General features: G+C 50.7%; 3 long non-coding RNA genes across 9 annotated transcripts; 1 reads left to right on the forward strand and 2 right to left on the reverse strand.

Moving 5' to 3' along the window:
* Positions 1 to 19,552: 19,552 nt before the first annotated feature.
* LOC143441543 (uncharacterized) lies at positions 19,553 to 26,414 on the reverse strand. The gene is made up of 3 exons (XR_013109091.1): positions 26,302 to 26,414; positions 23,906 to 24,202; positions 19,553 to 23,802 (listed from the first exon to the last, which is right to left on the reverse strand). It is a non-coding gene; the product is annotated as an uncharacterized LOC143441543 (long non-coding RNA).
* Positions 26,415 to 29,714: 3,300 nt separating this feature from the next.
* Positions 29,715 to 38,712, reverse strand: LOC117704423 (uncharacterized). 6 transcript variants are annotated; one of them, XR_013109096.1, is made up of 8 exons: positions 38,572 to 38,712; positions 37,737 to 37,783; positions 37,250 to 37,349; positions 35,742 to 35,845; positions 35,120 to 35,507; positions 34,573 to 34,727; positions 33,139 to 33,185; positions 29,716 to 30,850 (listed from the first exon to the last, which is right to left on the reverse strand). It is a non-coding gene; the product is annotated as an uncharacterized LOC117704423 (long non-coding RNA). The 6 variants fall into 6 exon arrangements; XR_013109094.1 differs by having other exon boundaries at positions 38,525 to 38,712; XR_013109092.1 differs by having other exon boundaries at positions 29,720 to 30,352; positions 30,631 to 30,850; positions 37,737 to 38,712.
* A 34-nt stretch (positions 38,713 to 38,746) lies between these two features.
* LOC143441544 (uncharacterized) lies at positions 38,747 to 49,064 on the forward strand. Of its 2 annotated transcripts, none has more exons than XR_013109098.1 (4): positions 38,747 to 39,068; positions 40,832 to 40,926; positions 41,242 to 41,327; positions 43,380 to 49,064. It is a non-coding gene; the product is annotated as an uncharacterized LOC143441544 (long non-coding RNA). The 2 variants fall into 2 exon arrangements; XR_013109097.1 differs by having other exon boundaries at positions 46,634 to 49,064.
* Positions 49,065 to 70,787: the final 21,723 nt, after the last annotated feature.

Below are 70,787 nucleotides of genomic sequence, written 5' to 3' on the forward strand. Positions count from 1 at the left end.
GTCTGTCACTTGCTTGGTTAGAGTTACCCAATGATATTTTATATTATTTGTGGCTATCATGAAGGATCTTGTTTTTCTGATTCTTTCTTCAGCCCATTTGTCATTTGCGGGCTACTGATTTTTTTTTCTTTTGAGTTAGTCTCATATCCAGCCACTTTAGTAACGGTGTTTATCAGCTGTCGTAATTCCCTGGTAGAATTTTCTTTGGGTTGCTTATGTGTACTAATCATATATGTTAACTGAAATCCAAGCAACTGCAGCCAGAATGTGTAGATACAAATCTTCATTTTTTTTTTTTGTATGAATTGAGGAGGGAACTGCATAGCTGCAGTGATCTTGGTTGCTGCGTTTGGGTGGGGCAAGAAGGAAGGTGGGTGGGGAAAGAGTTCTGAGTTGTGCAAGGGGACTTGATCTTGCAGAGGGTCACACCCAGAGGGTATAGTGGGCAGTACCATACCACCCAACTGCCACATTTTGCTATCCAGAGGGGAGCAGAGGACTCTGTCCTGAATATGTTGATGTCTCTCTGCTTAGAGACCTGCCTTGGGCACCTTGGGGTTTATGGGAATTGGGAGGTCACCTCACTACCCTCCACCAAGGCTGGACTATTGACACTATCAAGATGGACCTGGAGTTAATCAGGGATGTTGCCTAATCTTTAAGCCCCTCAGGGGAGGGTTCAAGGTAAAAAATTCTGTGGTATTCAATACTTGAGTAAGCACTGGCCTTTCTGATGCCTCACAGAAGCCCTTTGGTTCAGAAGGACCATCAGGGGCCAGTAGAGTAAGACTGGAAACCCCGTGCCTATCACATGACTTTGGTCAGCATGGGAATCGGAAATGTCCAAGGAGATACAACACTGACTATGGTGACACTGTCCTGAAATGTAAGTTAGGAGATAGTACTGGGGTTCCTGGGGGATGTGAGCAGATGATCACCCATGCCTGTCATGTGGCAGCTATTTTAGCTCTTGCTAGGCTCTATGTGCTATGGGACCCTGGGGGATGCAGGACTCCCTTCTGGGCAGACAGCATAGGGGAGCTGAATCACAGTGGTTTGTGGTCCTCTTCCTCCAAGGCTGGCCGTGAAGGTTGACAGCCAGCCTGTCATGTACACATCATAGAAATTTCATGATCGTAGACATTTCATACATGAATGCCTACTTCAGCTTATAGCTTCAATGTCACTGTACATGAATTCTTGAGGCAGGAGAGAGGATCTCTGTGTTAAAGCAGGAGAGTTGAGAATTAGGAGGAACAGCCTTGAACAGAGAAGAACATATGTGGTGTTCAGTGTAGCCCACCCGGAGCTCTGCAGAGAAGAAAGGGTTTCTTGTCCCAGCATCCAGGGGAAAAGCCTGAACTTGGAGAAACTCAAGATCTTTCTTTCCATGTCTGGTGCTTGCAATTCTGAGTATTCTACTGTCCTTCTGGTGGTGTGGCTTGAGCTGCCTGCTTGCATTCAGCACAGACTTTTCTTTTGCTGCTATTCCTCCCAAGTGCATTCAGGGGAGGCTGAAGGAGGAGTCATTCTTTCTACAAAGTCAGCATGCTTTACAGTGAGAGTAAGAAGAAAAGGGGGTGCACATCTGCCTGCCCCAAGCCTGGTGCCAGTACAGTCACCAGGGCTGACTGAAAGTCGGAGCTCCACATAGAGGGAGCACCAGAGGGAGCACCAGGATCAGCAAATGACAGAGGGTTTTTTTTTTTTTTTTTTCCTGTCTGGAAATACAGACTATCCTTTTCTTTTCTTTAAACAAAATCTTAAAAAGATTTATTATTTTATGTATATAAAATTTTTGTCTGACTGTATGTACGTGCCTGCCTTACATGTTCATGTTCATGCTTTACAGGCGCCTGCAGAGATCAGAAGAAATCTGAGCTCCTGAGAATGAAATTAACAATGGCTGTGAACCACCATACGGTTGCTGGAAACTGAACCTGGGTCCTCTGCCAGAGCAACGAGTGTTCTTAAGTGCTGAACTATTTATTTACTCAGGGCCCAGGCATTTTTTCTTTTTTTTGAAGCTAGGTCTCACGTAGCCCAGACTGACCTTGAACGTCTGATCCTTCTGACCCTAATTCTCAAGTAGTGGGATTATTACAGGCATGTGTTAGCACACCTGGATTATTTAATGCGTGGGATGGTTTCATGCATGCTGGGCAAGCAATCTTCCACTAAGCTATATGCCCAGTTCCCCAAATCAGCATTGAGACACACTTCATCTCTGTCTACAGTGGTAGGAACCCAACCATGAATTATGAGTTAATGTCAGCTCAGGCAGGTTCTGGAACAAGGAGTCATCCAGAGTGTGACTGATGAGGATGGGGTGGGGTGACCTCATCCTCATGAGGTGGTAAGAGACCAAGGGTCTGGTTCACCTTTCTGGCTCTCCCTCCCTGGACAGCTGTTTGCCAGTGCCATGCCCCCTTTGTTGATCTTGTTTGCAGACTGTTCCAGGAGCTCCTTCAGTGACAGTTACAACCTCACAGAATTTCACTGCATGTCCTGTATGGTGCATTCTAGCCCTTGGGGACACTGTGTGGGACTGCCTAGGGATGCTGCTTCAACAGTGTGGCCCTGATGGCACATTCTGATGGTGTAGGTCCCCGGATGTGACTCAGACATGGTGGCCACAGGCAGAAACCTATATCTCTTTGATGTGTTTTGGATGCAGGGTCTCACTCTGTAGGCTTACCTGTCCTCAGACAAGCAGTTCTACCTCAGCCTCCACAGTGCTGGATTACAAATGTGAACCACCACACCTGGTGACAAGATCTCACTGGGTTGCCCAGGCTGGCCTTGCTCACCATCCTCCTGCCTCAGAGCCGTGTGTGATTACAGGCATGCTCCATCATGTTACCATGAAGACCACATTCTGAAGTACAGCCAGATAGCCCGACCCCTTTGGTGCCTACATTTGTAGAAAGGGTAATTTTAGGACGATCCATGGAAACACTTCTGCTTTTCATTTACTACGGAGCGTCGTGTGACAGAAACATTCTTAGCTATGTGAACATTCTTGGGGTGTAGTCTCAGGAGAGTCCCAGGCCCCTGAACCTGGACTGCAGTGATGTTTAGCACAAGCAAGCTTACAGCAGTGCCTCACAGTGTTAGCAAATTCAGAATGAAGGGTGTGGATCCTTACCAGGTTGCTCAAAGTCCTGGAAGGAGCTGGTAGCCGGAATGTTCCTGGTGTAAATGCGTCATTTTACCAACAGGGGGCAGCCTGGGGCATGCCACTGAAAGCATCAGTGCATTGAGTGTGTGACTACTGCCCTTCTGTGTGTGTGTGTGTGTGTCTAGGTTGGTATGTCTACTGCTGGTGGTGTGAGTAGGTGGGTGTCCCCTTATGATTGGAGCTGTCATTCAGAAGCCCCAGTCCTACTGAAAACTGTCCTGTGACGTGGCACTTAGGGCTTCTTGGCTGCATGATAAGGAGTCTTCACATAGCTCCAGGACCAGAATCTTCTCTTTGATTCTGGGCGTGTGCCTTGGCTCATGATGGCTACGACAGGAGTGGATCTAATTCACAAATGTGCCCTAGTGAGAGGCCCCAAAACGAGGCCAGGTACACAGGCAGCCCCAGAGCCTCTAAGTAAGGGTGGTACGCAGGGCCAATTTCCTTGAAGATCACCAGGCCTAGGTGGGGTCTTCAGTGTTTGAGACATGACTAGGGAAAGGTACAGAGTGCAGAGCTGTCCTGGGAGGCAGTGGTCTGGCGGGAGGCGCCCAGCAGGGTCAGCTCTCTTGAGTAGGGTCATGCTGCGTGAGCAGGAATGTTCTGCTGGTTCAGGGCCCCGGATCTTGCAAGGTGCAGAGGGCACAGGACGCTTAGTACAGTGCCCCTTAGCCCTTCCTTGGAGAAGATAGGTTAGTAGGTGGGAAGGGGCCCACAGGTCCCTCCTTCATTTCCCTGGGGACCCTTTGGCCACCCCTCTCTCTGGTGGCGGACTTTCTTCCACTCCTTGCTTAACCCTGCAAGGAGCCTTGGCTATGAGCTTCGTGTCCCGACTCCCGAACACAACCTCCAGGAACCAGTTGTCTGGTTACCTGTTGGCTCTGTGGTCACCTCCTGACTTCTGAGGAAATGCAAGAATACGTATGAACCAACAGCCTTGCTAACACACCCGCCTGAAAATACACTGAGGTATGCCCTGATCCAGGACAGACCCTGTAATGGGAGGGATGGACAATGACAGCTGTCATTGAGTCCCTGCCTCTTAGGCACTTTCCCATGGGAGCATCTTACAGTTAAATTAGAAACCACCAGGCCCTCTGGATGTGGAGAATCTGTCACATTTACCACCCGGAGTTGTCCGATGTCACAGGCTGCTTGTCTGTAGAGAGGATGGGAGCTTTCAGCTGACTTTCCCAGAGTCTTCAGTCTGGCCACCTCCTTGATCGGTGGCTCCTTGTTATCAGGAATGGCAGAGCTGAATCCCGGACACCACTGGGGAGATTTGTAGCTGGGGGTTGCGGGGGAGGCTAAGTGTGCTTCTGCCTCAGGTCTTTCCACATGTGGTTTCTTCTTTCTGGACTGCTCAAGCCCCAGGTGTCCTGGGTATTGCCACTTTATCCCTCTCGGCCTGTCACCGTATCAGAGACCTCTCAGGCTCTAGATGGAGGCTGTGATCTTATCAGCAGACCCTCTGGGTCCCCTGGATGCTGCCGTCCTGATACCAGAGGTGTGAGTTGTCAGGCCGAGGACACAGACAGCATGAGCCAGGATATAATGGGAATGGGGGCTTGGTGGGGACGGTGGGCTGTATCTTGTCTGCTGACTCCTGGACTGGGCTTTTCAGTGGGTGGTCTAACTGCGGGACAAGATAAGGGAGCTTGATGGGCCAAGCGTTCTCAGGGGTGGGAGCAGCCTCGTGGGAAGAGAGCATGAGTGTGAAGTGCCTGTTGCTTCCCCCTCGGGGAGGTCTGGAGGGCACTGGCCATGTGCACTTGAATAGGCTCCTTAGTCCTTGCTAGCATGGAGGGTTGTACCGTCATCTTACACTCAGGAGTGAGACTCTCCAGGTCACTCTGGAGGCACCAGGACTGAGAAGGCCCTTAAGGGATTTGGCACTGGCCCTCACTTAGCAGGCCAGAAACAGGACCCCCCCCTCCAAAAAAAGGAGGAGGTACTTATTCTCCTTGGGCTACTTTCCAACATTACGGCCCTGACCCCCATCATCATGTCCACCATCACCACTATCATCACCATCACCACCATCATCCCCACCCCCACCACCAACACCTTTGCCATAATCACCAATTCTACTATCCTTACCAGAACTGTTACCAGCATTGTGACTATTATCACCTCCATCACCGCCATCACTGCCATCTCTACAAACCCCTTCTCTAACATCACAAGGAATGAGCTGTGGCCTTTTCCTGTCCCCGTTGCCTGTGGCCTTTTGGTGTCTGAACAGCGAAAACCTTAGCCCAGGGTTGATTCTGGAAGGACTGTCTTGACTGTCTTACCCTTTAGTTCTTGGTTCTTGTTAAACGACCCCCCTCCTTATCATGTAACAAAGTCCAGCCCTCCACTTCTCTGAGTGTATTTTGACCATAGGAGATACCCTCGTGTATTTTCTAGTCAGAGCTGTCAGTGGTTCAAAGGCTTGGGCCGTGTCTCCCGCTGTTTCTTTTTCCTTGGCGACTGACTGTCAGGGCTCAAGTAATTTACTCTGTATCCCCAAGACTTTGTGGACCTGCTGGGCTCTCTGACCCTAGAGCTCTCTGGCAATAAGGACTGAGGAGACTGTTCCTTCCCTGATGGCCTCGTCCAGCAGGGTGTCACACTGATCCAATGGCCCCAGAGAGGGCAAAGTTGGGGAAAGCTGAGACCTTCCTTAGAACTAACAGTGACAGACATGGGTGATGTTGGTACCGGATGGTTTGGGAAGGACACTGAGGTCCAGGGGGCAGCTTGCTTGGTTGTGGACATCACAACCCTGCTCTGAGTGCCCACAGAGGGCTGGGGTGGGCATTATGAGGAAGGCCATTAGCCCCACCCTGGATCTTGGTAAGTACTGAAAGGCTTCTCTTCGGTAGGTAACCTGAGGCTCTCTGGCACACAGTGAGAGTTTGGCTTAAGCATCTCCATTCCGCTCTACGGGCTGCGCGAGGCCCAGTGCATCAGGCTCCCGTTCCATTCCTCACCCCAAGATGTTCACTATGTTGGCTGAGAGCTCCAACAGGCTTGAAGGTTGTAGGAGAACCTCCTGACGAAGCAATTCCCAGGCCAAGCCTAGCCGCGTCCTAGCCGGTGGCTCCATACAGACGGCTGTCGAGACTCCTGTCATCAGCAAATGCCACAGGATGAAGGAGCTGTGGGTGAGGGTCACCTCCACAGCAGGCTTCTCTTTCTGCTAGAGGAAGCTCTGCAGTGCAGGCTTCTGTAGGAGCTGCTCACTGGCTGGGTGTCCCCACGTGTCCCAGAGTGGTCAGAACTTCTCTTAGGACATACATGAGTCAGAGGGCCCAGCAGGTTCACCTGAGTAAGTAGGACAGTGATTTCTGCCCAGCCTTCAACCCTGGCCTAGTGGGGTCACTGGGCAGGAAGCCCCCACGCCCCTGCCTGCCGACTGACAGTCTTCTCCAGTGTGTCCCATTTTAGGCTGATTTGGTCCTAGGGCAGGTATTCTTTTTTCTTCAGAGAACACAGCCCAAATAAGTCACAATTCAAAGCAGTGGCCCACACACGACAAGAAAGGGGCCGGGTCCAGATGCTCAGGAATACCAAGGGTACTTGGGCAGGCTCAGAGGCTGCTGTTTATACTCATGGCTGGGTTGAGACCCAAGCTTCTGTTCAGATGCACGAAGCAGAGACGTGTGTTCACTGTCCTCAAAAGGAAGGGTGCCAGAGCTACTACTGTCAAAAGTCACCGTCAAAGTCTCCGAAAGCCCGGAGAAAAGAGCCTCTGTCATTTGTGCTCTAGACAGAAGGCAGAAAGAAACCACGTCCTCATCCTGAAAGAGGACCTGGCTGTCCTCCGGAACCCAGAGATACTCTCAGCAGAGAGCCAAAGGACCTCTTAAGCAATACCTACAACCTGACGCTCTAATGCCCTCCAGATACTGCTGATGTGTTTGGATCTTCACTGCCAAGCTCGGGGCCCTCTGGCCACAACTGCCTAAGGAACTACTGTGTGAGCCAGATACACCAGGCTTCTGTTAGAACATTTCTCCAAAGCAGGCCAGACTTGTGCCAAGGGGGAGAGCCCCAGTCTATGCATCTCCTTGTGGTCCTTTGTTCTCCCTCTCCTACCTGTGTGGCCTCCATCAAAGCTTCTGCACATGGGAAGGTCAGCTCCCTGAGTTTTTCTTAATTGGATACTTCCCTGTTCTTGGCTTGGAGGGAAAACTGGCTCAGGTCCTATCTATATGAATCTTCCAGCCTTGGGTTCCAACCCTGGTTCTTGGATGGTTTTGGCTGCTCCCTCAAGGTTATGCCTCAGTTTTTCTGTATTGGAGACTGGACAATGTTTTCTCAGAAAACAATGTCCATCTGTCCTCCTGGGTAGTCTATGGCCATTGGCCCAGTAGCAAGTTTCAGTGGGGTTGCAGCAACCAGGAAGGGGCAGACTGCATAGACATGTGCTTATGGGGGCAGGCTGCATAGACATGGACATGTGCTTCTGTGTAGCCCATGATGCTCTGGGTCACAGGTGTGCACTGCTGAATGTTTACCTGTGTTCCTGAGGGCCATGGCCATGAGGCCCACCTCTGGCAGTAAGCATGCTTAACTGTAATTCCTACCTGAGCTATGTAAGTCAGTGGCTGTCTTGGGCAGCCTTCAGGACACTGTCCTGGCCTGAGGTTCCAGTAGCTTCTGAGACGTAGAACCCCTGATGAGTACCTTCTCTGTTCACCGTGTGCCCGGTGACTGAACAGTGTACCCTCTCTTCTGGGCTACATTGTGTCTCATAAATTGCCGAGTCCTGTAGGCCCTGCTCGGTTCCACCCAACTCCAACATTCTGAGAATTCCTTGCTGCGCTGGCTGCAGAGCCAGGGCTGCAGGGATGGTGCAGTACCTGGAGGCTGGCCTAGCCTATCGGTCACCCTGGGCTCAGTTGGTGCTGAGATTGCAACTGTTGTGCTGCACTTAGTCTCCTCTGCCAGAGACTTCTCTGCCTAGGTGGGGGAGCTGTCCCCTGCAAGAGCCTCTCAGGACCAGCCCTTCCTGGTTTCCACTGGAACTCAGCCTCCACCTCAGCCTCCTTCCTCCACCCCTCTTACCTATGGCTCCATCTGCTCCCTCCCCTCTGTTCCTCTTTGCACTCCCTACTTTCTTTCAGCTGTCCCTGGCTTCCCTTTGGGTGGACCAAGGGCTGAGCCTTTGCTCTTGGGTAGTGAGCTACCACTCTCTGCTGGCTTGCCTCTAGGTGGCCTTTGCTTAGCAACAGTAGCCGGAAGGGAGGGATGGAGCATGGCCAGAGGTGAAAACCATGAGTGCACTAGGTTAACATCTTTGGGGGCATCTGTAGAAGGCTGTGACCACTCCTTATCCTGGGCCCAGCAGCTCCTGGCATTCTGGTGGTGCCACAAATGACCAGAGGATGGCAGTGAGTTAATAGCCGGTAGCTCCTGGGGATGGCTGGGAACACGTTTCAGCAGGGCCAGTCCTCAAGTGGTGGCTGCTGTCCATAAGTAATTGAGCTCCACTAGTGCCTGGGACACCCGTGTGGCCCAATGGCTTTTCATGCAAAAGGGAAAACCGGGTGATTCTCTGCCTCAGTGGAGGACCTGTCCCCTGCAAGAGCCTCTCAGGACCCCTCCTTCCTGGTCTTCTCTCAGATTCATGGCTCTACCTCCAGGACTTGGAGCCTCCTTTCTTTCTTGTTCCCCTGCTTGGGTCCTGTTTCCAGTGAAGCCTAGGAATGCTGGGTATAGTCAGTGCAAAACAGCTTCTGTCAGAGCATCCATCTTTTGGACATAGTTAACCTCCCTCCCTCCCTCCCTCCCTCCCTCCCTCCCTCCCTTCCTCCCTCTTTTTCCTCTCTTTCCCTGACCTCTGTTCCTCTTTCTCTCTTTTTCCCACACCTCTTCCTCTCTTTCCCCTTCTCTCTCTCCCTCTCCTCTTTCTCTCTCTCCCCCTCTTCTCTCTCCCTTTTTCTCTCCTCCTCTTTCTCTCTCCCTCTCTCTCTTCCTCTCTCTCTCATGCTCACATGTGCACATGCATGTGCATGTGTGTATGTGCACATGTGTGTATGGGCACACAGTAGACAGAGTGAGCCTTGGCCGTCATTCCTCAGGACAGCTGCCCATCTTGCCTTTTGAGACAAAGTTCATTGGGACCTGGGACCCAAGTTAGGTCAGCTGGCCAGGGAACTCTAGGTACCTGCCTGCCTCTACTGCCCTGCTGCTGAGATTACAGGGATGCACTGCCATGCTGAGCTTTTTACATGGGTTCTGGGGATCAAATGGAGGTCTTCGTGGCTGTGTTGCAAACATTCTACCAACTGAGACATCTCCTGCAAGACGGTTAATCTTTATCGCTAGGTTGATTGATTAGATTGAGAAATGCATAGGCAGTTAGTGGAGTACACTTCTGGGCATGTCTGTTTCCGGAGGGGCTGACTAAGTGGGTAACGTTTGCCATGAATGTGGGTGGCACCTTCTTACCAGCTGGGTGTCAAAATGGAACAAAGAGGGGGAAGGAAGAAGCCTACTGGGACAAGGATGCTTTCTCTGCTTCCTGGCGACTATGAGTGGGAGCCTTTCCACCCTCAAGCTCGTCTCACCTCAGGTGAAAGCAATGCTGAACATGGATTAAAACCTCTGAAACGGGCTGGGTGTGGTGACTCACGCCTTCGGTCCCAGGCCTCAGGATCAGAGACAGGCGGATCTCTGAGTTCAAGGCCACCCTGAACTACACAGAGAGTTCCAGGACAGCCAGGACTACATAGATACCCTGTTTCAACCAAACCAAACCAAACCAAACCAAACCAAACCAAACCAAACCAAACCAAACCAAACTGCAAACCCCACAAATCCAGAAAAGCAAAGCTCTCTGGAACCATGAGCTGAAACAAACTTATTCTCCTTTTAAATAATTTCTTTTGGGTATTTGTCACACACTAAAAATCTGATTAACCCACCTCACAAGGAATATGCTCCCATAACCTGAAGATACCAGAAGGGAAAGTGTGGCCCCAGGAGATGCGGTCAAAGAGCAGCTCCTGGGGGAGCCTGGCAAGGCAAGGGTACCCTGGCAACTTGTACCTGCTGCAGGATTTTATCACTGGCAGATATTAGTGGGCCCCTCTGTGTGTGACCACATTCCTGTGCAATACCGCTAGGCACTCAGTAGCTGACTATGAAGTCAGTTGTCCAAGGACCATGGAGCTGCCCAGTAGATACAGGTGAATGACCTAGTTGTCACATGGAGTCTTTCTGCCCAGTCCCATGTGACAAATCTGTATGGGGCTGAGAGCCAACATGCTTGGCAACTATGGGTGGGTCCCGGTCACAGATCCAGGTCCTATGGGGTGGAGAGGAGGTTGTCCCCCCTCCTCACACAGGAGAAAGCCTTGGGGTGGATTTCCTCTGGTACTACTGCCAAGAATCAGCCCAAGAGAAAGCCAGGCGGGGCACTTCCTACTGTGGGAGCTCACAGATGCCCTGGAGGCTTCCCCAGCCCTGAGGCTAAGGACCATTGCTTCCCCACCCCCTCCAAAACGCTGTGCTACTCCCCAGAGAAGCATCCTCAGGCACTTCGTTGAAAGACAGCCCTGTCTGTTTCTCTGCCCCCACAAGCTCTCAGGTCTTGGAGGAAGACGGTTATCTTTTGATTGCTGTGATAAAACACCATGACCAAAAACAACTCGAAGAATTTATTTCATTTAATAACTTGTGGTCCATCATCAGGGAAGTCAGGGCAGGAGCTTAGAATCAGGAAGCTGGAGGCAGGAGCTGATGCAGAAGCCATGGATGGGTACTGCTTGCTGGCTTGCTCTTTCTGGCTTGCTCAACCTGCTTTCTTATTGTACCCAGGACCATCATCCCAGGGGTGGCACGGCCTAAGGTGAGTTGGGTTCTCCCACATTAATTATCAGTCAAGAAAATACACCACAAGTTTGTCCACAGGCCAATCTAGTAGACGGTAGGAGCCTGGCCTCTTAATGGATGTTCCCTTTTCCAAAATGAATCTAGCTGTGTCAAGCTGACATAAAACTAGTTGACACACAGGGCTTCACTCTTTGTATTGTGAGAGGCTAGGCTTGGTCTTTGGCTGGCATTTTCAGGGAATCTCAAGGTATGTCTGTTTGATCTTCCAGAGAGCTAATGTCTTCCAGAACACACACATTCTTAGGGTCCTACAGGGGTGCACCAGAATGAGGGAGATCAGCCTGAGGGAGCTCAGTGGGAGGAGCCAGTAGCACACAGCTTCTCCTCAGTTTTTCAGGGGCTGGAAAGCATGGCGAAATCCAGGCTCAGGAAGACTGCAGTTCCTGAGAGAGAAGCCGTAGCTACATCTGTCTCCATAGGATGTCAGTCTTGCTGCTACTGTTTTAGGGGCCGCTGGGGTCACCGTCACCACCAGGACCCAGACAGGGAGGTGTACACACTACCTCCTTTACCTCAAAGAAGAGGAAGCAGGATTGAATAACTGGAGGAAGTGGTCCAGTCACATGTTGAGTGTGGTGGTGGCAAGACCCGACCCTAGGGGCCTGAGTCACCTCTGCGGCAACATGGTACTGAACAGGACTGTGTGAACTGGCTAGAACTGCTTTGGGCCATCAGGTGTAAGGGGTACTTCTAGGGAACACATGTATCTGGCCGTTTTGGGACCTCAAGGACAGCCTGGACCTGTGGACTTCAGACGCCTGGGCTCCTGTCGGGTCCTGACCCTGGGAGTCTTTTCCAACTGAGCGCTAAGGTTCTGTTTTTCTTGTGGTGTCTTGGTAAGGCCACCCTAAACTCCATGTTGGGTGTCTAGGAGCCTCTGGAGTGCTTTCTGTCCCAGGCTGGAAGTCCTCTGTGCTAGCCGCTCCCCTAACCCCAGCTCAGCTCCCCACCCCTGCCCAAGCCTTGCACCTGTCCTTTCCCCATCTTTAAATAGCTGTGATCAAACACACTGTCCCTCCCTCCTCTACCAAGGCCAATACAGACTTCCCAAAAAAGCCATTGCTTTCCTCTGCCCATGGGCAAGCCGATGAGCCCTGGACACAGCAGGAGAACAGCCAGAGGACATTTGTCATGACTGGACAACCGGATGCCTGGGTCCAGGCCACATTGGTCTTCTGCTTTCGGTGACCTTGAGAAGCACAAAGAGATTTGTCTTGGCATTGTGGTTTCTGCAGCGGTGGGGTGGTGGGCAGTAGCTCCCACCCACAGATCTCTTGAAGGCTGCACCTGTTTAAGCCCCACCCCGTACACAGTTGGTGATATGGCTGCTGTGCCCCATGTCACCCAACACCTGTTCCCAGCTCCTCCAGCTTGGGGCTGGGTGTGCCTATGCTGGGGTTATCTCGCCAGTCGGCTGAGGCCTGTCCCATGGAATTGCAGCATACAGAGATCTGTGCCTTGTGCTGTCTTCCCAGATCTCTGCCTGGCTATTTTTATCCTGGGGGTGGGAAATGCATTTCTCCAGGAAGCCCACCTCCTAATCAATCCTTGCAGCTGCATGGCCAGGCTTCTGGATGCTGCTGCCGCCGAGGACAGTAACTGAAACCCATCAGCTGACTGGACAGGATAAATCTGGGTTCTCAACAACTGCATTCTCGCTCATCTCTGGTTACAGGCCACCCTCCCACACCCCTTGCGGGTCCTAATAGAACTGTGAAATCACTCTGGTGCCTATTTGGGGGAATGGCTGCAGGAGATCTTGGACCTGGGCCCAGCAACTGGGGTCTGTATTACTGTGGCCAGAGGAGAACTAAGTCCCTGTAGTACTGTGGCCAGAGGAGAACTAAGTCCCTGTAGTACAGTGGCCAGAGGAGAACTAAGTCCCTGTAGTACTGTGGCCACAGGAAAACTAAGTCCCTGTAGTACTGTAGCCAGAGGAGAACTAAGTCCCTGTAGTACTGTGGCCAGAGGAGAACTAAGTCTCTGTAGTATAGTGGCCAGAGGAGAACTAAGTCCCTGTAGTACTGTGGCCAGAGGAGAACTAAGTCTCTGTAGTATAGTGGCCAGAGGAGAACTAAGTCCCTGTAGTACTGTAGCCAGAGGAGAACTAAGTCCCTGTAGTACAGTGGCCAGAGGAGTACTAAGTTCCTGGCTTTACTCCTGACAGGTGAGGGAGCTTCTTCCTGGTGGGGGTATCCTGGTGTATTCAGCTGGGGCTTCACCTGAAGCCATGGTCCTCTCTAATTGCCTGGAAAGTGCCCTGGGGTTTGAGCCCTGGTCAATTCCTGGGCATTAACAAGGGCAGCACAATGCAAAGCTTCATCTCCTACTACATAACTGAGTATATCCCATGCCCACTACAAGGAGTCTTCCATGGCCACTCACGCCCAGAATCCCACCCTCTTCTCTTCTGTCCTTGGTTGTCATTTGTCAACAGACTTTGAATTATGAGGCTTATCTGTCTATGGCTCACCTTCTCCTCGCACTGGGAGCCCTGGAGATAGAGACGCTGTCCTTGGCATATGGAAGTTTTCCTGGTGCAGGGAGAACTACCAAGAAGTAGATCTACAGATGATCAGGAACATTCCAGAAGGAGAAAAGTCTGGTATGTCAGTAACGACAGGTTGGGTTGTGCCCCAGAAGCAAACATACTTACGTCATGTCTGAGAGGCTTTAGACAACACAGGCCTAAGTTTTCTGCACTTGCGTCTGGAATCCTGGGGTGCGTTTTCATCTGCACACCTTAAGGGCTCTTACCATTTCCTTGGAGATTAGTTTCATGCCATGGCTGAAGAATATGGTTACTAGGGGAGGAAGGCATGCTGGGAATATCTGGAATGGTTCAGTGGGCCAAAAGGGCCTCAGTGAGCACCGAGTGTCGGAGGCACGTGGGCTGCTCTGCCTCATTTGGGTCGTTTGGTGATGTCTCTTTAGAGGCAGACAGGAAGAAGGACAGGCTTCAAGCTCTTTGGGACTTGACTCTGAGCTGGAAGCCACTGGGCCCAGGGAGCCCGGTTAGCCCTTAGTGGTACCCCAAGGCCTCGTGAACAGAGTGTCCAAAGCCATTTTCGGGTGACTCTTTGTGAGACAGTTTACTTTACCATCTAGTTAAGAGGAACTCAGAGTCTCAGCTTCACTGGGAAGACAAATTCTGATCTGCTGGCAAAGGTAGGTGCACACATTTTGTGGCATCACTCTCTCTGAGACAGGGTCTCCTGTACCCCTGACCAGCCTTGTACTTGTTCTATAGTAGGGGCATCCTTGAGCTCCTCCTCCTCATGCCTTTGCTCCCAAGGGTTGGGATAACAGGCATGCATTGCCATGCATGGTTCCACATCATTTAGTAAAGACACTCTGAGCCATCGAGCACTGGGGCGTCTTCATGCAGGAGTGACTGCACTCACGGAGAAGGGACAGAAGGAAGGATAGAATTTGCATGGAGCACTAGTTTGGGGACATCAGCTTTCCAGGTTCAGTGGTCCTTGGCCCGGCCGTCTTGGCTGTGTTCTAGTGCTGGAGCTGAGTACGGTGGTGGTCATTGTGTTTGGTCTTTGTTCTGAGGGTACAAAGTTATGTCCAGGGAAGAATGTTTGGGGTCAGCCTGAGAGAGGAGGCAGGCAGAGGCTGGCATCTGTTGGCCAGGCCTGCATCCCACCGTGTCCAGGAGTTCAGACAGGTCTCTGAGCCTTCCTTATTCCCCTGAGAGCAAGCTCTGAGTGCCTCTGCCTTCCCTGCCTTTGGGGAATTTGCGTGTAGGAGGAACTTGATTGATCAGTGGCGGTGTGTGAGATGTTGGTGACTTGACCACTGAGGAGGATGAGGGTCTCACTTCTGTACCCTCCAGTGCTGTTGGGCCATAAACCCTATTTGTATGTTGTAGTTGAAGACAATGACAGCTTACTAAGAGCAGTAACAACATTAGAGGTAATGGTGATAGCTCTGGGGACAGACAGTCCACTCTTGTCAGGGACCAATTCCTAAACAGGGTCTGAGTGTGAAGAGGTGTTTACCTCAGGTTTTCATGGGCTCATCTCTCCGACTGAACGAAGGACATGTAGGTGGGCCTGGGTTTGTCTCAAGTACGTCTGGACCTTAAAGCCTCAGAGTGTGTAGCTCTCTGTAGGAAAGCCCCTTTTCAGGTCGGAGTAGGGGTTTGATATTCCGTGGGCTGGGCAGTGACAGGTACATCTGGTGCTCAGTCTTACAGCAGTCCCCAGGAATCCAGCCCCTGGTCCCCAGTGATTCACGTGGCAGTGGCTATGGTACAGATGTCTGGTTCTTCACCCGTGTCACTAGCCGCTGTCTTGGGGCATATGTCGTTCAGAGGGGATCGCCTCGTGGCTGGCACAGTTCCCAGGATGCTAGTAAGGCTTGGTCTTCTAGAGGAAACAGGCCATGTGGCCAGAGGTGAGGTCAGGCTAGCTGTTCTGGTGATTTTCTGAAGCCATGCTGGGAAGGGATTATGTAGATAAGTCAAGTCAGCAGGCACCTAGACCCCCTACTTCCTACAGGTGCCCAGGACTGTGGGACAGCAGAACAGACTGGGACAGTGAGTGCAGGCTGCTAGCACTGAGCTTCATGCTGTGGTCCCACACAGGTCCCCGGGGTCCCCGAGATGGGGCACTTCTGAATGAAGGACCCAGTTATGGCTACTAGCCAGGCCTGCCCACCACAACTAAGCTTCTCAGGCTGCAGACCCAGCCACTGACTTGCAAGGTTCTGTTAATGCCACATGGGGCATAGTGTCTTAGTGGGTGCTGACTGAGCAGTGTGGTTCTGGTCGTGAACAGAATTTCTCTGGTTTCTAGGTTGAGAGAGTACAGCACGTTTGTCTGTTACAGACGAAAACATCTGAGCCATCCTGGCTTGAGGACCCTCTGAAGACTACTCAGGGAAGCTGGGGTGTGAGCTTCCTTCACGAGTTCATTTTCCCCAACACAAAGTCTAGGCCAGTTTGTCAGAGTCGGGATGGGCTCACAGCCTGCCTCACAGGGTGGCCAGGTTTAAACCAGGTACTCATGAGTCCCCATCATGCATCTTGTCTTGAATGGACCCTGCAGGGAATACAGTGGGTGTCAGGGCTGCAGAGGCCAGTAGTAAGTGAGCTTATAAAGGAGAAAGTCAGGGTTTAGGAAGGGCTGCCTGGGACCACAGCTCCAGCCTACCCTGGCCTCTCTTCTCTATGCTTCTACCCCAGCACCACAGTCCTTGGTTCTACGCAAAGGAGTGAGCTGTAATCCCAGAGGCTGTAACGTTGACCCTGTGGGTCAAGCAGATAGCATGGAGTAGAAGCTTCCCAAGGGAGGAGTTGCCTGCTCAGATCTGCTGTGGGTGGGGCTGTTCTACATTGGTGAGGCTGGTGTGCTATGAACAACTGTTGCATACAGGAATGTATAGGAAGGGCAGATGCAATTCTTGGCGATGTTGCGAGCCAGCCCCTGGCTTCCAGCCCCTGTACCACTTGAGTTCCATATTCTGATCTGCAAATGGAGCTGGTGACTGAGGAGGCTGGCTGAGGCCTGACAGCTGAGCAGTCAGTGGGGAGGGGGCACTGAGGTGGAGGAAGGGGTGGGAGACCGGCATGTCTGGGTGTGGAAAGACTGGGGGACCTAGATCCAGAAGAAGACTGACTTAGCAGCTATACTGGTTCTTCATGGTCCTGCCTCTGCTGAAGCCTTAGCTATTTCTGAGGAGATGTGTGTTCTCCAGGGAACCTTCACTCAGAACCACAGGTGTCTCCTGGACACTTGATTGGACTCCCAGGGGTCAGTGCTCAGGTCTATAATCCTGAACACAGTCCTCTTTCCTGTGTTTATATCATCAAGAGCCACAGGGGTCTGAAGCCAGCTGATGTCAAGCCTCGGCATCACATCTCCAATGTCTCTCTCCTCCTGCCCCAGTCCTTGTCCTGTTCTCTTATTCTGTCTTTCCTTCTGAAAACACCCAACACCTAGCTTGATCTTCATGCTCCTCATGTGTGGCCTTGCTTCCCCCTGGCACATGCCTCTAGTGAGGAGTGTAGGCACTCCCTTGGGATCTCTAGCCTGGAGCCCTGTTTGCCTTTTCCCCTAGGCTGTACCCTCGACCCTGAAGAACTCGGGCCACATGGGAAGCCACACATCTCCCGTTCCCACAGCATAGTCCACTCCGTGCTCCTTAGGTCACTAACCAATAAGGTCTTCTCAGAACTGCAAGACATGAGTATCTTGGGGGCTACCCTGAGGGGGGCATAGAAGCTTCCCAGGGCAGCTGTCCACTCAGCTGTCAAAGGAGAGAACATTGATATGGAAGGATCACTGGCCCTCAGCTGCCAATGCCTGCTCAGGGAAGAGATGCCCTTCCCAGCTCAGATCCCTGCAGCTGTGCCCAAGGGTCTACCATTCACAGACACCAGGGCAGATACCAGGCCACCCCACTATTTATTTCTTAACTCATAGGTCTCATTGTACTATACTCACTCCATTGCATGTGGATGAATCCCAGACATATTTCCATGCTGGGTTCCTGAAGACCATGTTCAAGTCTTGATTATATTGAAGATCCTGGGCTTTACCAGAAGGGACAGGGTAGTCTCATGCCTTTCAGGTGCCCAGAGCCAGGCCACAGTTGCTCTAAATGAGTTACCTTGGGGCATGCTTCTGCTGATATGAAGGGGTCAGGGCTGTTCTCAGAGATCCTAATAAAGACCAAGACCTCCCGAGATATTTGTACAATGGATGAAAGCATATGCCAGACATAAGAGGACCTCAGAGAAGGCATGGCTGGGCCATACAGTCCTTCAGTGGACTGCCTAGTTCTGTTTGAAGATTCTTGGTTCTCTACTAAGATTTGGATCACGAGCAGAGATTTTCCAGTCTTCCTGTCTGGCCCTGGGAATCAGGCAAGGAAGGCCTCCCTGTCTAGGCCTATGGTCTCTGTTGAGAGAGTGCCACTGGGACCTCGTGGGCTTGTCAAACGCTAGCTTTGGACCAGGTTTACCCAAAAATCCCAACAGTTTCTGCCTCTCAGGCAGGTCCCATTTTTGTCCTCATAGAAGGCTAAGCCTGGAGGGACCCAGTCTGAGTTTCAAGGAAGTAGGGGGTGGGGGTGGGAGGACCTGTGTCAGGGCTCCACCTGCTGCGTCTACTCAAATGCTTCTGGGATCAAGGGTCCTAAGATAGCTGTCCTGGCCCCATCCCCAGCAGGAATGTCCCTGGGGGAGCTGGCAGCTTTGACTAGGCCTCTCAATCCTGCCCTTGTGTGGGCAAGCCAGATTCAACAGCACTGTGGCTGAGTCACCCAGAAGGGGCTCAGCCACCTGCTCTCGAGGGCAGCCGCTTTGCCTTATAGGGCATATGCAAGGCCCAGCTCTTGTAATGCTTCTGGCCTGGGGTGACTTCCAGACTCAGGGTCTCTGGCATGGGACACCCTTCTATTCGCTCACCCACCGACCCACCCACCAAACATTGAGTGAGAACCTATGAGCAACGTGGATCTCCAGGACTCAATGAGTCTTTGGGAGCTGAGATGTGTGTGATTCAGTGATAGCTTGCTTAGCTTTCTCTGGGTCATTTCTTAAGTAACACAGACACACAGACACATGGACACACAGACTCACAGACAGACAGACAGACAGACAGACAGACAGACACACACACACACACACACACACACACACACACACACACACACGAAAGAAAAAAGAAGAGGGAAGAAAGGAAGGAGGAAAACCTGACCCTCGACCGTCCTCCTGAGCACATAGCCCCAGGAAGGAGGCAAATAGTAACACACTACTATCACATGTACCACAAGTTCCATGCAGCACGTCAGGGCAGAGCACCAAAGCTCCCCAGAGTCCCCATGAGAAAGCACCTGCATGTACACATGGAAGGCTTCCTTGAGGCAGAGTCAGATATATCAGGTTGGAAGGGGAGAAGGTCCATCTAACCTTTGTAACCCTGTACACTGGGGTTTATTTTGCTGGTCTTGGTAAACAGACCCCCAGCCTGTCTGAAGGCGGAGAGGGCTAAAGCCTACCCTCCCCACTCCCATACCATCCCCCACTCCACTCCCAGAGGCTAGAGCTCAACCACAAGCTTGTGTGGTGCCTAAGTCTCCTTTGGATACTGAACCCAGAGAAGCAAGGCCAGTTGGTGAATTACTCTTGGTGCTGGAGGGTGAGGAATTTTGACCCTAGGGTATTGCGGTAATAATTTAAAAGTGGCCGCTGGTCAAGCCAACTATCTAAGCTGTGGTGGCTCTGCCTAGCTCAGCCGCTATGTTCCGTGGCCAAAGGCCACACGTGTGCCACAGCTAGAAATGGCCAGCCAGAAATACCAGCCCTGCCACCCACGAGACGCCAGCATGGGAGATGGCTCGCTCTGTCAATCTTCCACGGTGTCTCCGCAAGGCTGGGCATTGCCCAGACCATCCCAACATCCACGTGGGCCCAGTAGGAAAATGAGACTCTAATGCTTAAACATTAATCAAAGGCTTTATATGTTTGGTAATGCTCAATAACAATATGCTCACACAATTAGAGGTGTAGCACAATACCCAACCTAGATATACCAACCACCTTTGACTGCTAGAGACACGTGCACATCTACTTCCATGTTACCCTCTCTCTGGTCTCTCTCCCCTAGCTCCTCCTCTTCCTCCCATTACTCCTCCTCTTCCTCTCCTTACTCCTCCCACCTTAGCTCCTTCTACACTAGGGGCTAAACCTTAACCATATCAATGGGAGTTTTGAATGGCCCCGTGTTTCCTGGTCAGGCCTCCAGTGCCTGATGATGCAGCAAGGTATTCCTGAAGGTCATCCCCCTGCGGCTGAGTGTTCACCATCTCTAAACAGTTTCCTATTCTCCCTGAACCTTGGGCTAAGGTCACAAGGGTCCTCAGCGCTACTTTACCAGGAGGTCCCAGAGGCTAGGGATTCACATCAAGGGTCTGTTGGGGCCAGGACCCTAAGCCCCAGGCTCTTCCCCTCACAGCATCACAGAGCCTCAAGGGTCTTCACAGTCCTGTTCCTGGTACAGAGTTAGCTTGGAGCAGAACCCCTCAGGACCCAGGGTTCTCAGCTCATAGACATACGGTAACATATTTGGGGGTCCACTCATGGAGTAGGGTCTTTGGAACCCAATGGAACCCTGTGAGGAATTTGCTGACTCTCCCATCATACTCTCTGGCCTATCACTGGACCAAGGGACCAGATGGCACTCTTAGGAATGACACTGAGAGATGACATGGTATGTGGCCCTTGGATATGGTTAAGTCCCTGTCCAGGTGTCCCTTCTGCCCTGGATTTTCTCTCAGGTCCCTCTCCTTGCCCTTCTGGGCTGAGGCAGGTGTCAGTTGCTAGTGGAGTAACAGTTCTCTTTTTCCCTAAAAAAAGTTCATGGAGGAAGCCCGTTGTGCTCTCTTAAGAAAGTCAGTCACTAAAGTTTATTTTTAACTACTGCAGAATTTCATTGATTTTTCTACAAGACCAAGATTCTGAATAAAAACGAGTTCAACACAGAGATGCTTCTCTTCCAGTATGTTCTTCCCATTCAGGTGGGGTGAGTTGTGAAAGACTGTCTTGGATACTTTCAGAGACTTTAAAAATATAAACATACCCAAATAATGGGAGGATACATGCCCCTGCAGCTCCCCCTACCCCAGAAGGTCCATACCTGTGCTCCGAGGACCGAGACCCATGCTTGATGCAGAGGAAGTCCATCCCAGAAGGTCCATACCTGTGCTCCGAGGACAGAGACCCATGCTTGATGCAGAGGAAGTCCATCCCAGAAGGTCCATACCTGTGCTCCGAGGACAGAGACCCATGCTTGATGCAGAGGAAGTCCATCCCAGAAGGTCCATACCTGTGCTCCGAGGACAGAGACCCATGCTTGATGCAGAGGAAGTCCATCCCACACGGCCCAATCTCTTGATTTGCATTCTTGTTTCTGGCCAATGCGCAAATTAAAGAGGAGTAAACCTTTCTCTTGTGTCCCGGGGAAGGTCGTGTCCAGGGCTGGTTGACCCTGCACACCCTGGGAGTGGTGAAGCACCAGACTTCTCAGGCTTCTGGCAAGAGGCTCCAGCTTCAGGTTTGTCCTCAGAGAGAAGTGCACTTTAAGAAGCAAGGAGGGTAAGGTGGCTCGTAGCCATTTTGCTCCCTGGGTTTTATTCAGATTTATTTTTTTGATAAGATGTGGCACTCCCTGCTAAACCAACGAGGGGAAAGCACAGGCCAATTACACACTGAACTGGGCAGGAAATGTAGGGTAAAAATGAAGTTTCCTCTGGTGACTCGCATCCTGAATTGTGCTGGGACATGAGAAGGAAACCTCTGTTAGCAAGAAGGTGCTGCTTGCTTCATGTCATCTTGATGGCTTTTCCTCAGATGTCAGCAGGAATATGAGGGAGGGCCAAACTGCCTGCTGCAAAGGCCAGTGTCACCAGGGCTGGGGATGGCTGTGGCCTTCTCGGTGGCTGTATTTGTGGAGAAGGGATGCCAAAGGCCAGGAGCCTGCTGAAAATCAGTCCACAAAAATAGAGAGCTTTTACCTAGAGCATGGACCCTGGGGTGACCAGCTCCCCCAGCTACTTTCCAAAGTCCTTGAATTTGGGTAATGGCTCAAAGCACCCTGGGAATGGTGTTCCTTTGGCATCACCTTCCTGGAAGGCCAACAGGATGTCTGGATTGTTTCAGGGAGATTGAGTGCCAGGTATTGTCACCTGGAGTCTGCACTCTCAGCCGCCCCTGCCCAGAATTCTATAGAAAAAGTTCTGATGAAATCGGTAGCTAAATGTTTGTGTCTTTAAATGTCTAGTTGAGTGGGTCATCTGGTCCTTGGCCCTCCTATCTCAACCTTTCCTGAGCTTGGGGAGGTGGGTGTGGTCTTGAGCTCCTCTCAGTGGAAGAACCCTTGTTAACACTGGTTCTGCTCCTAGGAAGGGGGGGGGAGGGGCTTTGAAGAGAAGTGGAAATCCTAACTTATTCAAACAGGGTCAACAGCGGCCAGCTGAGGAGCATCCAAGTGCACCAGCCAAGAGATCAGGGGTCCTCTGCTGCAAGGGGTACCCCAAAGTGACTCCTAGAATCCGTTTCCTGCAGTCTGATGATCAGAGAAGTGTTAGCAGGCACTGTTTGGTGGAGTAGGAAGGTGCCACAAAAAAAAGGGCTTTCTTCTGGATAATTTTAGATGTACCCTAAAGTTGCAATGACAACACAGAGAGCTCCTCACACCATTCCTGAACTCTGAAATGGATGATTTTTAAAGCACTCTTTTGGGTGGCGGGGGGTTGGTGTTTTGAGACAGGGTCTCTCCGTGTGTTCTTAGCTGTCTTGTAACTCGCTCTTCAGACCAGGCTGGCCTTGAACTCACAGAGATCTGCCTGCCTCTGCCTCTCGAGTGCTGGAATTAAAGGCATGTGCCACCACTGCCTGGCTTAGTTCTTTTGATTATAAACAAGAATTGTCCATAAAACATCAAGACTTTCTGTCAATCCTGCTCTTCCTCAGGCTCTGCTCACCCCCACCTCAGCTGAGTGGGGTCCATGAACTAAAACTCACCGTCTCAGCACTTGTCTCTATGGTGTATGTTGCTAGACTTGAACAAAGGTGTCCACCTGGAGCAACCTGTGGGTTGAGACCCCTTTGGGAGGGGGGTGGTCAAACAACCCTTTCACAAAGGTTGCCCAAGACCATAAATAAAAAAACCTCACAGATATTTATATTACAATTCAAAACAGTAGCAAAATTACTACTATGAAGTAGCAAGGAAAATAATTATGTGTTTTGGGGGTCACCACAACTGAGGAACTGAATTAAAAGGTCACAGCGTTAGGAAGATTGAGAAGCATTATCCTAGAGATCCTAGGGAGTATCCTCTGTACCCTTATCTGCTGATCCCTTTTCTGGTGACCACTGTTTGTCTTTTTATTGTTTTCTTTCCATTACTGGGAGTCATACTGAGGACTTTGCACATGTTAAGGCACTGAGCAACATCCTGGCCACCACTGGTCTTTATACAGTCCCAGAGCGCTCTCCTTCCCAGAGCTCAAATCATGCACCAGACAGCCGTTCAGCCCTAGGGATGTGCACTGAAGCCTCCTGGGTGTCTTCATGTCTTGGCCCTCTTTTCCTTTTATTGGTGGATGCTACTCATTTCCTTGATGAGCCACTCTTTGTTAGTCCCCTCACCTACTAAGGGACATCTTGGAGTTTTCCTGGGTCAGCAGCACTTGCTTGTCTTTCCCCGGGGGTGAACCTTCCTAAAGTCATTCACAGGTTAACATGTGGTACCCCAATCTGTATGTGAAAGTTCTAACTGCAAGACCTCAAGATGTGACTTTCTTTAGACACAGGTAGATGAAGATGCAGTTAATTATGATGAGGTCGTGATAGAGTCAGAACAGTCCTGGTCCAATAATGGCAGTCCTCACAAGAAAGGGAAGTTGGACACAGGCATTCTATGGGAGGGGCAGAGCTAGGAGTGACACTTCTACACCCCCAGGGTCCCAGAGTGGATGGAGACACCCCTGATGACTCCTGCTCTCAGCCATCAGGATTCAGGGCATGCAATGGTATCTTCTTGCTGTTTAAGGAATCCATGCTGGGGTCCTGCTGACTCCAGGACACTCACATATCTTCTGAGCATGCATCTCCAATCCCAGATGTCACTAGACAGTTCTTATAATGCCTTGGACTTGTGACATCAGTGTAACCTCTGGTTGACTGTTAGGTGGTCCTGAAGCCATCATCTCTGCAGCAAAAAAAAAAAAAATGGGCACGTGCAGCTCTCTAGGACCCTGTGGCTCATCTTCTTACTAATACTTATGTTGGGGGAACGGTAGGTTTATGCTTACAGAGGTTATGTGGAATCTCAGAGGAGACCTTGAGAGGCCCCACGCCTCTACTTTCTGAGGGCCTCTTTTGGGATTTGGAGCCAGGTGCCCGGCAAGCTTGTCCTCCAGCCTTGCAGCTGATGCAGCACCAGCCGGTATTTCTGCAAGAAAAGCAGCTTCCTCTCTTCTTCATTCTTTCAGTTACGCCGCCGCTGAGGCTCTTCCAGTCCCATTCGTCAAAGCGGTGGGCTGAGTAGAGACCGCTGACAGGAAGGCCACAGACAGCCCTCTGTGACCTTGGCCACAGGGAAATGTCTTCTGTGATATCAAAATTAATTATTTCGTGGAGAAATGTCAGCAGAGACCTAATGAGTCTCAGATGCATGGCTGGGGTTGCTCCCTGCATTCCTAGCACACTTGGTGGCTGGCACCTCGCTTTCTCTAAGTGCAGGGAGAAGGCTGCCTGTGTTCTCAGTCCCTGCCCTGGTGGGCTTATCTGAGGAGAAGACATCCTGCCCCAGGCCTAGGTGCCTTTGGTAAGTGGCAAGTGAGGATGTAGGTGGGAGAAAGGAAAGCATTGTTCCTTCACTGGGGATACAAAGGACTGCAGGCCCTGAGGACGGTGAGAGGTCCCAGACAGGGCAACCTCTTGGTCCAGCTCAGTTCTGCAGCCCTGTCCCAAGCACTGCCATCGCTCCCAACTTAGCCAAGGGAGACCCCACAGTTCTGTTCTTAAGTCTACCTTGGAGCTCTGAGGAGACCCTTCCTCACTGGAATAAATTCAAGGTTCTCATGGTGGCCTGTTCCGCTGCCAAGGAAGCTGTATACCATTTGTCATCAATACTTGGTTTTGCAGATGAGACCACCAAGCAACTTGTTCAAAGAGCCTTGTTGGGATGAATGGTTGGATGGCAAGCAATTGCTACAATCCTCAATGGCTACCATCTCTGGACACAACCCAGCTCAGGGCCAGCTATCCTGCCTAAGGTCCTGGACTTCCAAGAGGAGAGTTCCTGTAGTAACATCTATCCTCTGGCTGACTCACACATAGCCCTAGGGAGATGCCATCCTTCCTGGCCTTTCTCTCACTGTCCGTGAAGCCTTTCTCTGAACCTGCCTCGAGGCTGTCAATAGACCATAGGCCTTCTTCAGCTCCCAGAGAGGCAGGAGTACCAGAGATCAGCTGTCTATACAATTATAAACCGTATTTCCTGGCAAATGAGGCTGCTTCAGGTTTCATCTTTCAGCCAATCAATGTCTCAGGTCAATAGACTCTATGTCTGTCTTTCTCTGGAAGGTGGCCCCCAGGAACTGTCATCAGGATGTCTAGTGGGCATAGAGGGTGTGACCTGGGGGTGTAGCTCTGGGACCGTGCAGAAAACCCCTTCAGAGAAAATTCAGGCTGCTTGGTATTCTGTTTCCATTAAAGCCATTCAGTGGATCTGTGACCCTAAATCTTCATGTCACCCTTTTCGTATCTACTGAGCATAAAAAAAAAAAAAAAAAAAAAATTAGCTCATGCCTTCCTGAAGATGTTGTGTGGCACCTAGTATGAAGGGCTTGATTATTGATCACAGTAAGTGATCAATATATATAGCTATACTGATGGTGACAGCTGTCATTGTTTTCTGCAGAACTTTCCCCATGCATGTGGTCTTCAGACAGTGCTCAGAGGAGCTGGGGAAATCTGATCCCTTTAGAGGCTCTAGGAACCCTGGGTGGGACTTGAGAGATTATTCGCACATCAGGGGGAAGATGCAGTCCTTACCCAATAGCAGGTTCTGTTACCCCCACCTAAGGCAAGAACTCAACTAGGCAGTTGGGGTCTGGCTCTTACATAACTGTGCTGGGGGTCTCAATCCTATATTCCTACTGTGGTAGGTTGAATGAGAATGGCCTCCACAGGCCCACTGATGGCTGGACGCACATGCAAGTGGCAGGGGAGCCTCACCCTTATGCATCCGGACTGCAGTCGGCGACTGGTTCTAAGATGGCAGAACCCAAGGGTTACTCACTGTGACAGAAGACACCCCCTCTTCCCCCTGATAATCTCTAAAGAGATTGACCTTTGCCGGCTGGTTAGTGCCTGGCTAGAGGGAGTTTACTAATCTTTGCCTGTGTACTCTGTTCCCTTCTTAAGCAGGGGCTCAGTAGGTGGAGACATGGATGTTTTCAATCTGCTGCTCTACTTCCTGACTCTCCTGGCCAGTTCTCCATGGCCCTGATCAGTATCCTGTGTTGCAGAAAATTTTAATCCCAATTCAGGGTTTCTACCCCACCTTGAGGATTCAGTTTCTAGATTAAGGACACAGACAGACTTACATTTACAACAAGCCTTAAACAGTACAAGAGCTGGACAGATGTCTACTCTATGTTAAAATCTACTTTTCTATCAATAACCCCGAGTTATTACTTACTATGTTTCATCTGGGCTGCTCCTAACTTGAATTGGCCAGCCTTCAGGGCCACGTTTTCACGACTCACCTAACCCATGGCCACTTCTCCTCTACCCCCTCTTTACCTTCTTCCTCTCCTCATGGTTCTCCTCTGACCCCAAGCCCAGGAATTCTAACCCCTCCCCCCTCGCCTATGTCTCTTCTGCCCAGCTACTGGCTGTTAGCTTCTTTATTTACCAATTAAAAATAACTTGGGGACAAGGTCACATAGTGTCCCTTGGGTCTACGTGTGGACTCTCTCGTCTTGGGAGCCCACACTTAACATTACAATGCACAGTAAGACCAAACCTCAACAATCTTGGGTGGCCTCTTCCCTGCCAGGGCCACTGGTTCATGGGCGCATGCTTAGGACCAGGGACAGGAGAGCAACACTTCCTTTAAGTAACATCACAGGTGACCTGACTAACTTGCTACTGAAGTTGGGCATTCAGATTGGCCATCAGGGTGCAGGTGGGCTTCAGGGAAACATTTCTTTTTAGGAAAGCCTGACCAGATGTGGGCACTGGGGTTGAGGCACGCAACACTTATTCTTGGAGGGCCATGACATTGGTGGGAGAAAGGGAGCCACTTCATCCACTCAGGCCTACAAGGGGCAACAGGAAGCCCAGAGGGCTGAGAGAAGGGCCAGCCCAGGTTTGCAGCAGACAATACTGAAGAACAAGTGTTGGCTAGGGAGAGGTGGCCCTGGAAACAGAAAGAGGCACTTGAGGAGCCAGGAGAACCCCCTAGCTGTCCTTTCTCTTCTCTAGTCCAGAAGGAAAACCCCCAAGAGAGGCTTATGCAGTTGGGCCCAAGAGAAGGTGTCCAAGGTGTATATCGGAGCCCTGTCTAGGTCTCCTGCCATTCTCTTGGTACCCATAATATTAACCTTGACTATGCCAGAGTTGGTTCATCCTAGATGGGTCTCAGTCCCTGCCCTGAGCTGAGTTAACCTGGAGACAGGTATACCAGGAATGACTCTGAGGGCTGGGTGAGTCTGAGAGTTGTTGGGCTAGTGTAATTTTAAGTGAACAAGGACTTGGGGGGCGTAGGGTGAGTCCCCGAGACATGAATAATGTGCATCCAAAGGGTTAATCCTCTCCCCATTTGGACCTTTACAGTTGGCCGGAGAGTCCTCTCTTCCTCACAAGGACACAGAGGGTAGGTGAGAACCCTCCTTTCCTAGGCAGATAAATGGAGAACTAGACACAAATAGGTCCACTGTCAGGGCATTGGACACTCCTGTGTCTAAGAGATCAACTTCATCCGAGGATTGGGGATCACATGGCCCCCATTCCTCCTTGCCTCTGACAGACTGTTTGGCCCCCTGGAAAGGCTATTCTTGGGTCTGCCTAACAGGTGCCCAGTATGCAGCATGAGTCTGCACTGATGTCAACTTCCCAGTGTGTCCTGGCTGAGCACTAAGGCCATCTCCACCCCCACCGTAACCGAGGAGCCCAGGGATCCAGGCTGACAAGTGTCTTGGGATGCCAGTCTTGGACTAGCTTCACCGGAGAGCCTGAAATGACTGTGGGGGCCCTTCTACTCTTCCAACCTCAGCCCCAGGGAGCCTTGGTGCATCTCCAGATCTTATTAATCACAGAGGGCATGGGAGAGGCACCAGAAGAAAGCTGGCACGAAGGCAGAGGGGTCAGCAGCAGACGGAAGGAAATGCATACTTTTTGGCATCTAACTGCCTCTGCAATGACATAATCAGAAGGTTCTTACTGACTGGGCAATAAAACCACTCATAACCATGAATGCAGAATGCCTTAGCGCAGACAGCATCACAGCCTTGGTGAAGGTCACCCCAGGGCCTCAAAAGAGGACCTTGCAGGCAGCAGCCTTGCCAGGAGTGGGGCTGCAGAGAGTTGTGGATGACAAGTCGGATGTCCTGCCATAGAGACCCTGTACCCACTACTCACCGAAGTGCTGGGTCCCCAACCCCAGTGTTTCTGAGAATACCACACTATTGAAGCCATTGTCCAAGTGTGGTCGGTGTACCCTATGAAGAGTTTGGTGTAGTTAGATTAGTGAGTACTGGGTTGTCGTAATGGGGAGGAAGGTGTGAGGAGGAGGTCTGTGGGCCTGAGGGTTCTATGGCTCCAGAGAGGGGAATTTGGAGTCTGTGGGATTTCCTAGTGAGGCCAGGAGGAGGATGGGCCACAGAACAGAGCACAAAAGGTAGTCCAGGGCCATGACTCCCAGCTCTGCTGTCTCTGGACCCAGAACAGGTATGGTCTACTGCCCATAGCAAATGACAACTCTGAGTCTTAAGGAACTTGACTCCAAAGGACCTAGGGATCCGGTTCTTGGATCACTTCACAGTCTGCGTGGATGGAAGGCAGGCTGTGGCAAGGCCTCAGGTAGGGGCTGTCACCTCAAAATCAAGGTGATAACTAGGGCTGTCTCTCTAGGTCGGTCCTCTCCTGAGCTCATGGGTTGTCATGGAACTCAGCTTCTTGAAGCGTAGATAGCTGTTTCTGCAGCGATGGGCAAGGACTATGCTCCACACTCCTAAGGCTTCTGGGCAGAGTTCACAGCATGGCTGCCACCTCCATTCAGGCTCGATCCACCCCTCCTCACATCCCTTCTGATACTTGTACGTTAAAGGGTTGTGTGCGTGATTAACAGCGAGGACCTCAGAGAGTTTGGGGTTTTCAGAGGAAGCTGGGAAGTAGAGTCCCTCAGCTTTTGATGAGCTGGAGAGCAGGGCATCCTCAACATCCTGGGCTGAGGTGAATAAAGGTTCCAGAAAGCCATACCTGTGGGTTCTCCCCAGCCTTGCTGGCCCAGTTCTCTCTCAAGGCTGAGCCCCCGCTCTGATCTGTGGATCTGGCTTTCTCAGCCCAGGCTTCTGACACAAAGATTGAAGCTTGAAGGAGCCTCAAGCTGCAGTGAGAAAGTCTCCAGATGAAGGACACTCATCACTGCAAGCCTGCTTTCTCCACAAAAAGATACTCGAGGACTCCAATTCAATAATTTATAAGGGCTCATAATAAATTTGAGGAATACCTCCAAGGTTTTGGGAACCCAAATTTTACTTCCTCTGGAGCTATATGAGATGGCAGAGTCATCAGTCATGGCTTAACAGAACCTCATTTTTTTAAGTGGATAGCTCCTTCTCCAGCAGGGTTGTTCTCAATGAAAGTAAGACTTGAAGGAACCTGGGAGTATGGCCCTGTGCCTCAGAGCTGAACCTTCTCAGGTACTACAGAGTGTGTCCAACCCTGTGCCTGAGACTTCTTTTTTCTTAGCCAATCAGAAGCAGTGAATAATGAGTATTGTACCCCAACACCCTCTGGATCCCAACATCCAGCCATAGTTGGCAGGAGGGTAGGATGGGACGGTGGTCTCCACCCAGGCCCAGATTCACAGATTACCCTGGGGACATAGTGAATTTGGTCCAGCCAGAGATCTAAATGGGGGGCCTGGCAAGTTAGGGTAATGTTAGTGGCTGCTGCTGAGACTTCTGCTATGTAGAGTTGTCTGAAGATTAAGCCCTGGACAGAGGTAGGCAGTGATAAGGCATTCCTGGGTGGTCATCTCCAACCCAGGTCTGCAAGGAAGGGTCTCAGGGCTATCATGTCTCACTCTCTTATGGATTGTGCCCACCGCACACTCATATCCCAAGTGTGCCTCAATGTTTATAAATGTCCCATTCGAGGAGTCAAAACCCATCCCAAATTGAACTATCCCCCAGAGAGTGCTGCATGGCCTAGGGAAGACTGTTCACCGGCAGGCTCTGCACTGTGCCCCTTAGAGCCCCGTGTGCCAGCTGCATTTGGCAGCAGTTCAGCTCTTTATCCAAATGAGTTTGGCATTTTAAAAAAAGCATCTTTATAACATTTCCAAAATGAATATTTATAGGGCAGGGATGAAGGCACAGCTAATTGTGGTAGAGAGCCTGTTGGATCAACACTCCTTGGAGGGCATTCCTGGGAGACCACGGCTGCCCCTGACTCTGGGGACCACCCCTTCTCTAGGGGAGACCCCAGGAGATGCCTTCGAATCCGTCAGTGGAAAGCTGGAGCTGCCAAGCATAGAAGATCAAACTTGGAGGCTCTCTTGGGAGGAGGGAGAGGCCAAGGCTAGGTGGGGGGAGGGCCTGAGACACTAGTGTGTTACACAAAGCTTTCACAGGAGACGGTTGACAATCTCACAGCCAGGCCAATGGCTAAGCCAGAGTTTTTGAATGATAGCCCAGAAGGCCTGCAATCTTCCTTTGGGAATTCTCTGAGCGGCAAGGTCCCTCCTTGTGTGGAGCTCAGAGAAAGGAAGGGTACCAGGAAATAGCCCCTGGGATTTTACCTCTTGAATTTATTCCAGAAGGGATCAGGTGGCTCAGTAGGGCTTGTTTTGGCCTAAACATGGGTTCTGGACACAATGATGACTGTGTGAAATCACTTGACACTTGGTGGATCCCATTTCTTTCTGCACAAGCTTGAGTGGGCGGCATGGGTTTGATACTCCGTTGGCTCTCTGAGTCTTGGGGATGCTGACATGTCTTCCCCAGGGGAGGGAGGAAGCTCTGGTGGGTAGGAACATAAGGAAGGTGGGGATAGCAGCAAGGCCAGGTCGACAGTGAGTCAGGAAACTACTGCAGGATACTCCCCTATGTCCCTACCTTCCTGCCCCACCCCCTTCTGGTACATCTCATGAACTGGGGGCGGCAGAGTCACGGAAGTGGGAGGGCCTTCAAGAATCTGGAGAACTGTACTCAGTAATGTAGAATGTAGAAGCAATCTCTCTCTTCTTGGGAAAGACAAGGCATGAGTCTGAGAGAGTGCAGAGGCTCATGGGAGGCTAAAGGGTGGCAGGACGTTGAGGGTCCCTCCACCCACCTTCCTTTGAAACGCGCTCCAGGACTTTCGTCTATATAAGAGGCCTCTCCCTGGAGTAGACCCAGCTGTTTTTTGTGGAGCCACAGGGATTCAGTGCACAGCCTCAGTGTCACTCCAAGAGCCTTGTCCTAAGGGGTTTCAGGGCTGGGAAGACCCTGAGTAGACTGCAGGTGGGTGAAAGGGGCTCTGGCTTTGACCCTAGTATGGCACAGCAACCAGAGTCAGGCTCCCCCTGAGAAAGTGGCTGTTGGAAATACGATCCCATTGCTCAGGGCTTTTCTAATGCCCAAGGCCTGCGGTCCTAACCAGGCTAGGCAGCAGGGGTTCATGAAGGCACAGGCACATGGAGGAAGGCATCTGAGGTAAGAATACACCCAGGCAGGTCTTACTTTTCCCAGCCTGCCTTCCATTCTTCCTCGGCCCCCTTCCCCTACTATGTTTTACTCAGAGAGTGCACACTGAGATTTCCATTCCTTCTTCCTCATCACTATGGTTCCCTGGTCCCCACTTGTATAGTAAGACATGGAGAGCTTCCCAGAGAGAATGTCAAGCTTTTTCTGGATTGAGTTGATGATGGAGCTCATGAATACACCTGGGCTTGTGTCAATATCTGGAGGTAGAACCAGGGAGACATTTTGGGAAGATGGGAACTTGTGAGTCTGCCTGGGGGTGGTCTGTGCAGGGCAGGGTCAGGACGGAGGGCAGTCTGGATCATAAGGCTGAAGACCATGGGGATTTAGCAGGGGCCTCAGCATGAGTGGGTAGTGATGAAGAAATAACTCCTAAGCTGGGGCTAGCTGGGAGGCCCTAGTTAAGTCTGAGGTGGAACAGTGACCTGGAACTGAGCTTGTTGCTGTGGTTTAGGAGCCAGGATAGTAGGCAGAGTGAGGCAACCCCGGGTAGGGAGTCTGTGTCCCTCAGCTTGTTCAGCTTAAGCTTCAGCGGGAGCTGGGTCTACAGCAGATTTTGGTGTGCTCTGAACCTCAGCAGAGACTCTCCCAGGGAGAAACTTAATGTTTGGGCAGAGTTTTTAAGATAGGGCAGAAATTTGCCCCTGATCTATTTGTCTATCTGTCCATCTGTCCATCCATCATCCATCCATCATCCACCATCCATCCATTCATCCGTCCATCATCTATCCATCCATCATCCATCCATCATCCATCCATCATCCATCCATCATCCATCATCCATCCATCATCCATCCATCATCTATCCATCATCCATCCATCCATCCATCCATCCATCCGTCATCCATCCATCCATCCATCCATCCATCCATCATCCATCCATCATCCACCCATCATCCATCCATCATCCATCCATCATCCACCCATCATCCATCCATCATCCACCCATCATCCATCCATCCATCCGTCATCCATCCATCCATCCATCCATTCATCCATCCATCCATCCATCCATCCCCCACCCATCATCTATCCATCCATCCATCCATCCGTCATCCATCCATCCATTCATCCATCCATCATCCATCCATCCATCCATCCATTCATCCATCCATCATCCACCCATCCATCATCCATCATCCATCCATCCATTCATCCATCCATCCATTCATCCATCCCCCACCCATCATCTATCCATCCATCCATCCATCCATCCATCCATCCATCCCCCACCCATCATCCATCCATCATCATCCATCCATTCATCCATCCATCCATCCATCCATCCATCCATCCATCCATCCATTCATCCATCCCCCACCCATCATCTATCCATCCATCCATCCATCCATCCATCCATCCCCCACCCATCATCCATCCATCATCCATCCATCCATCCATCCATCCATCCATCCCCCACCCATCATCCATCCATCATCCATCCATCCATCCCCCACCCATCATCCACCCACCCACCCACCCACTGACCTGTCTCCCCTTATTCTTGCCTGTGGGATCCATCTAGATAGCAAAACAGTCAGGGCCACATAAGATAAGGAGCTCACCAGTGATCCTTCTTGCTCTTGTGTCCCTCATTGCCTGTAGGGTCATCCTGTGGTGAGTAGAAATCAGAGTGCCATCTGACTGTCCTCAAGGATGACAGGTAGTAGGATAGGGGCTGCAGGGGGGCTCCCTTTTCACCACCATCACTGATCTCAACCCTGTTTCCACTCTTCCAAAATAGGAGAGACTGTGGCTCTGGGGTGCTTTGCAGCCTGGCTTACTGGTCACCTAAGGTCTTCTTCTAGGATGCTGGTATGTCTTTCACAAGAGGCATTTAGTGGCTTATGGAAAAGTTGATTTTTGAGCCCCACCATTTAGTTGGGGGTTGGGGGGCTTCGGAGCTCTGTCTGGCCCCAGACTCAAGGGGTCAATCTGGATCCTTGGACCTGCCCTCTACCTAGCCTGCATCTCCTTATCTGTCCTGGGTTCCGAGTGCTGACCCGGAGCTGCTGAGGCTGGAGGCTAAATTGTTATCCCTTGGGCTGGGTGTCCTGAAGCATCCTGCATCTGCTGATGGTTGAGCTGTCACCATACTGAATGGGGCGTACATCGCAGGAGACAGATTGCTCTCTGCTGACACCGTGTCAGTGAAATATGCCTTTCTTTACAAGCTTCCAGGGAGGTTTTCCCTCTACTGTTAAGGGAGTGTGTGTGTGTGCGTGTGTGCACATGTGTGTCTGTGTGTGTGGTGTGTGTGCATGTGTGTGTATGTGTGGTGTGTATGTATGTGTGTGTGTGGTGTGTATGTGCACGTGTGCATGTGTGTATGTGTGTATGTGTGGTGTGTGTGTATGTGTGGTGTGTGTGTGTGTTGGTGCCTGTGGGTATTCCAGGTCTGGTGGCGACAGCCTCCCAGGTGCAGTGGGCACTGTGGGGTCCTATGGCATAGTGACGATTCCTCAGGCTCGTGTGCATTCTTCTTGCCATTCTGCTCCACAGGTCACACTGGCACATACAAGCCTTTCCCACCAGAGATGCTTCATGCCCTGAGTGTACACCACAAATGCCAGGGTGGTAGTTAGTTGACAGTGGTCAATTTTGCAGGCTCCATCTTCTGTTGGGGACTCAGAAAAGCTCTGTGAAGTTTGGCCTGCTGAATGGATACGCACCAAAGACACCATTTTTTATCAGTAGTATTAGGTCCCTTGATATACCTGCTTTAATTCCTGGCTTTTAGTGACCAGCTGGCCATCCCAGACAGAGCTGTGTTTCTAGAGTGTAGACACTGGCAGAGGGAGGTCATGGATTTGCATGAAGCCTAGGCTATCTTCCCACTGACTTTGCTTGCCTATGGAGCTTGTACCCATACCCAAGTCAAGCCTGGTGGTCCATAGGCATAGCCATAGGACACAGGCAGTAGTATGCATCAAGTTGGTCCTTTTCCTTGATAGGTGTCCTCTTCCACCCAGGGACCTTCTCCGGACATACTTTCCTACCTGGTTCCCTTGGGGTTCAGTGTGGGGCATGCTGGGTGTTGCTGGTGAGGGCCCAGGAACACATGGAAGTTTATTCTACTGTGTGCAGGCCACAGGGAGTCTCAGGGCAGGTCCTTGTGGATCTCTGACTCTGCTCACTTGGAGGGTGGGGTTTCCTGGAAAGTCACAAGGCAGAGTGTACCACCACTTCTGTAACACATATATACTTAGCACTTGAATGCTCAGGTATTTTCTAATAGGCTGGAAGTGCAGACTAATGTCAGATAACTCCCTCTGTAAGCTATAGGGGAGTCTATGCCTGAAGATTTCCAGCTTCAAGACCATTCAATCTTCCATTCCTCCATCCAAAGCCATTAGTACCATATACTCCCAGATCTCTAGCTATCCCTCCCCCTGTAAGGATCTTGTGTCTAGGAGGATCAGGACCATCTCCATCCTTAAATTCACCCCTTTTGCCATGCAAGGTGCTGTGGGGTGGTTATTTTTCTCATTACTGTGACTGCATACCTGGAAAGGAGTAATTTAAGGAAGGGCTCTGTTGGCTTACAGTGTGAGGATTCAGTCCATCAAGGTGAGAGGTAATGGTGGCAGAAGCTCAAGGTGGTTGGTCACACAGCATCCGAGGTCAGGACACAGAGAGGGATGAGCATTGTTTTCCAGCTTACTCTTTCCTTCTTCAGCATGCTGGACTCCAGCCCACAGGATGCGGCTGCTCATAGTCAGGGTGGGTCTTTCTACCTCAGTTAAGCCTCCTCAGAAACACCCTCGCAGACATGCTTAGGTGCGTGTTTCCGCAGAATTCTAAATCCCAGCAAGCTGACAAGGAAGATTGACTCACACAAAGAGACATGGTCTAAGGTTCTGGTGTACTCTTGAGAAGGCGGTGGGAGACAATCTTCTGTCGGTTTCATAGCATGTTCCAGCTCTAGACAGGACTGAGTAGAAAAAGGGGTCTACTTATAGCATTTCAGAGAATGTCCCCAAAGAAGCTATAGCTAAGGCCTTTGAAGATCCAGGTACCCATGCCCAGGTCTAGGCAGTCCTGAGCCCAGGAATGGGGGTCAGCAGGGAGAGAGGATGGATTAGGCCTTCAGCTAGGTTTGTCTATTTTTTGGTTGAGGAGAAACTCCTGTGAGATAAAGGCACCAAGCTGTGAGTGGTGTGCATACCTGTAATCCTAGCACTCTAGAGGTCCAGACAGGAGGGTCAGAAGTTCGAGGTCATCCTCAGCTACAGGGCAAGCTTGCTGGCAGCCCGGGCTACATTAGACCCTCTCTCGAAACAAAACAAAGACAAAGGGAACCATTTTTTGAAGACAGCATCATTGGACAATAACGATGGTACCCAATACTGTGCATCAGTCATCCCTGTCTCCCTCTGGACCATCTCATCACCCCCAGGAGACCCACTTCTTGTGAGTCATCCCCTCCTCACCCACCCCTGGATCTTCCTATTCTGGGAGTTTCACATTGAGCATACTCAGTGAGCGGCCCCTTATGTTGGCTCCACGTCATAGTTTCACTATGACGTCAGTAGCAGTGCTTTGGATTTTGTCACCAGATAATGTTCCATCCTGTCAATGTGTGTATGGTTCCTTGGTCACTAGTGGATCGTGATCACATCTGAGTTGTGCTTTTTATACCATGGATTCCACTTTAGGGACCTCTCAGACATGTGTCTAGAAGAGCAGATGCCTGGGCTTAGTAAGATTTTACTGTTGAAGAAGCTACTTGTGTTCTGCGGTGTCGTCACTGGCATGGACCACTCAGGGTGGGAGTGAAGATATAGTGTTGGAAGGAAGCAGTGTCTTTTTTTTGTTTCCTGGGGGAAGAAATAAGAAGTGCATGCCACTTTTGAGAGCCATGTATTTATGGGTACACGGACAAGATGACTTCAAGGAAGTCACTTGTTTAATCCCGATGCCAGTGGGTTTGTGGGGAGAACTATTGGCTACAACCCATGACAAGGGTGTTCTAGCTTCTGCTCCTGGGTGGAGGACAGGGCTGGCTTGTCCAGGCTTTGTGACTGGCCCCTGCTGGGGTATAAAATGCACTAAATCCCACTTCCTGAAAACTCACTAGGTGGATCTTGGATAGCTTTGCTTCATTGAGGGTGACCAAAGATTCCCCAGATGTAGGCTAGTCTCTGTATGAACCCCACACAGCTGTGGGAAATGTCTCTGTATGTTTGCCTGAGTTGACCCATAATTGAGTGCAAGACTCATTCAAATTTAAGTTGAATCCCCATGATTCTAGCCGGAGCCTCCAACCCCACCACGCCCTGTCCTTGGGTTTATCTGTCTAGTGACCAGTGGTTCAGTCAGGTGATTGAGTAAGTCATTTATTCACTCATCCATCCATCATCCATTCATTTAATTCTCCAAGAACCAAAACCAGGTATGGAAAGTCACAAAGATAAACATGTTGGGAATGACTGCTTTGAAGGACTTCTCAGCCATCCACACATCATTATGGGTACACCTTCAGCTCTGTACCCACCACAGCTTGGTTAGCAATGGGGACCCTCCTCTCTGCTTCTCCTTCCTTGGTTGGGACACTGGTCACAACCAGCCTGTGTAGTGACTTCATTTCTCCTTTGTGTGGTATGGCTCACTCATCTGTGTGATATGGCTTCTTCTGTCTTGCCTCTGCAGACTGGTCTCTGTCAGTGTGCTTACCTGCTGTGTGATCACCTTGGGGTGAATCTGAAGTTAAAGAGGTGTCGTTCCCTCACCGCCTGGAAGGTGACTGGGGAGACAGGTCGCTCGGCTGTGTCACCTGGGAAGATGTAAATAATCACGCTCTCTCATATTAGCCAGTACATAGAAGACACTTCTGAGTACAGGAGGAAAGAGGTTTTCAAGTGGATTCTAAAACAACAGGAAGGCTGTGGCTGCCCGTGCCCTGCACAGGAAAGCTCATGTCCTCTGTGGAGCCTGAAGCTCCCACCAATAGTCCCAGAACTGTCTCAGTTGCCTGTGGTCAATGTACTTGACAGTAGCAGGGTGGTAGAGACTTGCTCAATGTCACTCTGCTCAAAGAAGATACTTGGTCAATCCCAGGTTGCTAGACTCGGAGTCCCAGCCCAGAGGGCCATGTTCCTAAGCCATGTTTCTTATATAACCCAGGTGGGAGCAAAATAGAGCCATTCCCAAGCATACTCACTGTTGTGGATATGGGGTCTTCTAGTCACACAACCTTGATGCCAGGGTCTGGAGGAGATAGGACAACTGAGCTGGCCTTGGCTGTTCCCTAAAGTGACCTGCAATTCTCATGACTTGGGCGTTGGCTTAGGACCCTCAGGAAAACCAGTGGCTCTGTTGCCACCTGACCCAACTACACTTCTGAGCAAAAAGGTCTCACTGCAGACAGTGAGGCTCTGGGACATGTGGGCCTTGAGGGGACTAAGGCCAGGGAGTCACCCATCTCCCTCCCTGGGCCCTGTTCCCGGGAGCAACTCCAGTCTCCCAGGGCACTCTGAGGAAAGAGTTGGTGTCGCCTCAGAGAGAGGCCAGTGACCACTGGGTAGGAGGCACCTCTGTACTGGGCCTAGCTAAAAATAGCAGGGGGATTCGGACAGGGACAGCCGGTAGCAGGCTATTAAGGGAGGGGCTGGGAGGGGGACGGGGCAACCCAGGACCGCTGTCAATGGTGCCGGGGCTCCCACCCTGTTCCCTGCTGCCTGGCCAGCCTCGGCCCAGCTGACAGGCTATTTTTTCCCCTGCTTGACTAAATATGGTCAGGGCGCACAGCCCGAGGGGGGCCACTTGGCCGGGCCGCGTGTTTGGGATGTTTGGCGGGGTATATAAGAACTACCAAGGTGAGGTCGCTCCTGATCCAAGGGCCCCTTGCCCCACCAGCGTTGGGTCAGGCCATCCCGGCTCTGCCCTCCCCTCCCCCTGCATGCATGAATCTTGGTCTGTGGGGCTGCGTGCGTGTGTGAGCGTGCATACCCGCGGGGCCTTTCTCTTTTTCCCTTTTGTTCTGCTCTGACCTCTACCTGGTACCGACAGGGCTGAGGGTGCAGGAGCTTCCTGCAGCTTTGGCCGGGCAAGGTGTGCAGCTGGGCTCTGCCTCCTTAACTCTGCATCGGCTCTCTCTCTCTCTCTCTCTCTCTCTCTCTCTCGCTCTCTCTCGCTCTCCCCTCCCCTCCCCTCCCCTCCCCTTCTCTCTCCCGCCCCCTCTCCCTCTCCCTCTTCCTCCTTCTCTCTCAAGATTTCCCTGCTGCTAAGTCTGCGCTGCTGCAGGAGGGCTGGGGGAAGGGCAGGGGTGCGGAGTCGGGGTGTCTTCTTTCTCTCTCTCTGCCCCCCCTCCCCACCAAGTGCGGACGCAATGGGAGCTCCGGCCCGCCCCCACCCCTGCATTTGCGATTGGCTCCGGGAGGAGGTGGCTACCGCTGCCGCTGCTGCAGCATCTCCCGGGGAGCCGCGACCCTGCGCCCGCCGCCACCGCTGCCGCGGTCACCAGCCCAGCCCGAGGGGCGCCCAGGGCTCCCTGGTGAGTTCCTCTCAGCCGGCTGCTTTAGCTGCCCACCAGCTAGGAAAGCCCCTGAAAACTTATCGGCAGTGGTGGGGGTGTGCCCTCCGGTGAGGTGGGTGCTGTGGGTGCTGGTGCCGCGTGGCTCCGAGGGGGCGCCTGGAGTTTCTCCCAGCATCATCCACATTTGGAAAACTGCAGAGCCAGCAGCCGGCAGGGCTGGGAGGGTTGGGAGGGCGCGTCCAACCGGGATGCAGAACTTTGACATACGGCTTTTTTTGCAAGAAAGCAGCGCCCCTGGATGCTTGGTGGAGGGCAGGGCGGATGGCGTCCGCTGTTCTAGGGGGCTGGCTCGGGAGCTGAGGAAATAGGTTAACCAGTTAAGGGCAACACCAGAGATTGTGGCTAAACTTACCTTGGAACTTGCCACAACGACTGTGAGTGCTTGCTGGTGGGAGATTTCTGAGGAGCTTTGACAAGGCTGTCGTGGGCTGAGACTCTACATTTCTGAAGCTCTCCCAGCCCTGGCAGGATCAGAAGTGTGCTGTGTCAGGCATCCAGGGGCTGGGGCTGGGGCTTGGGCCGAGCTAGTGTTCACAGTGGGAGGGGGCCTCAGCATAAGGGCCCACCCGAGATGCTAGCTCTGCTTGCCGTAGGGGTCTGCTTTGAGGTGGCTGACACCACTTTTCTGTCAAGGTGGGAAACTTTTTGAGAAGTGACTCTCATTCATTTCTGAATGAGCAGCTCCTGAAAATGTGGGCTCAGACTGAATCAACCTCTGCTCCTCTGGTCCCCCCACGTTCCGTTTGACATATAGACACTATCATATGAACACCTGGGAGTTGGGACAGACGGCTGAGACATTTGTTCTTAGAGTTCTCAGGGAGCCTCAGTGGGACCTCAGCCACACCAGGGGTAGTACCCCCAGGAGCTGGAAGCCGAGGCTGATGTTCTAGCTGCCCTTTTTATCCTTGGCTACGTGGAAATGAAATTTTAACAGCAACCACATGGGAAATGGGCATAGTTTCTGTCCCTCGCTCATTCCTGCTGCATGAGCGTCTCTCAGTTCCCTAATCCTCCCTCCATCCTGCTTAGCTACAGCTGCCACAACCAGGGGGCCTCTGCATGCTGCAGGCTCTGCAGAGACAGGGCCCTCCCAGGAATGGGAGAGTCTGGATGCTCTCTGGGTGTTTCCTCACAGGGACAGGGCTGGTTAGGTCACGCCAGAGACAGACATTGTCCTGCTGACACGGAAGAACTGAATGTTCTTTCAGGAGCTGGGACTGCCCTGTAGCCCCACACCATGTCCAAGCCCAGCCAGACCCTCTGTGTCTGCACCAGCTCTCCTGCAGTGGGTGTCTTTCTGTGGGTAGCCGCCTGCAGGAACACCTGTTCCAGGGTTCCATCACTTTGCCTGCAGGTTCACCTTGGGTGATGGTGAGCCCCCAAGCATGTGAGTCTCTTCCTCCTCCCTTTTCCCCTCCTCTTCCTCGCTCCCTTCCAGACCACCCCTTTCTCCTTCTCCTTCTTTCTCTCAGTGTGAGAATGGTCTCCCTTTCCACTACTGAGGATCTGACCTGGAAGTCATGCCCATCTTTCTGGTTTCCAGATTTCTTTTGACCTCACTCTGGGTGTAGAAGTTGGTAGGGTAGAAGGGAGCCTCCACTTTACTTCTAGAGAGATCTCAAAAATCAAGAGAGGAGACAAAATACAACCAAGTTTCCCAAGCATTTCCCTTTGAACTTTTTTTTTTTTTTTTTCAAATTAGCTTATATCTTTTTCAGAAGTTGGTACAGCAAGGATCTTCAGGTCCAAGCGGACAGCCCCTTTGTGTAGCTACAGACTACTGTTGATCAGGGACTGATGGATCAGGAACCAGGTGAGGGACAGGCCCTTTAGGGATGGCCTCCAGATTTTCATGGGACTGGTTTCTTATGACCATCTCAGGTGGCCGTGCTGCATAGCATTGCTGACTGTAGGTCACTAGGAGGACAGAGGGTACGCAAGAGACAGGAGGGAAGGGGACCAAAGAAGGAGGTGGCTGGAATAGAAACTCTCTCACTGGCTTGGCATCAACTCCCAGGACAGACTGAGCCCTGAAGAGCTGGCCAACCAGTAGGTCACCTCTTAGTAGCCCCTAGACACTGTGGGGACATGGAGTTCAAGATCGTCATCATTTTCCTTCACCTCACAGAACAAGGCATGAGCCTTCCTCTCAGGGACTCTCATTTTGGGAAACAATTCATCAGGGTCCTGCCAGGGGAGCCATTGTCTGTCCAGGTAAGCCCCCCCGTGATTCATTTCTGGAGACGCTCAAAGCTACTTGTTCTCATCTGTCCTCAGGGAGCTGGGCTGTTCAGTCCCCAGGAAAAGGATGTGCCTGGTTCTTAGTCTGGGGCCCATGGGTGGAGCTGCTCCTGAATTCTGTCTCCTTGCCTCACTCTCACTGCCCTTGGTGGTGACAAGGTGGGCAGGAGGAAGAGGGAAGACGCTGGCACAGCTGGATGCTATTTCTCAGAGTCTGGGACGTGACTTCCCTCTGTTGGGAAGAGGTGTAAGCGATGCTAGGATGAACAGGGTTTTGAGACTTTTCAGCATGCCCTGTCTGCTTCCAGCCTTTACCAAGTGTGCATGCATGCAAGAGACTAAGACACAGGTGACGCCAAAACGGGCCAGCTTGTGGCGGGCCACTTCTGGGAGGAGCCCCGTTCTTGTGCGCACTGAACTACCTGCTTGGGACACATACTTCTTTATATGCCCATATGGACCTGCTAAGCTATGGAATGTAAAGAAGTATGTATTCCAGGCTAGGAACTCTCTCGCCAGACTGAGGGGTGGCCCATGACCTCTGGGTGGCTGCTCAGGGTGGGTGATGGACCGGCAGGGCCTCAGGAGGCCGCCTGTAAGGGGACTGGCTGTGTCCCTGTCCCTGTTGGCATTGTTCTGCCACTTTGCCTGTGTCAGCAGGTGGAAGTGCTCGTCAGACATTAAATATTCAGCGTGCTGACTGCGGCAGAGGGAGGAGGCCCTCTGGCAGGCCTAGGGTCCTGAGCGGGGTCAGCGGGGTTGGGGGTCTGGGAGCTTGGCTTGGGAATGGAGTTGTAGTGGTCCTTGCTGTGCTCTGAAAGAGGCCTCTCCAGCAGAAAGGGAGTGGGGGGCGGGGCAGGGACTGCTGAGACCACTGGGAAAGGCTGCAAGTTCTAAAAGGCGCTTGATGATGGTGGTGGGGGGTGAAGGGAGGGGAGAGACTTTGGTAGCCACATGACAAAGGCTTTTGAGGGATGAGCTTCCTGCTGGCCTTTGGCTCACAGGCCCTGGTGGGGAGGGGAGGTGGAGAGCCCTGTGCAGACACTGCTGCCCCCTGTGTGCTGATCCCATCTGCTCACTGACAATCTCACTTTCAACTCTGTTTATGGCTACCCTGGCCACCTATGATGGTTAGGATAAAGGGAACCAAGGGTCTGAAACTGTCCCAGTCTGGGTGGAAGAGTTGACTCTGGGGACTTGGGTACAGCAGCTCATCCAGGGGCCCTGGGGGCCTAGGCTATTTCCTTTTGCTGTCTCTGGGTCCATTCTGCCCCCAGCTGCCCCCACCAGAGCCCCAGCATCATTCTATCACACTTTCTCACCAAATTCAACCTGAAGCCTTCTTCCTGGGGGAGGCTAGCCAAGTTTCTGCTGAATAGTCCATGAGCGACCTAGGATCCCTGTCCTGCCTGCTTTGCTGACAGCTAGCCTGGCCAGGAGAGGAGAGTAGGGTCTTCCAAGCCCTTCCCACAGAGCTAGTATGCCCATATGGATCTGCTAAGCTGCACCCAGGTAGATGCAGGGCAAAGGGCTCTTGGTGCAGCAGAAAGCTGACTACCTGCAACTAACATTGCCTGGCTTCAGTTCTGGGTCTCAGAGTAGCAGCTGCCTGTGATCTGGCTGGAGTCAGCATCCCCACACAAGTCCTCCACAGGCCTGGGGGCTCTTTGTCACATGCATGTGAGTGTGGGTACAGCTGTCAGTTGTTCCTGTTAGCTGTGTGTAGCAGGTACCCCCTTGTGTCTGGCACCATGACCTTCAGTGGGAATGGGATTGGGAGCAGAGCAGGGCCCCTCTGTCAGCTCTAAGTGTTGGGGCTTGAGCAGCCAGGTGATCCAAGCGTCTGAAGCTAGGTTGAGGATCTTCAGACCAAATACCATGGATGAATCTGAGCCCACAGGTGGCTTCCATCCTAGGTGTTCTTGAGGTGTCTGTAATTTAGGGGCCTCCATTGTCAAGGGTCCATTCCCAGTTTTTGAGTCTTCTTCTGGAAGCTGGATTCTCTCCTGATCTCTGTGTTCTCAGGTGCAGAGGGTGTGGCAGGCAGTGAGAGAGCAGCCTTGCCCTTGGCATTGCCTCCCTCTTGGTCACTGGTCCCAGAGCTGTCAGTCCTCCATAACCCCGGAAGGTCATCTATGCCCTACTCGATTCCAGCTCCGGCCACAGGGAGGTAAACAGCCGGTGTGCGGCCGCTGAAGCTGCCAGCGGCTACGGGCACGCCACTGTCTTCCGTTAGATATGTCTGTCGTACATTAAAGCTTTATTGCAGGATGTGGTGTTTAAATAAAAGCCTTAGTGTTTTGGAATTAGGTTTGACTGAGCAGTAAAACTAGAGTTTGCAGGGAGCGAGCCTCAACCTCCCTGGTTATAAATCACCTCTGTGCTCTCCACATGCTGAATTAAAACAAGTGCCTCTGGATACCCCCTTCCCCCATGCATGTCTACCCCTATCCCAGGGTGTGTGAGGACCGATTCCCTGGTGACACCTGAGAAGGTGTGTGGTTGTGATGTTTGCTGCATGAGTTTTCACAGGACTCCAAACCATCATGCTATGTGGTTGGTCAAGATAGTCTTCTGTGGTGTCTTAGAATTTTCACATGGAGGAGAGGTGGGTTGGGACAGGGATCCTCATAAGGGCTTTTCTAGTTTGGGTATCATCCAGACATGTAGCCAAAGGACTCCAAGAGGTAAAGGAGCCTAGATAAGGCCCATGGGGAGCAAAGAGGACACGTCACCACCTGGAACTTCCCTAGCAGGATGGGGACTCAGAAGCTGTGAGAAGGCATGTGCTTCCTTTATTGAACGGGTAGGCACCACTTGAAACTCTCCAGCTTCCAGATGTGGATGAACAGAGGTCACAGGGCCTGTGGTCTGGTGGGGGAGCAATAGGGTCAAGCATCATGGTTCTCCTAGGTTCAGGGGACCCAGCGAACGGGATGTTCCTTGCTGTGGTTTAGACCTGGAACTTAGGACTGGGCATTCTGCAGATTGGATTGAGCCACAGGAGTGTCTAAGGGAAAGAGCGTGTGTGCATGTGTACACATGTAGTCAGCAAGCTTCTCCTTCTCCTTCTCCTTCTCCTTCTCCTTCTCCTTCTCCTTCTCCTTCTCCTTCTCCTTCTCCTTCTCCTTCTCCTTCTCCTTCTCCTTCTCTTCTTCTTCCTCCTCCTCCTCTTCTTCCTTCTCCTCTTCCTCCTCCTCTTCCTCCTCTTCCTCTTCTTCCTTCTCCTCCTCCTCCTCTTCCTTCTCCTCCTCCTCCTCCTCCTCTTCCTCTTCTTCCTTCAACTCCTCCTCCTTCTCCTTCCCCTTCCCCTTCCTTTTCCTCCTCCTCTTCTTCTTCTTTTGGAGTCAGGTGGGCAAGTAAACTGTGACAGCCTCTCTAAAGAGGGGGTCTGACATTGACTCCAGCTAAATAAATAATGCTGTACCTCGAGGGCGATAAACCAGTTTTATGGCACAGGCACTTCAGAGTGTGTGCTGGCCTGGTAAGGTACTCGCAGGGCTCCTCAGCAATCTCATTTAGAACTGTTGACCTCATGTGAAGAGTGGGCTCAGAATAAACTATTAGGGGTGGTTAGCTTGGCTGCAGGATGGATATTTTTAGATGCCATAGTCCAAGTCAAAGTTAACGTTGTCAGAGCTGCATCTCACTCCCACGTCCTACCCCCACACCAAAATGTTGTAACTTTAAAAACAAGAAGGGACTGGAGTGATCTTCAGGGCTAGGGCACCAGGGCATTGTGACGAAGATGCTGGCGAGGAGGAGGGAGGGAAGTGCGTTACAATTGCGTTAATCGCTGCCACCTTTGCAGAAAGGGTAGCCAGCCTTCTGCGAGGCTTTGTGCTGACTCAGCAGCCATGCACTTTGAATTGCAGGTCTTACTTTCTGCAGTCCAGTGCTGTTCCTTGCTCGATGTCCATGGCCAGGGCACCCTCCTTGGGATTGGGCTGGTGTTGACTTGAGTGGGGTGTGGACCAGTAGATAGGGTGTAGGGTGAAGGTGGATTTATAAAGAACTCCAGGCTTGTCCACTGCCCTTACCTGGCCACCAACCTCAGCCCCAGTGTCCTGGGTGAATCACACTTGGAAAGGGGCAGGCATGGCTTCTAGGCGGGGAGGGAAGCAAAGGGGCAGTACAGACCGTTCTCAGATGTTCTCCTGGCCACTCCTTCCTGGGCTCAGGACCTGGCCAGCTACAGTTGGGTTTGGAAGGTTCTCTAAGGAGGTTGCTTGGTGTCCAGGGAGGAAAGTGTTCTTTGCACTTCCAGTTCACTGCCGGCTGTGACCCGGGGAAGACTGGAGCTGTGGAGTGTGTGGGAGGAGGAGTAGCTACAGCAGCTGGAGTGGTGCAGGCTGCTGCAGAGCTGCTGCTGGAGGCTGCAGTGCAGCCTCATGCAGGCACATGCAGGGCTGCGCGTCTCAAGGGCAGAGATGAGAGGCCACCTAAAGCAGCTCTTCGGCTCTGCAGGCGGGGTGGGGTTTCTGCAAGCTGGCCTCTGTGGTAGTTGTGAGGTTGGCTGGGTCTGCAGGTTTCCGGGGGGTCTTCAGAGGCTCTGGGGTAGGTCTGCTACCCTCTAAGTGGGACAGCCTCACACGTCACAACTGAGGGTCATGGGAAGGGATGAAGGTGGTGGCACACGGGCCTCCCAGGCCTTCTCTGTCCACCTGAAGGGAGGGCACTGAAGAAGCCATAATGTCAAAGTGCTGGGTATAGAGGTTATGGGCTGTTCCCTGGCCAAGAGGGTCCCCTACAAAATAGCTGAAAGTCTAAGGTCTCTTTCCCTGAGGCCAAACCAGGAGCTGGGTTAAGAATAGTGCTTCCTCACTGGTGCTGGGCAGACAACATGTGGGCAGGTACATGTGCACAAGACGCATAGATTCAGGATAAACCAGACATTGAACCAGAGTATTTTTAACTGCAAGAAAGGGAGAGGGTAAGCTGTCCTGGAACCTGCCATGGGGGTTCCACAGGGACACTTTGAAGCTGAAGGACACCGGGGACAGATGTGACACCTGGACCCTGTCCTCCTGGCAGCCCCATGAGCCCTCAATCATGCCCAGATATGGCCACAGGGCCGTGTGTGGCTCCCTACTCTCGCCCATGTCATGGCTGGTATAAATAACCTGCATTCTCAGCTGTCCTGTTGGAGACGGCTGGATTTGGGTGACTTGGGGCTGCAGAGGCCCAGGAGTACCCCCCACCTCCCATCAGCAGCTGTAGTCTGAGTGTGGCTTGGGGCTCTATTTTCTATGTTTCTCCTCCTTGTGTGCCTCTTCTAGGCTGTTGGGTCCAGGCGAGATCTGGCGGCTCCCTCTGAGCTCTTCTCAAGGGCACAGTGCGGTTTTTGCTCACTGAAGAAGGGCAGAAGAGGAAGAGTCCCAGTTCTTGGAGCTGGTGTAGGGGACGGCCTGGTCCTGTCACTGCAGACTGGGTCTGTGGCAGGCTTAAGTTGCTGCAAGGGCATCCTGTGCGCCCTGTGTGAGAATCACTAAGTTCACACTTTTGAGGTTCCCCGCCTTGAGCTTGGCACTGCTCACCTTTGTCTCAGCAAATAAACTCCTAACGGTGGGGTTCACATCACAAGACATCCTTGTGTAAGAGGTAAAATGTTCATCTGCTCCCCTCAAAGGCAGGGGACACTCTTATGTCTAAAGACGGTACCCCATCTTGCCGTACCTCTGCATCCTGGGAGACCTCCCAAGCCATAGGGAGAGGAAGAAACAGGACAGAGGTTAGAGAACAGTCCACACTGTCGTGCATTACCCTGGCCTTCTGTGGTGTCCCATGGGACATCTCTGCTGCTTCGTCCGACAGCATATCTGAATTCCAGGTTCTAAGCTTTGGTAGCTGCAGGGTCTATCTCTGCAGGAAATGGGGTACACTACATATATGGAACCCACCTTCCTTACCCACTGCAGGAGCTTTAACCAGACTCTGTGCTGACAAGCCACTTTTTTTTTCTTGTCTCTGGACACATCAGTCCTTCAGGACAGAAATGCTCCCTGACCTCCAGGCTCCATGATGGTGTCCTTTTCCACAACTGTTTCCTTAGAATGGAATTGGTGATTAGTCAGGTCCTAACTTTGAGATAATAACATACACACACACAGAGACACACACACCACAGTCACACACATACACACTCACACATAACTCACTCACACACATATACACACATACACACACACACACACACCACACACACCCACTCAAACATACACACACTCACACATACACATACACACACGCACTCTCACACACACACACACACACTCACACATACATGCACACTCACACATACTCACTCATACACATATACACACCAGACACATATACGCAAATACACAGACAACACACACACACACAAACACATGTGTATGCACCATCTGTCTTTTGATTTTTGCGAAGAACAGCAACACAGTCATATGTCCTGCTCGCCCTCTGCTTCTTCTGCTTGCCCCCGTTCCATGGGTCTATTTCAGGTGGAATTTATCTCCAGGAAGAGCCTCATCAATTTGCCATGCTCCTTTGTTGACAAGTTTATTAAAAACCCAGGCAACTCTGGTATTAAACTTTTATCAGTGTTGAGAAAAAAATACATTTTTTGAACAGACAGAAAAGTTATAGATTTGGGTTGAACGGGGCTTGGTGGTGTTTTGGCTGTGTCAGCACTGCTGATACAAAGAAACGGTGCTGCTTGTGGGGTCAGTGTTCCCTTTGCTTTTCAATTATGGCTTTTTTCTGGAGATTGTCCCATGGGACTTGGTACCCACAAACAGAACTTCCAGAAAGTTCCTGAGCAGCAGCCCTGGCCAGGGCCACTCCCACCCACTGGGCTGTCTGCAAGTCTTCGCTATTTATTTTAACAATGAGCCATGATATAAAGTTAGGTATTAATTTTGTGGTGAATCTGCTTGCTAGTGGCAATATCGCTATGTAGAACAATACTAGGTTATTGGTGCTTACATTTTACACGCCCCACAGAAAGAAAACACAGAAAGCATCAAGCAGGAGTTGAGGGGTTCGTGGCTTTCTCCTGAGGTGGGAGTAGGGTAGTGGGATTAGGAACCTGCCATTGGCTAGGGTGCTATCCACCGCCAGTCTGGTGTGGGAAGATGCAGGGTCCCCCAGCCAGGCTCCTTGTCCTTGTAAGAACTCTAGCTACCAGTACTGCCAAACCTACTCTGTGGCCTCTGTGCAGTGGCTAGCTACACATGTGACTAAGCCCAGATTGTCTACGAGCAGGAGGATTTAGTAGTGTTATCTTGTGAAGGATTCATCCTGCCCTCTGTGTGTTTTCAGCTGCTGTTCCTGACATCCTGAGGTGAGGCCGAGGGTGCTCAATGAAGGAGCACCCTCCCACTGTCCTTGTCGGTCATATAGCCAGGGGTCACCTGTGGAGCCATGACAGGCATGGAATGACAGGCTGCAGAGGGCTGGCCTTCAGACAAAATGCCCAGGCACTTACTGCCCTCAACACCTTTCATGTTGGGAAATGGAGCCTCCAAGAGTTTCAGGAATCCCAGTTTCCTCCAGGTTGTAGGAATGACTTCTAGAGTCTGAGGTCATTCTGAGTCTCAAAGGTCAAAGGTCAAAGGTCAGGGGACAGGCAGCTGGGAGAGCTTGCTATAGCTTCTGACATCCTGTGCTGCTGTGCTATCTCCAATCAGGGCCCAGCAGGGGTCTTGGATCCCTAGTAGGTGCAGGATGAGGCAAATGCTTCCTGGTGTGTGTGTGTGGGGGGGGGGCGGGGCTTAGCTCAGTATAAAGAGTTCATGGACTCTCAAGGAATGAGGGGAAGGTTAGCCCATGTGCCAGGGACTGCTGGCATTGAGTGTGTGTCTGTGGGTGTTCCTGCTCTGTTCATTGAGTGTGTGTCTGTGGGTGTTCCTGCTCTGTTCATTGAGTGTGTGTCTGTGGGTGTTCCCTGCTCTGTTCATTGAGTGTGTGTCTGTGGGTGTTCCCTGCTCTGTCTTTATCTCCACTGTTCTTTGCTCCAGTTATAACTAATTGAGTGTGTACTGCATTTTCATGGCGTCTAATTTTCCATTGACTTTTACCAGGGCTGCTGGTGTTTTCAACATTGAATGCTCATGTCTAGTATCCGTCGCTGCTTAAAAACGCTGAGTGCACTTCTCCCTCGAAGGACGACTCTATCAGCAGATGTTTTAAAACATCTTAAAAACTGTCTTGTCTGTAAAATGCAAAGCAACACCCCCAACAACAGCAAACAAAACAAACAAACAAAACCCCACCACCACAACAACGTTAGTACCCACAGTCCATTCACTTTGGAAACCTGGTAAAGATAGGATCCCCAAAGAAGCCATGCCTACAGGCTCCAGACCAACCCTGTTGTCTCAGCAGATGCTGCGTATGACAGCCACATTGGGTATCTCTCTGCTAGGCTTGTCACCAAGGCTCGAGGTGGCTTTTCAGGGCTACCATTCCCCCGCAGGTTGGTTTGCCTTCTAGCGTGGGCACACTGTGGTACAGTTGTTCTTTGCTAAGATGAAGCCAGCCTCTCCTGTCTTGTGTCTGACGGGGCAGGGTGGTTGAACAAAGATATCGGTGAAGAAGAGAGCGGACAGCCTGGGATATAACAGTTTTGGGGTGACATAAGTACCCATGCCTAGGAGGAGGTGGGTTTTTACAGAGAACTGCAAAGGGGAACACCAGCTCTATCTTCCTGTGACCCTGCTCCTTGTCAGAATGAAATTGTATCCAAGAGTTGGACATGCCAAGTTGCACTGGAGTGGGATTTGGGCTTGACACATTAGGGCAAAGGTATCTGTGGTCCTCTTCTTTGGTCCCCAACACAGTAGCTAAAGGGCCCAGGACTAAGACTCAGTGCCACTTCTACCTCTTGTCAAATCTTCCACTCCAGTAGCTATATTGACAGCAGAGACAAAGGGATGAATGCAACCAGCAGAGAGGTCTGAAACATTTTCATTAAGGGCCAGTGGAGCAGGCTGGGAGCCTGGTGCCTGTCCTGTATAAGAGCGAAGAGAGGAGAGCCATGTGCTGAGCCAGAGGCTGGTGGCTGGGAGGTCCTCTGTGTCTGTGTGGGTTGAAAGGCAGAGCCCACTCCTACAACTCCAGGGGGACATCAAGACATCCTTGGGAGGATCTTTCTGCATCAGGGATGTTTGGAAATGGCCATTGTAAACACAGGCTGGAGTGGGCCTGGTGGGGGGGTGAGGTTGAGGAGTTACATGACAGTTCTCGAATGGGCAGTATTCACTGAGGGTGTACACACACACACACACACACAGAGAGACACACACAGACACAGACACAGACAGACACACACACACACACACAGACACACAGAGAAAGACAGAAACAGACAGATAGACACAGACAGACAGACAGACACACAGAGACAGACAGACACATAGACAGAGACAGACACACACAGAGACAGACACACAGAGAGATAGACACACACAGAGACAGACAGACAGACAGACAGACAGACAGACAGACAGGACACCATGTCCCCTGTGCTGCTGAGGACACTCTCACCTCATATCCTTGCTCCAGTTTTCTGAAGGAACGTGGACCTTCTGAGTCACCGAGTAAGAGCTGTGAGACAAGAGACTGGAAAGGCTGGAGGATTGAGGGTACGGACACCAGTCTGTACTAGAATATTCCAGCTTCTGCCTACCCAAAGCCATGTGTGGTGTCTGATATACCCTTGCCCCCAAGGCCACTACAAGCCAGAGCTGTCTGCCTAGTCACAGGGCCCGTGGCTAGCTGAAAGAATCAGCCCTACCTCGACACTGTGATAGAGCATCTGGGTGATGCAGGCAGGGCCGATGGTGTAAAGTGTGAAGTCTTCAAGCCTCTATGTGAGTCTATGGGTCAGAGGCTCATACAGTCTTGGATATATTCCAGAAAGAAGCGACCAGACAGGACTCTGGGCACTGCTAGTATGTATGTGGATCCATAGTAAGAGATGGAGGTTGCGGGCACAAGGACCAAGAATTGCTTTCCCCCTTCCCAGTGAGGTTCTGGAGATGCCATTCCAGGGCACATAGAGGGTCTAAATGTACATGTGACCCCTCACACCCAGACCCTGAAGACCTCCAAAGCCTTTGAGTTTGCATGGGTTCTCAGAGCAGGGAGAGCCTGGGACAGGATCTGGCAGCCCGACAGAGCCACCTTCTTCCTGGAGTCACTCCTCCCTGTGGATCAGAAGCCAAATGCTTTGCTGAAGCTGGTAAAATGGAACCAAATCAGCTGTTGGATGGATTTGGTCCCCTTCAACCAGCTGTAGCTGCGCATTGATCACGCCGTCCAGCCTGGCCAGAGGACACAGCGAGGACTCTTCAAAGGCTGCAGGGAGGCCTCAGCAATGGTCAGATCCAAGAAAGCCAGGTCACATGCACCACCTAGGACCCTGAGTGGCCCTGGGATGGAATCTAGGTTCCTCTTGCCTCCTCCACGGGCAAGTAGAGGAGAAAGCTGACACTTCCCTAAGCTTCGACCAACCCAGCCCAGGTCATTTGCCACATAGCTGTGAAAATAAATGTTCTTTTCACACCAGAGTTTTGCTTAAAAACTGAATGCTGGGGCCCAGGCAGGTGGGGGTGGGGCATAAGAAACCCCTGATTTCCCCTAGAGTAAGTTCCATGCTAAAGGTGCCACCCTGGAAGGTAGTGTCCACCTTTTGCTGATGACCAGAGGGACAATATAAGAATGTATACCTTGTCACTGGGGAGGCTGAACTGGTAGCCAACCATTCTCCAGAACACATGGTGACACTGGATTTGCTGCTGAGAACCCTGCAAGGTGTCACTGATCGGGAACCCTGCCAGAGCCCTGTGGCACAGTGGCACATAGGAAGGTTGTTCTCCTGGGAAGCCAGACCACCAGGAGTGTCTGCAGTCAGCTGAGGTGCTGGAAGCTGACTGTGGTGCAGACACTGTGCCTCTGCCTGGATGCTTATGGGCACAGCGCTTTTTAGGCAGGGTGCTGCATAAGGCGGGGTTTGCTGGGCACTCACAGTGACTGTCTATTGTCCTCTAAATAATGTGCCTGCCGGGAGTGAACCCCAAATCCTACCCAGAGTGGCAGGGACAGGGCTGCTTAGCTTAGGGGCCGTGGCTGTTAGCCTGAGGTAGTTGAGGTGTGGAGACAGAGGCCCAAGAGGAGGGGACAAGTGTGACCACACAAACAGAAGATTCAGTCCAGCCCTGCCTAAAGGTCAGCCTCACTACCTAGCTCAACAAGCTTTTTCGTCTCTGCTCTATACTGATTCTGCACAGAGCTGGCATCTCTCTTCACATGTAAGATTGTCCCTTAGAGGGACAGGAAACTAGAGGCTGTGGGAGGGCAAGACAGGAAATATCAGGCAGTCTTTACTGGGGTCTTGAACCCCTGAGTCCTTTATACCTGGTAGTGGGGTTGGCAGCTTTCCTGTGACCTGCCTCCACCCGAACTCCCCAGGGACATGCTGGTGGAGTGCTGTCCTTGTAAGATCTTTTGTAAACTTTTACCCAGTGAATTGAGCCCAGTTCTGCCCCAGCAGGGAGACTGGGAAAATCTCTACCCTCAAACTGGTAGGATCTGGTAGGAAGCCAAGATTAGCCTTGGTCTGCTCTGCCTCCATTCCCATCTAAGAGCAAGACTGGAATAGTTTTCGATGTCCTGTCAAATATTCCACCTGGGTGAGAACTGGGTGGCATCTACCACCAGGAACACTGAGCCTCACTCATTTCAAACAAGTACCGAGCCACGCCCACCATAAGCACTAAACCATACTTCCATGGGTACTAGACCACACCCACTATCAGTTCTGGCCGCTGTGAATGCTAGACCACAGTTGATGAGCACTGAGTTTCATCTAACATAAGCCCTGGGCCCACCCACCATCAGCACTGGAACCAGACCAAGAGCTGCCCAGGCCACACACAGTGTGACCACGCCTGTTCTTTGGCCTTTTAGTCCAAGCCTTGATGTTTAACATAAGGCTGTCATGCCCCCCAAAGTCCTCCTTTTTAGGCAGCCAATCTAGATTTGGGCCAAACATTTCCTGACAAGGCACATCTCCAAGATGGGTACATACTGGGCACAGGGACCCAGCCTGGAATAAGGCAGGCACATCTGGAGTCTAGGGACAGAGATGTGGACAGTGAGTGCCCTGTCTTGTCTCATCTACCTTGCACCCACCGTGCCCTGTGGGTCCAGGGCCAGCATATATGCAAACATCAGCAGCCAAGCCAGGCAGGACCTACCAGGCAAGCATCTTGTGCTCAGAAAGGTGAGATGCACCTCGGGGGTCACAGCCAGTCCTGGCCAGCTCAGAGTGGATTGGAATGCCTCATGTCTAACCTAGGATATGGGTCTTCCATGTGGGAGGAGAGACCCTGGCTACACCTGGTGGGCCCAGCTATTTATGCTCAGGGGGCCTCTATCCTCACTGTTTTGCTGAATAAGCAAATATCTAGCTAGGTGGGAGACCTTGGAGTATCTCACCAGAGGGACTGCTGGAAAAAGTTCAGGCAGGAAGGGAACTCCATACTGGGAAGCAACTTGGCATTCCTTACACCACGCTCTATCTTTTCTTCTCTCCAGGAAGAAATGAGATGTGGGTACTAGGAGAGCATCTGAGTAGCTGGTGCTATGAGCAACAGGGATCACAACTAGATGCAGCGATGGCACCCTCAGACAGAGACTTGACTCCAATCCCAGCAGTGGTGCAAGTCCTGGGCCAGCCTGAGATACCTCAGGCCCCACCAGGAATTCATATTCCAGGCCCTGCTGGCTCTTGAGTCTGACCTACAGGACGGTAGCCCAAAGCTCCCTTCCAGCCTGTGGGAGATGATCCTGGGACTGGCTTGACTTTTACGGCTGGCTGTCCCACTCCATGATCCTGCACAGTTGTGACACTGCTCTCACAGTCGGGCTTCTGAAATCCTCGCTGTGGTGCTGAGTCCCTGTCACTGTCTATAGGTCTTTGAGTTTGTCAGTTCTTATCCTGAATTATTCTTAAGCTCCAAGGGACAGAGTGAGGCCTTGTGGGCCCTACTCCAGGGTGAATTTCTCTCTCTGCATCTCCCCTTGGTCCTAGCCATGTACACACATGTATGTATGTGTGCACACACCCACACAACCTGTGCTGCTATTCTGTCCAAAAGTCCCTTTGGAACCTTGTGCTTTTGTCCCACCTGGGTTATGAGACGCTGTGCTCATCTCTGACCAAGGTCTCAAGTTTATGAATGAACCCAAACATTGTCCTGCTGTCCATAATCGCTCCTGTCCTAAGTCCCTTGACTGGCATTCTTCAAGCCTTGTTGGTTCTGAGACTTGCGACCTGACTGAAGGCATTCTGATTTCTGAAAGCTCAAGATGACATCAGGGCCTGGACTCCCATAATTCTTCGTGGCCCTTTGGGAAGTCCACTACCACTCTATACTCTCTGATCATTGTTTGTCTTACTATCTGTCTCAGTTAGGGTTTTACTGCTGTGAACAGACGCCATGACCAAGGCAACTCTTATAAGCACCGCATTTAATTGGGGCTGGCTTATAGGTTCAGAAGTTCAGCCCATTATCGTCAAGGCGGGAACATGGCAGTGGCCAGGCAGGGATGGTATGAGAGGAGCTGAAAATTCTACATCTTGTTCCAAAGGCGAACAGAAGACTGGCTTCCAAGGAGCTAGGATGAGGGTCTTAAAGCCTATGCCCACAGTGACACACATCTTCCAACAAGGCCTCGCCCACTCAAACAAGGCCACACCTCCTAATAATGCCACTCCCTGGGCCAAGCATATTCAAACTATCATACCACCTCTGCCCTGGTTCTCAGGTGTCCTCAGCCTCCTGATCATGACCCTGGCAAGTGACAACTGGGGTCTAGGTCCTCCCTGGAGTCTTTCTTTCCTCCAGATTGGCCTCTAGCTTCCTGTTAGTCACATCTGGGTAAAGAAAGGATGAATGGCCTTAAAGACAGTCTGTCTCTGATGGCACAAAGGCCAGTCACTGATCACAACACCGCGCAGGAGGGCAGTGACTGAAGTGAAGTTCACATCTCTCCCAGGGAGGTTCTAGATGGTGCACCCAGTGATCAGGACACGTGCCTGCCTGGCCTGTTCTAGCCACGTCAGAGGACTCTGGAGGTGCTGGTACAGCCAGAGGCAGCTGATCAGACTGCAGGCATGATGCATCTTTATCCACAGTTGGTTCTTGATTCCACACCGTCCGCTCCTCATCAATGTGTTCTGGGAAGTCCCTCTGCTGTTAGAGACAATGATAATCACAGTGAGTGCTGGTTAATTCCCTCCTGCTTCTCCTCATCCCCACTCCATGCTAACTCCTGGTACTTATAGTCAGGGAAACGCACTTGCCTGCACATGTTGCACACTCAGGCACACATGCAGGCACACACACTTTCTCATATGCCATAGATTCATATGTGCACAGTCAGACATGTGTACACTTGTTACATACATATTCAGACACACAAGTGCATACACACATCACACACACACACACGTATCCTACACGTTCTCACATGTACACATAGTCTCAGTCCTGTATCGGTACACATCCACACATGCCCATGTGCATGCACAGAGGTGCCCTTGCCCACATGCCCAATGAATGTTCTTCCAAGTGCACGGATGTATACATTCTCACACATATGCAGATACGTTTGTGCACAGACATCCAAGCAGGTGAACTTGCACACATACCCACAGGTGCACCTCTGCACACACTCAGCAGGTCTACACACCATACATAGTGGGATTAAGGAAGACAGGACTCTGCTAGCAGAGGCTATCTCAGGGTGGGAGGTGACTGAGTATGCACTGTGGCCTGGGAAGGCTGAGGGGAGCCAGTGAAGGGACCAAGGAGAGGGAAGGGTGGGTCATGACTAAGCGAGCTGGGTGCTGAGGGAATGAGCCTTCTGTTCAGTGCTTCCCCAGAGATCCAGGTCCTTTCCTGATGCTCCCTTATACCATGGCCACTTGGTACCCTTTGCCTTGTCACCCCAGTGGGGCTCTACTGCAGCTCCCGTGCCTCCTGAGTGTTAGGGTCCTGCCTCAGCCTGTAACTGGAGAGATGTGTGAAAACAAGTACAGCGGGGTTCACACTCACTGCTGCACAAGTGCAGCAGAAGTCACACTCACTGCTGTAAAAGTGCAGTGGAAGTCACACTCACTGCTGTACAAGTGCAGCAGTGGTCACACTCACTGCTATACAAGTGCAGCAGGGGTCACACTTACTGCTGTACAAGTGCAACTGGGCTCACACTCACTGCTGTACAAGTGCAACAGGGCTCACACTCACTGCTGCACAAGTGCAGCAGGTTCACACTCACTGCTGCACAAGTGCAGTAGGGTCATACTCACTGCTGTACAAGTGCAGTGGAAGCCACACTCACTGCTATACTCACTGCTATACAAGTGCAGCAGGGGTTGCACTTAGAGCAGCAGGGGTCACACTCACTACTATAGACAGGGACCAACTGCCTTCCTCTTTTCCTCTCCAGGGCAGGAAGACAAATTGCATCTGAATTTGAGTTCCTAGTTATAATAGGCCATTAGTGTTTGGGGGTCACATTTTGTGGTGGGTGATCCTCTGCCCAGGAATGGGGGAAGGTGTGCATTTAGCAGGGGCTCCACTGGTAGAAGCAGCTGAAGAAATAGTATGAACTTTTACGCCAGGAGGAAAGTCCTGGAGGCTTCAGACCCTGTCCTGGTGATATCGGGTCTTCCCTTTGTGCAAAGAGAGTGAGGAAGCAAGTGGAAGGGTGTGGCCTGAGGCACTTTAGGGACTTTGGTCATGGGGCTTTGGAGAGGGTGGCCTCTGGTAGGAGGCACTGTGGGAGACATGTCCTGTGAGAATGTGGGGTGTGGCAAGACTTTGGGACATGTGTCTTCTAAGGTAAGTAGGGAGCTTGTCCTTTTTGTCTTTTAGTGTGAGATGCAGGCCACCTGAGTGGGAGTCAAAGGTCATTCATTCTACTAAGCATCTGTCAGTGCCAGTGAACCAGGAGCGAGGTGTGCAGATGAGTCACACCCAAAACTGGCCTCATGCATTCTTCATCCAGCTGACCAGCACTCAGCCTACACTATCCTGGATCTATTTCACATTTTGTCCTTTCCTGGAGACCCCAGGGAGGCTTGCCCCCCCCCCCCACCTTAATCTCTCTAGTGTACTGACAGGGAGACTAAGGCATGGGGAAGTCTCACATGAGTCTCCCTGCTAGAGACTGGCTATGCTGAGCCTTCCCAGGGTCCTCTTCCTGAGAGATGAATGATTAGGCCCAGGACAAAGACTGAGCACTATGCACAACTTTATAGAAACATTTTCTTTGGAATGGTGTGTGTGTGTGTTTGTGTGTCTATGTGCATGTGTCTGTGTATGTATGTATGTATATATGTATGTATGTATGTATGTATGTATGTGTGTCTGTGTGTAGTGTGTGTTTATGTGTTGTGTCTGTGTGTATGAGTGTGAGTCTATGCATGTGTGCAGAGGCCAGAAGAGGATAAGGGTGGTTGTTGTTGTTTGTTTGTTTGTTTTCTCGAGACAGGGTTTTTCTGTAGTAGACCAGGCTGGCCTCTGGAAATTCAGATTCATCTTCCTCTGCCTCCCTGGGGTTAAAGGCCACACCCAGCTAGAAGACTTCCTCTTCTTCTCATTGTTTTATTGCTTTGAGGTGTGGTCTCTCCTTGAATGGGGAACTTTCCATTTCTATAACGCATGTTCAAGGAGCCCTTGGAATCTGCCTTTTTCTGACCCAAATGCCAGGGTATCAGGTGTGTACAGACATGCTTGTCTCTTTACATGGATGCTAGGAATTTAAATTCAGTCCTTATGTTTGTAGAGCAAGCCCTATACCTGTTGGGTCATCTCAGCTTCTTATAAATTCATTTTTTGTAAATTAAATTATTTTATTTATTTTCATTCCAAAAGTTGCTCCCCTTCCCAGTTCCCATCCCCAAATTTTTTACCCCTCTCCCCAAATTCCTTTTTAAAAAACAACATACAAACCATGTATGATGCTATGTGACTACAATTCCAGTATTTTAGAAGCCAAGGGAGTAATTCAAAGTCATATTTGGCTACTTAGTGAGCTACAGGCTAGCCTGGGCTACATAAGATCCTGTCTCAAAAAAAAAAAAAAAAAAAAAAAAAAAAAAAAAAAAAAAAAAAAAACAACAACCAAACAAATGAAAACAAAACAAAACTAAACTAAACTCAAAACAAAATAAAACAGATGGATAACCCTATACACAAATGCATGATTTAATCAGATCTCCCGAGGCAAACAAACTTAAACTACTGTGGAAATTACAGAACTCTGTCTCTTCATCCAGAATTCTCCATGGGCCTGTCATCCCCAGCACTCCTCCATCCAAGAGTGACCCTAACCAGTCCTCCCTGAACACTGTGATTGAGCTGTGCCTCTCTTCTTAAAATGATTAAGCTGGACAGTGTCTGTGTTCACCTTTAGTCCCAGTGTAGGAATTTGGCTAAATTTAATTTTTAGTTAAAGTTAATTTTTAACTGCCCCAGGACACATCCTGGGAGGAGCACATTCCTGAGTCCAAGGACACCTGCTGGATTACCCTGCTGGATTAACATTCAGAGGAAAAGTGGATTAACATTCCTCAGACCACAGGGGAGGAAACCCACCCGTGGGTGCCCTTGCCACTTACAGACAAGGGAAGTCCTTGCCACCTCATTCCCCAAAGACCAATCAGTTTAAAAGTCACTCTGTTCCACCAATCATATTGTGCCTAGTCACTGTTTCTCTAGTCTTAAACTTTACCCCTTAAACTGTATAAAAACTGCTCTTAACCTCAACTTGGGGTTCTTCTTGCCTGTATGTGAGAGAACCCCAGTGCACGGGATTATTATTATTATCATTAAACCTCATGTTATTGCAGCGAATCCCATCCTTGAGTGTTTCTAGGGGAGCATGTCCCCTGGTTTTGGATCTTTAGGTCCACCGAGATACGCTTCTTTCCCACAACTCAAGGATTGGAGGTTTTCATTTGAGTAGATGTGTCTTCTGTTTTGTGTTTTGTGTCTATGAAATGTCTGTGCCCGTGGCAGGAGCAACTGTCTGTGTACTGTCTGTGAAGTGTCTGTGTGCCTGAGGCAGGGGCGATTGTCTGTGTAGCCTGGTTTCTGTGCTCGTGGCAGAGGCAAGAACTGGGCAGGCCATGGAGAGCAGTTTGTTTGCGACCCTGGGATAGGGTCAGGTTACAAGTTCTGGGAGGGAATTTGTGGGTAGTGGAAGCAGTGGGACAGACATGTCAGCATGCTGCAGGCCACAGTTCTCTGGAGGACACTCCAGAGTTTGTTTGTATGGGAGATAAGATCAGGAATGACCCTTCTCCATTTTAAGGTGGTCTTCAGCCACTGCCACCTGGGTCAGTGTTTGTTGCACTCTTGTGGCAGTGTATTCATGTCTAATTCTGTTTGTGTTGTTCATTGCTGGTGGTGTTAGAAATCTGTTAGATTTGGTGCAGCATAGGCTGGCCAAGTCATCTGAATCTGTTAAATTAGGTCCAGCATAGGCTGGCCAAGTCGTATGATGCACCCATGACAGGGGTGAGCTGTCTGTGTTGTTTTTCTCTGTTTTATTAGCAAACTGTCTGTGTGTTGGTTGTCATTCTTTGTGTTCTTGGATTTTGACTGATGTCATTTTAGACTGAATCTACTGTGCTATCTATCATGAGACAGACACTCTCTACTCCTCTCTTTCTGACTCTTGACTACTAATGAGGACAAGATGGCTGCGACTCCCTAGCCTCCACTTTGCTTATCCCCCAGCTCCACAGAGAGGGCTCCTGCACAGCTAACAGCTGTCTTTCAGGTCGCAGTGCCTGTAGTGACTCTCATTCTAAGACTGTTTCCCTTGGGTGAGAGATTCCACTTTTGTTTTGAGCTCCCAGGAGCACCAACTTCAGTCTTTCTCTCTTTTTCTAGTGTATCTCCCCCAGGGGTCAGTCTTCCGTGTGTTGCCTGCTAGTGTGGGCTTCTTCCCCTCCTCCTTGGTAATTTGTGGCCAGCTACAGCCCAGCCAGCTTGCCTAAAGCAGCAGGTCTGGGACCCTGCTTGCTACCGTCACCCCTGTGTCCCTTAGACTCTCATTCTAGGACTTCTCCCCTTGGGTGAAAATTTTCCTTTTCATTTTGAGACAGTTTTCTTTCTCACGGCTGAGAACTCCAAGCTGGGCTTGGAAAAAACTGTTTCCAAGAGCTACCGGCTCCAAGCCAGCCTCTACTTGTCTCTCTCCCAGGACTCAAAATCTCACTCCTTCTGACTCTGACTCTCCTATCAAGCCTCTACTCTATGTTTCTTCCTCTAAGCTTTTATTCAAAGTTGGCCTTTACTGGCAAAAGAAGAAAAAGAAGAAGAAGAAGAAGAAGAAGAAGAAGAAGAAGAAGAAGAAGAAGAAGAAGAAGAAGAAGAAGAAGAAGAAACAGAGAATACAGGGGGCCTCTCTGCTGAAACACCCAGCCACCACTTGGCAGAACAGCTGCTGCATGACAAGGCAGGCCCCTCTTCCACTGCTTCTAAACTCACCATTGAGATAGATGCTGAGTTCCCACTGACCAGACCCAATTAGGACTTCAACACACCTGACGGTAGAAAACACCTGAAGGTATACCACCAGACTCAAATGGCAGGTCTCCAGGGAGCTGCATGGTACCCCACTAATTTGGCTAACATAAGAGAAATGGTCCAAGGGCCTACCAAATCCCCTTCAGCCTTCCTAGAATGGCTGATGGAGGCATCTTGCTGGTTCACACCCTATGACCCTATGTCTGCATAAAGCATAAACCATAAACCATAAAGCAACAGTGATGGTAGCCTTTATTGACTAATCTGCCAGTGATATTAAGAAAAAGTTACAGAAGTTAGATAGATTACAAGACAAGTCTTTGAGAGATCTGGTGCAGGTAGCTCTAAAAAGGTGTTCTATAACAGAGAGACTGAGGAAGAAAAAGAAGAGAAGAAGCAGAAAGATCAGGAAGCTTGGGAACTGAAGGGAAAAAAGACAGGAAAAAAAACTTGACCAGAATCTTGGCCACAGTAGTTAGGGAGGGTTGAGGGCCAGGCGAGAGAGTACTGGGCAACTGAAGGAGGTCTTTAGATAAGGATCAGTGCACCTATTACAAAGAGAAAGGACACTGGAAAAGAGAATGCCTGAAGAAAAGGGGGGATGGACCCCACTGAGCCCAAGAAAAAGCCTCAGGCCACAAAATACTGGCCCTGAATAAAGACAGTGACTAGAGAGGACTGGGCTTGGACCCCTCCCTGAGTCCAGGGTAACCCTGAGAGTAGAGGGGAAGCCTACCCAGTTCCTGGTGGACACTAGGGCCCAACATTCAGTCCTTTCACGAACCACCAGCCCATTGCCTGGCAAGAGGTCATAGGTCCAGAGAGCTACTGGTAATAAACAATATTTATGGACCACCTGACAGACAGTGGATGTCAGCGTGGGCTGGGTGTCCCACTTGTTCTTAGTCATTACAGAATGTCTCTACCCTCTCCTGGGCAGGGACCTGCTTACTTACAAAGATTAGAGCCCAGATTCACTTCCTTCCTGAGGGCCCCCAAGTAAAAGACAGACAAGGAAATGTGTTACATGTGTTGACTGTAACTCGAAGATAAATATTGCCTCTTTGACCACCCAAAAGAAAATCCCGGAGATACGGACTGGTGGCTGAATCAGTTCCTGAGGCAGGAACTGTGGAAAATGTAGGCTTGGGTGAAACTAAGAACCAGCCAGCGGTCCATGTAGAGCTGAAAGCCTTAGCCACCCCTGTAACAGTTCATCAGTATCCCAGGAGTAGAGAAGCCCGATATGGAATTAGACCTCATCCTCATATTGCTAGGTCTTGGGATACTTAAAAGGTGTCAGTCAACATGGAACACACCCCTGCTCCCAGTACAGAAGCCAGGTACCAATGACTACTGACCAGTGCAAGACCTACGTGAGGTAAACAAGCAGGTAATTTGTTGAGTTCTCTTCCCCCAGAAAGGACTTGGTATACTATTCTGGATCTTAAAGATGCCTTCTTCTGCCTCCGACTGAGCCCAAGAAGCCAACCAATCTTCGCTTTTGAATGGAAGGACCCGGGATCAGGAATATCTAGACAACTAACATAGACTCAACTTCCACAGGGGTTTAAGAACTCCCCTACCATCTTTGATGAAGCTTTACACCAGGATCTCACCCTGTTCAGAGCAGAAAACCCCCAGGTAACCCTTCTTCAATTTGTAGATGACATTCTCCTAGTTGCCCCTAACAGAGACACGTGGAACCCACTGGTTACTAGCTGAACTGGAAAAACTAGGTTACAGGGCCTCTGCTAAGAAGGCCCAGATCTGCAAAAAAAAAAAAAAAAAAGATCAGTTACTTGGGGTATCTGCTTAGAGATGAAAAGGGATGGCTATGAGAGGCTAGAAAAGAGACTGTTTCACATCTCCCCTCCCTCCAATGCTAAACAAGTAAGAAAATTCCTGGGGACATTGGGGTTCTGTTGGTTAGCAGAACCCACACCTCCATTCCTATATACAGCCCAAAATCTGGCCTTAATGACTCAAGTCAAAAAGAAGTTCGATAAGGACTTGAGAGTGTGGAAAACCTCAGCTGGACAGATAATTCTGCCCCAGAAAGAGGCAGAGGAGATGGTGAAGCAGATGCACCAGTGGACCCACCTAGGAGTCAAGAAACGTGTGGCTACCATGTTAACACCAAGTTCCATGTACTTGGACTTATACAGCTCGGCTCGTTGAGGATGTTGTACATTCACATGTAGCCTGTCAAAAGACACCTTCCCCGGCTGGGTAGAGGCTTTTCCAACAAAGAAAGAAACGGCAATGGTGGTGGCGAAAAAGATCCTAGAAGAAATCTTTACACAGTTCAGGGTGCCTAAGGAAATCGGTTTAAATAACGGGCCTGCCTTCATTGCCCAGGTAAGTGAGGAATTGGCCAAGTACCTGGGGTTTAATTAGAAACTTCATTGCATTTATAGACCTCAAAGCTCAGGTCAGCAAAAAAAAAAAAAAAAAAAAAAAAAAAAAAAAAAAAAAAAAAAAAAAAGCCTAAAAGAGACCAAGAGACCTAAACTAAATTGTCCATAGAGACTTGCAGTACAGACTGGGTAGTGATCCTTCCTTTGGCTCTTTTTAGGGTTAGAAACACCCTTTCAAGGTTTAACCTAACTCCTTTTGAGATTCTGTATGGGGCACCCACTCCTCTCACCATCTTAGGAAAGGGGATTAGACTTACTTATCATAGTAACAGTGATTTGTATGCTAGGTTAAAAGGACTTCAGGTGGTACAGAAAGAACTGTGGACCCTGTCGGCCCACACCTATAAACCAGGGACCCCCAAAGACACCCCATAGTTTCCATGTTAGAGATGCAGTCTACGTCCGGTGACACCAAGCCCAAACTCTAGAACCTCGCTGGAAGAGACCATTCCTGGTGTTGCTGACCACTCCCACTGCTATAAAGGTTGATAAAACATCAGCCTGGATCCACGCCTCTCATGTGAAACCAGCTCCAGAGGGACCATCGCCTAGTTGAACAGTCCGGCACACTCAAAATCCAGAGACAGACTATAGCTGACCAACATGATTCCACCTGAGGTTCTTGTGGTCTAGGTGGTGATCTCACTCCTGGTGAGAAGGCCTAGACTAGTCCTTGAGGGTAACCCTCATGTTCCCCAAAAGCTAACACGAGAGGTTCTTTCACAAATTAGAGACATTGTTTAGTCCATTTCAAAGATGGCAGTCCCATATACCTGGTGGCCCCTACATTTTTAATCGCCTGGTTAAATTTGTTAAAGATTGTGTTAATACCATACAAGTACTTATGCTTAGACAACAATATCACGCTGTACACCAAGATGACAGCTTGTGATTCCAGCACTGGAATCAGCCACAAAGAAAAGGGGGGAATGTAGGAATTCGGTTAAACTTAATTTTTAGTTAAAGTTATTTTTTAACCACCTCAGGACACATCCTGGGAGGAGCACATTCCTTAGTCCAAGGACACCTGTTGGATTACCCTGCTGGGTTAACATTCAGAGGAAAAGTGGATTAACATTCCTCAGACCACAGGGGAGGGAACCTACCTGTGGGCGCTCTTGCCACTTACAGACAAGGGAGGTCCTTGCCACCTCATTCCCCAAAGACCAATCAGTTTAAAAGTCACGATGTTTTGCCAATCATATTGTGCCTAGTCACTGTTTCTGTACTACACCCGTTAAACTGTATAAAAACTGCTCTTAACCTCAACTTGGGGTTCTTCTTGCCTGCATGTGAGAGAACCCCAGTGCACTGGATTATTATTATCATTAAACCTCATGTTATTGCAGTGAGTTCCGTCTGTGGGTGTTTCTCAGGGAGTGCGTCCCCTGGTTTTGGATCTTTAGGTCCAACACCAGCACTCAGGGAGGCAGATCTCTGAGTTTGAGGCCAGGCTGGTCTACAGAATGAGTTCCAAGACAGCCAGGGCTACATAGAAAAACCCTGTCTTGAAAAAAAAAACAAGAAACAAACAAACAACAACAAAACAAAAACAAAACTCGATTAAACAAGCCAAAAACTTCCAAGCATTTCTAATCTGTAACTCCACCAATTCTTTCCAGACAGTGTAACCTGGACCATATGACCTGTGTTTCCATAGTGGGCTGCTGGTTGGGTCCCTCCCTGTACTGTAGCCCACTATATGCCTCTGTTCCTAGGCTTCCCCACCATGATAATTGGACCAGAGATCATCTGCAGCAAGGCCAGGACACTGTAGTGCCCTCCACCAGGAGATACAGTTTCAAGCTCTTCTGGAATAGTTGCCCACACCCAGAGCCGGAATGCTTTAGGGTTGCAAATACTGATCTTCTAAGTCTGCAAGTCCATCTTTGTTGATGAGCAGGGGTGTTTTTATGGAAAGTCTTCCCTTGGCTGTGACTCTGCCCCCAGATACATGGCCCAAAGCAAGAAGACAAAGGCTCGGATCTTCTGCTGTTCTCATGGCTTTTCAGGAATAGTTTGCTTTCCTGAGATTTTCCAGGGAGAGAAGTTCATCTCATTCAGTATCACAGTGGTCTGAGGCTCTTCTCCGCTGTGACTGGGAGGCACTGAGGAAAGTCAGTAGATACTCTTCCAGAAATGCAGAAAGCAAAAGGGAGGGACTGTGCAGAGATGGTGATCAAGTGTCTGAGGAAGAAGCCTGCACAAGAGATGGACGAGCCCAAGGATGCTCCTCCATGAACATAGTCACAAGGAGCACAGGAGACAGAGGACGGCAAGAACACTGCTCCTGTGTACTCGAAGAGACAAACTGCAGAGGCCTAGGCTATATGAAACTCCATGCTGGGAGCCCGAGGGTTGGAAAGCTTGCAGGACCTTCACCCCTGTCATAGCTCAGGTGGCCCCTGTGTTCACACCAGTGAGACTTCTGGTATTGTGTCAAGGACCATGGGACCACACACTGTGTCAAGTGACCCAAACCTGAAGTCTGACCCTCAAGTACTGCTATGGCAAAATCCATAGGAATCAAACTGCCCTTATGTTTAGATTGGCCACCTTAGGGAAAAAATGGAAGGAGAGTTTTGCTTATGAGCAGGACTGGTGGGAACACATCAAAACAGCCCCCCAAAGCCCTCCATGAAACACAGTGGAGACAAAGATGTCAAACCATAGGAAGCAAAGATGGTGTCAGGGACAGGCAGGACTAGGCCTTTGATGGAAAAATAACCACAGTGTCATTGCATTTATTGTTTGGGGTCTGGAGTCTGGTCAGCTGATACTGCCCTCCTGAAGAGTTAAAAGGATTGTATTGTTGTGGGTTAGTGAACTAAAACATGTTTGACAGCTGTCAATCATTGATTTTGGAGCTCACATAATCCCACCTTTGGTCAGTGGGCATCTCCTTAAATCATCTTCTTAGACCCCTGTTTCTTCCCTTTTAAAGCTTTCCTTATTCGATTTATGTAAAATAAGGGACATACATTTTAGATGTGAGATTTGTTGTTGCAATAAATGTATGTGCGTGTGTGGCCACCAAGGCATTCTGTCAGTTCTAGACTTTCCCTCAAGCGCCCCTGAACTTCTTGCCTGCCCTGGTTCCGTCTGCACCGACCTGATTACAGCTGTCTGGAGTGGGGCTGCTGAGAGTTTCATCAACTGAACATCTCATCACCTTTAGATGGGTGTTTGTGGTCACCCAAGGGCTTAGAAACAGAAACAGCCTTGGCCTCCATTCACAAGACCAGGCCCAAAGGCCGGGGTGGGGGGGAACTGTGCTGAGACAGTCCACCTTCATTCTTGTCATCCAGATTAGTTCATTGGAGAGGCCCCAAGCTCATCTCAGGAAAGGAACAGACTTGCTCAACTCCAAATACAGGCTAGATCCAGACTCAGACTCTATCACCTGCAATGCTGATAGAAAGAGGGACACTGAGCAGGCAAAGCAAAGGCTGCTTAGCGCCTGGATCACCCTAGTCAAATCTGAAGGAAGCCGGGCATAGTGACACACGCCTTTAAACCCAGCACTTGGGAGGCAGAGGCAGGTGGAGCTCTGTGAATTCAAGGCTAACCTGGTCTACATAGATAGTTCCAAGACAGCTTGGGATAACATGAAAAAGAGACTCTGCCTCAAAAGACAAAAATCGAAACAGTAAACAATGTTGTGTTCCCACAAGTTTTTTCTCTTTTTTTTTAGATTTATTTATTTATTAAGTATTCAGTGTTCTGCATGCATATATGTCTCCATGCCAGAAAAGGGCAGCAGACCTCATTACAGATGGTTGTGAGTCACCATGTGGTTGCTGGGAATTGAACTCAGGACCTCTGGAAGAGCAGTCAGTGCCCTCAATCTCTGAGTCATCTCTCCAGCCCTACAAGTTCTCTTTTTAAAAAAATGTTTTATTTTATTTTTAAATTATCATTTAATATGTAAGAGTGTTTTGCCTGCATGTATGTCTGTGTACCGTGTGTGGGGTTGGCACTCACTCAGATCCCCAGAACTGAAGTGACAGACTATTGTGAGATCTACCAGGGAATGAACACAGACCTTCTGAAAGAAAGGCTGGTGCTCTCAACTGCTAAGCCATCTCTCCAGCCCTTGTTTTATTTTAAATTATGTGTGTGTGTATGTGTGTGCATGTGTGCACATGAGTGCAGGTGTCTTTGGAGGACGGCGGTGTCAGATCTGCAGCTGGACCTACAGGTGGTGTGAGCTGCCTGACACGGGTGCTAAGAATTGGACTCTGGGTGAGCAATGAATGTTCCCGACCTCTTCATCTCTTTAGCTGCTAATGAGTGTGCTGCTCTGCTGTCAAAACATAAAGTACACCCCACCTATGTGAGACTGGATGCTGGTCCTTAGCTCTTCACTGGGAATGAATCTGTGTTGACAGCTTGGGCAGAGCTGAAGCCCACTTGTAAACTTACAGGAAGAAATCCTGGTCTCCCGGCCCAAATGAGTGAAGCCAGCGTAAGACTGGCATTGGTCTATCAGTGGAGCGTGTAAGTCTGCTAATCCTTTCTTTTTGCTGAGTGCCTGTCACGCACAAGCTGCGTCTCCACAGGCAGCCTGTGGCAACATAGGCCCACTCCTTCAGAACTGTGTTCTGATAGTAGTGCCTGAGACGGCCTGGGCAATCTGGGGGACCCAAACATCTCTAAGCATCACCCCCAAGGGCTGGGTTGAAGGGTTCCCCAACACAGTGAATGCCAGGAAAGCAGCTGTGAATGTTACCAGTGTTGGAGCAGTTGCCGAGGACGTCTGGCATGTCCAGTCTGGGATGGGACAGTAACAGGAAGCAAAGGGAAGATGAGCAAGATGCTGAAGGCAAGTGACTAGGAGTCCGCTCTGGGAGAGAGTAGGCTCTAGTTAGCAGAGGGGCAGGAGCAGAGCCAGCTTATCTTCAGAATGAACTACTCGCCTGGCCTCTCTCTCCTTTATTCCACCCCAGAAGGAAGTGTTTCCCAAGTCTCCTGCCTCAATGAGGTTCTCGAACCACAACAGGTCCTTATCATTCAGGTAAAATGCCAGAGACACACAGGTGTGTCATGTCAGCAACGGAAGCATGGGTGGGGACATAAGTGATTGGTCCCAGCACAGTGAGAACGTGGTCTTGGTTCTGTGGGCTAGGTTGGTTGTTCTGAGGCTGCCACAGGTATACAGATGTCTTTTTTCATGACCAGCCAACCTGTGAGCCAGGATGCTTCATCCCCTCATGTACACTTCTTCATCTGCTCTTGCACACTTCTATACACACACAGGCATACACTCATGCACAACTCCACACAGAGGCACACCCTCCTAGCGATGTACCTCTGTGCACACAGGCACACAATTATGCATAGGTGCATACCTACATAGACTCATACTCACACCCAAGTGCACCTTCACAAGTGTCCCTTGCTCACACTCATGCACAATTACATGTTTGCAAACACAGGGCACCCTGGCAACCTGGACCCTGGGCTGTGCTCTGGACCAGAGGGTCCTTTGGTATAGAGATACTGATATGACATGGGGATAATTTGTGAGGGATAACAACAAAACCACGACCCCTAGAGAGCTGCTTTCATTCCTGGAATCAAGACAAGGGGAAGTGACCCCAAGACGAGTTCTTTATGTTCTCATCGGTCACATGGCGTTGCTGCCCTGCATACCGGGAATCGGGAATCGCTATCTGTGAATTGGCCAAATCCCAGCCTGGGAGCCAAGATGAGCTCATGTGGGGGAGGGGCTGCAACCCTCAGCCTCATCTGATCCATTAGCTACAAGGAAGAGCCCTGCCTGTACAGCCGCAGCTCTGCAGTGGGAAATGACTGTGTGGGGTGGGGCCAGGCAATGGAACAGAGGGCCACTGGTCTTCTGTGATTTGAGCACCTTATCTGCTCTTCATACCAGGGCATTGGTGTCTCCAGACTCTCACCCTAAGACTTTCATATAAGCCCAAAGTGGGGTCCTTTCCCCAAGCATGCCCCTTTCTGCTTTCCTGACTTCTCTTAATGAAGGTCACATTAGTTCCTAATCGTGCCATAATTGTAATTTTATAATTTAGAAGCTCAGCTTCCTCGACATATTGCCTCTCTCTTTCCAAGAGGTTTTACCTGACCCCATTAGAGGGACTGTTTGCCTGAGAGAGAGTGAGCAGAACCCCATGAAGGGTCAGGGCTGGGAAGGCTACTGACACTCAGTTCCAGAGTGGTTCACTATAGGCATGTTGTTTGCCTTGATTCTTCCCAACAAGGATTGCTAAAATCAGGAGGTGGAGCGGGCGTGGGAATTTCTATGAAGTGTTAAAAAACGTAGCCACAGGGCAGGCGTTTTCAGCACCCAGATGTGGACAGTTCCCCACTGCTTCCGGTCTCACTCCTGCCTCTGGACTAGCCCCGAGATGCAGCCCTGAGCCCAGGGCGCACTGGCAGGGATGTCCCAGGGTGAGATGTCTCTGCTCATCCTTCCTGGACTGTCCCTGCCTCATCCCAGCAAGGACGACACTGCTCACATGTCCTGTGAGCTTGCTAGTTCCGAGTCCTCTGCAGAACAACAAACTCACGGAAGACCTTGACCCTTGCTAGGAAGCAACATGGGAGCTCTTCTGTGTCCCTGAGTCCTCAGAACTAAGGCTTGCTCTGGCTTCAGGGGGACAGCTCTGGCTACATCATGAGTCTGAAGCCAGATGAGAGCAATTAATTTATGAGTCACAGCAAGTTAATTAAAATGTTTTCTTGCTAATGGTTCCTGGGCACAACTTGGAGCGAGGTGCTACTGCAGAGATTCCATCTATTCGGGGACTCCCTGGTCTGAAAACCATACTACTGAGCTTCTAATATGCCCCCTGCAGGCAGGAGCCTCTCTCATGAATCATTAATGTGGTGTGTAGTTGCCATTTTGATATGTTAATAATTAATAGTGACATGCTAATAATTGCTAGTGTGGCTGTGGTTATTGCTGCTGTCTGAATTCTCCCCAGGAAGCAGTGCCATCCGGCTCTGGGATGAGCTCAGGAAGGATGAGCAGTTTGCCCAAGGGCAGTTAGGATGCTGTGGAGCCCCTAGTATTGGGTGATGCTGAACTCACCGGAGGAAGAGCCTGTGACCTTCAGGAATTATCTAGCACCAAATGGCGTCATAACACAGGCCATCAGTCAGGTGTATCCAGGAAGGTTGAGTCAGAGTCTCACTCTGTAGCCCTGGTTGGCCTTGAATTTGCCATGTAGACCAGGCTGGACTTGAGAGTACAGGTATGCACCACTATGCCTAGCATTAGGTAACTCCTGTGCAGAGAGGAACGGGGCCAGAGCTCAGCAAGGCTCAGGTCAGAGGGTAGGCGGCTTTGCGTTGCTGACAGGAGCAGCCCTGTGGTGAAGAGCTTCAGCAGCTGGCTGTCTCCAATTCTGTTTTTCTTTCATCATCCGCAGAATGGA

The sequence above is a fragment of the Arvicanthis niloticus genome, chromosome 2, assembly GCF_011762505.2.
Source record: "Arvicanthis niloticus isolate mArvNil1 chromosome 2, mArvNil1.pat.X, whole genome shotgun sequence".
NCBI lineage: Eukaryota > Metazoa > Chordata > Mammalia > Rodentia > Muridae > Arvicanthis > Arvicanthis niloticus.